Source organism: Zea mays, chromosome 6 (assembly GCF_902167145.1).
Source record: "Zea mays cultivar B73 chromosome 6, Zm-B73-REFERENCE-NAM-5.0, whole genome shotgun sequence".
Lineage (NCBI taxonomy): Eukaryota > Viridiplantae > Streptophyta > Magnoliopsida > Poales > Poaceae > Zea > Zea mays.
This window is the reverse complement of record NC_050101.1, coordinates 176,827,216-176,896,596: the sequence shown is the minus strand read 5'-3', so window position 1 is coordinate 176,896,596 and position 69,381 is coordinate 176,827,216. Positions and strand designations below refer to the sequence as shown.

The 69,381-nt window shown below is 44.4% G+C and overlaps 5 protein-coding genes and 2 long non-coding RNA genes across 16 annotated transcripts in view; 2 read left to right on the top strand and 5 right to left on the bottom strand.

Moving 5' to 3' along the window:
* Positions 1 to 22,850: 22,850 nt before the first annotated feature.
* On the bottom strand, positions 22,851 to 25,737 carry LOC103630756 (uncharacterized). Its single transcript, XR_002262927.2, has 3 exons — positions 25,030 to 25,737; positions 23,548 to 24,188; positions 22,851 to 23,069 (listed from the first exon to the last, which is right to left on the bottom strand). It is a non-coding gene; the product is annotated as an uncharacterized lncRNA (long non-coding RNA).
* A 472-nt stretch (positions 25,738 to 26,209) lies between these two features.
* Positions 26,210 to 35,679, top strand: LOC100384276 (Protein SUPPRESSOR OF PHYA-105 1). 3 transcript variants are annotated; one of them, XR_002262629.1, is made up of 10 exons: positions 26,213 to 26,417; positions 26,501 to 26,624; positions 26,730 to 28,382; positions 29,291 to 29,448; positions 30,007 to 30,856; positions 32,808 to 32,954; positions 33,353 to 33,670; positions 33,764 to 33,823; positions 34,832 to 35,095; positions 35,182 to 35,679. XR_002262629.1 is itself a non-coding variant. In XM_020539120.2 (9 exons), exons 3-9 carry the CDS (start codon positions 26,745 to 26,747, stop codon positions 35,021 to 35,023), a joined length of 3,363 nt encoding a protein of 1,120 aa, XP_020394709.1. In that variant the 5' UTR covers positions 26,210 to 26,417; positions 26,501 to 26,624; positions 26,730 to 26,744; the 3' UTR covers positions 35,024 to 35,679. The 3 variants fall into 3 exon arrangements, 1 of the variants encoding a protein (XP_020394709.1); XM_020539120.2 differs by having other exon boundaries at positions 26,210 to 26,417; positions 34,832 to 35,679; XR_002262630.3 differs by having other exon boundaries at positions 26,213 to 26,624.
* A 774-nt stretch (positions 35,680 to 36,453) lies between these two features.
* On the top strand, positions 36,454 to 37,652 carry LOC100280105 (uncharacterized). The gene is made up of 2 exons (NM_001367121.1): positions 36,454 to 36,811; positions 36,943 to 37,652. Exons 1-2 carry the CDS (start codon positions 36,625 to 36,627, stop codon positions 37,275 to 37,277), a joined length of 522 nt encoding a protein of 173 aa, NP_001354050.1. The 5' UTR covers positions 36,454 to 36,624; the 3' UTR covers positions 37,278 to 37,652.
* Positions 37,653 to 37,768: 116 nt separating this feature from the next.
* On the bottom strand, positions 37,769 to 38,849 carry LOC100277088 (uncharacterized). 3 transcript variants are annotated; one of them, XM_035959502.1, is made up of 3 exons: positions 38,630 to 38,844; positions 38,443 to 38,560; positions 37,769 to 38,229 (listed from the first exon to the last, which is right to left on the bottom strand). In XM_035959502.1, exons 1-3 carry the CDS (start codon positions 38,835 to 38,837, stop codon positions 38,007 to 38,009), a joined length of 549 nt encoding a protein of 182 aa, XP_035815395.1. In that variant the 5' UTR covers positions 38,838 to 38,844; the 3' UTR covers positions 37,769 to 38,006. The 3 variants fall into 3 exon arrangements, with proteins under 3 accessions (XP_035815395.1, NP_001339612.1, NP_001144224.2); NM_001352683.1 differs by having other exon boundaries at positions 37,862 to 38,229; positions 38,699 to 38,849; NM_001150752.2 differs by having other exon boundaries at positions 37,862 to 38,229; positions 38,443 to 38,692.
* Positions 38,850 to 39,803: 954 nt separating this feature from the next.
* On the bottom strand, positions 39,804 to 42,872 carry LOC103630755 (uncharacterized). Of its 3 annotated transcripts, none has more exons than XM_020539244.3 (4): positions 42,736 to 42,872; positions 41,200 to 41,641; positions 40,568 to 40,907; positions 39,804 to 40,466 (listed from the first exon to the last, which is right to left on the bottom strand). In XM_020539244.3, the coding sequence occupies exons 3-4, from the start codon at positions 40,901 to 40,903 to the stop codon at positions 40,005 to 40,007; spliced, it is 798 nt and encodes a 265-aa protein (XP_020394833.1). In that variant the 5' UTR covers positions 40,904 to 40,907; positions 41,200 to 41,641; positions 42,736 to 42,872; the 3' UTR covers positions 39,804 to 40,004. The 3 variants fall into 3 exon arrangements, with proteins under 3 accessions (XP_020394833.1, XP_020394832.1, XP_008650036.1); XM_020539243.2 differs by lacking the exon at positions 42,736 to 42,872 and adding an exon at positions 41,716 to 41,813; XM_008651814.4 differs by lacking the exon at positions 41,200 to 41,641 and having other exon boundaries at positions 42,736 to 42,871.
* Positions 42,873 to 43,453: 581 nt separating this feature from the next.
* Positions 43,454 to 46,629, bottom strand: LOC103630754 (uncharacterized). Of its 4 annotated transcripts, none has more exons than XR_004850416.1 (5): positions 45,371 to 46,384; positions 45,058 to 45,296; positions 44,855 to 44,971; positions 44,223 to 44,562; positions 43,454 to 44,120 (listed from the first exon to the last, which is right to left on the bottom strand). XR_004850416.1 is itself a non-coding variant. In XM_008651812.4 (5 exons), the coding sequence occupies exons 4-5, from the start codon at positions 44,556 to 44,558 to the stop codon at positions 43,659 to 43,661; spliced, it is 798 nt and encodes a 265-aa protein (XP_008650034.1). In that variant the 5' UTR covers positions 44,559 to 44,562; positions 44,855 to 44,971; positions 45,058 to 45,296; positions 46,392 to 46,629; the 3' UTR covers positions 43,454 to 43,658. The 4 variants fall into 4 exon arrangements, 3 of the variants coding, with proteins under 3 accessions (XP_008650034.1, XP_020395251.1, XP_008650032.1); XM_008651812.4 differs by lacking the exon at positions 45,371 to 46,384 and adding an exon at positions 46,392 to 46,629; XM_020539662.3 differs by having other exon boundaries at positions 44,855 to 45,296; positions 45,371 to 46,352.
* A 22,678-nt stretch (positions 46,630 to 69,307) lies between these two features.
* Positions 69,308 to 69,381, bottom strand: part of LOC109940237 (uncharacterized) — an 8,426-nt gene continuing 8,352 nt past the window's right edge. The window contains exon 6 of the long non-coding RNA XR_004850414.1: positions 69,308 to 69,381. This exon is cut by the window's right edge and continues 827 nt beyond it. This is a non-coding gene — a long non-coding RNA (uncharacterized lncRNA).

Genomic DNA, 69,381 nt, shown 5'->3' with positions numbered 1-69,381 from the left:
TCCTCATTGGGGTCAGCAGCAGGCGGAGCACACCCATTGGGACTCCAGTCAACAGTGCAAAGGATATGATTACACTAGCCGTCCCATCGCATTACTACTCAGAAGCAGCCGGCTAAAACACTCAGCGTACCAAGCCGTCCCTTGCCCACACCCATTGGGGGGGACGCCCAGGAATTATCAGTATATTTTTCAAAACGGTCACATCCGTGCAGGGCATGCAGTGAATACCTCAAGACAAAAATGAGATATCAGTAAGGATCAGAGGAAAGCCAAATATAGCCAGCAAAGTACAAGATATGGCCGACAGAAGCGACGTGAAGACCAGACAGAGAACGTCCATCAAACGTCCAATCAATCGCAGAAGCAAATAAATTGCACTACCTAGCAAGATATGGATGGATTGCAAACTCGGCTGCTAAAGACAAAATATACGCTGACCTCTGCAGCAAAATATTGATGACATAATGCTGACCTCCAAAGCATAATGCAAAATAACTTCATGCCAGTTTCTACAAACGAAAGGAAGACCTTCGAATGGATTATCCTTAAAAAATCCATTTGAAGGTCGGGGGCTACACCCATTGGGTGCACCTCCGGTGCACCCCGTGGATTATCATTCCAAACCGAGATACAGGAGCGCACATGGAGATAATTTCTGGGGAAGACCTTCGAGTAGATTATCTTCTAAAATCTACTCAAAGGTCGGGGGCTACACCCATTGGGTGCACCTCCGGTGCACCCAATGAAGTTCAGAACCCTACAAATCAAAATGCCGACCTCTAAGGCACAAGCACAGAACTAAACTTCGGTCGAACGAGTGATCGGAGCAAGAGTAGGCAACAGGAAGTTATTTTTTGGACCTTGGATCTTTGAGTAGATTACCTCTAAATCAACCCAAAGATCGGGGGCTTGTGGGGGATAGATATCCCCTGGGTCCACTAAAGAAGTAAAAGGCCTCACGAAAGGCCCGAGGGCCCAATAATTCGTAAGGTCATTCTTTCGTGGGCCTGGGGAAAGACAACCAACAAAGAAGAGAAGACGTGAGACCGGATTGGTGCAAACCCGGACGGCCCACAACGGCGAACGAATAAATCGCAACAGAGACCCGACTTTCCCGTGCTGGAGCCCCCATGCAACGGAGCCATGCGAGGATAAGTCGGCGAGGGTTGCGTAGGGATAAACTCAAGAGGTTCACTATCTTTTAGCTACTTGATGTTATCATATCACATGTACTGCCCCACGGTCGAGTATATAAGGCCTAGGGGGCACCCCTTCAGATCGATCGACCCTGTTTTACTTAGCCACCCACGTAAACTCTCTGCGCCCTCTATCCAGAGAGCCCTCTTGTAACCCCGCTCATATACTCACCAGGACGTAGGGTGTTACGCGCTTCTAAGCGGCCCGAACCTGCAAATCTTGTCCATTGTCCCTCGTGCGATCGGCACGAACCATTTTGCTACAGTCGTTGACACCGTCCTACTCCTAAAAACACCTTGAGGGGCAACCCCGGGTGTGCGGTCGGACCCAAAACACCGACAGATCCCAGGAGTTCCTAGGGCGCACGTACGTGCCCTGGAAATTTCCAGCGAAAGCCTTGACCAGGTCGTCCCAGTTGGAGATCTGCGCGGGAGGCAGATGCTCCAGCCAGGCCCGGGCAGCATCGGAGAGGAACAGGGGGAGGTTGCGGATGATGAGGTTGTCGTCGTCCGTCCCTCCCAGCTGGCAGGCCAGCCGGTAGTCCGCAAGCCACAACTCCGGCCTTGTTTCCCCTGAGTACTTGGTGATGGTAGTCGGGGCCCGGAACCGATTCGGGAACGGCGCTCGTCGTATGGCCCGGCTGAAGGCTTGCAGACCTGGTGGTTCGGGCGAGGGGCTCCGATCCTCATCGCTGTCGTAGCGTCCCTCACGCCTGGGGTGGTAGCCTCGGTGCACCTTCTCGTGGAGGCGGGCTCGACGATCGCGGCGGTGGTGCTCGTTGCCAAGGCGACCCGGGGCTGCAGGCATCGCGTCCCGCGTGCGCTCGGTGTGGACCGAGGCCTCCCGCATGAGTCGGGAAGTCGTTGCATGATGCTCCGGGGGGCACCCTTGCCTTCGGGAGGCAGATCTTTCGGCCCGTCGGACCGCGGCATCCTCTAGGAGATTCTTGAGTTCTCCCTGGATACGTCGCCCCTCGGTGGTGGATGGCTCCGGCATTGCTTGGTGTAGTATTGTTGTCGCAGCCAGATTCTGGCCAACCCCGCTGGAGGCCGGGGGCAGCCTTGCCCCGGCATCGTCAACGATACGACGCTGGATGTCCCAGGCCTGATGACGCACTTCTCCGGCGAGTGCTCGGTCTGCCCACTCATGCTCGATGTTTTGCCGGAGCTGCACAAGTTGCCCTGCTTCCTCGTCGAGCTTGGCCTGCATCTCGCGGATTTGTTCGAGTTGTGTGTCCTGACCCCCCGCAGGGACTGGGACCACAGCTAGCTCCCGCAAGATGTCAACGCGAGGCGCAGGCCCAGGGGGATCGACACCCTCCGACATACCGAGGTGGTTGCCTTCGTCGTGACCCCCTAGATCAACGTGGAAACATTCACGACTTGGGCCACAACCTTCGTCGTCAAGGCTGTGGCCATCATCGGAGCAATCGAAGAGGCAGTAGTCACATGCGGTCATGAGGTCTCGCATGGCACTAGGATCGCGGAGCCAGGAGAAATCCCAACCGGAGTCGGGACCGTCCTCTTCCTCGGAACCCGGAGGCCCGTAGGTTGAGACGGCCGCCAGTCGGTTCCAAGACGACCACATATGGTACCCCGGAAGGTTAGGGTATGCCTTTACGAAAGCGCTCACCAAAGCGGGGTCGCTTGGTGGATCGAAGCTGAATCTAAAAGGCACATGATGGAAAAGGGACGGTACCTCTTGATCGATGGACGGTGATGAAGTCGCGTCGGGGACGGACTGCACCGTTATCCCAGGTACGAGGCTAACGCCCAGCAAGCCCTTCGCGAGTGTGCTAGCGTCATCTGTCCGCTTGGGGTTGGCACATTGCGGGGAAACAACATCCGTCGTTGTCTCAGGCGCGAGGACAACGCCCGACATGTCCCCTACCTGGCGCGCCAACTGTCCGCGTTTCGACCCTGGGGGGTCCCTGGACCGACGAGTAAATTTGTCGTTGCGTGTCCCAGCCCAGATGGGTTGGCGCGAGATGGAACACAAGGGGGAAAACGCGGCTCGTGTTATCCTGCGTCAGGGGGATGCGCTCGTAGTAGGGGTTACAAGCGTTCGCGAGAGAGAGAGTGAGCCTGTTCGTCAGCTCGTTCTTCCGCGCGACCCTCCCCCTTCTATGAAGGCCCTGGACCTCCCTTTTATAGATGCAAGGAGAGGGTCCAGGTGTACAATGGGGGTGTAGCTATGCGCTAACGTGTCCGGCAGCGAGGTGCCTGAGCCCTGTGTACATGCCAACGTGGCTGTCGGAGAGGTGCTAGAGCCCTGTGTACGCGGTAACGTGGCCGTCGAAGAAGTGCCTGAGCCCTGTAGAAGCACAGTTGTCGGTGCTGCTGGGATCTTGCTGACGTCTCCTTGCTTCCGTAGGGGGCTGAGAACCACCGTCGTCATGGACGCACGCGGGGAGCCATCATTACTTGTTACCGGGGTGAGCCAGATGGGACGCCGGTCTTGTTTCCCCATAGCCTGAGCTAGCTAGGGGTAGGGTAATGATGTATCCCCTGTGGCTCGGTCGGTCCGAGCCCAAGGTCGGGCGAGGCGGAGACTTCTCCTGAGGCCGAGGCCGAGGCCGGGGTCGGGCGAGGACGCGATTCCTCTCGAGGCCGAGGTTGAGGCCGAGCCCTAGGGTCGGGCGAGGCAGAGACCACCTTCCGAGGCCGAGGCTGAGGCCGAGCCCTGGGGTTGGGCGAGGCGAAGCTCCCTGTTGCGCCCGAGGCTGAACTTGGCTGTTGTCGGCCTCACCCTGGTGGGTGGCACAACAGTCGGAGCGGGGCGAGCGGCGCTGTTTTCCTATTAGGTCAGTCAACTAAAGGGTGAAGTGACTGCGGTCACTTCGACCTTGCCGACTGAGGCACGCGTGTTAGGATAAGGTGTCGGTGATCCTCGCATTGAATGCACCTGTGATACGGTCGGTTGGAGAGGCGATTTGGCCAAGGTTGCTTCTTAACGAAGCCTGCTCGAGGTGGGCCTCGAGCGTGCCGAGGGTGCGCCCACTGCCTGAGGAGGCCCTCGGGCGAGACGTAACTTCGTCCGGGACTACAGTTCCTGCCCGAGGCTGGGCTCGGGCGAGGCGAGATCGCGCCCCTTGGGTAGACGAAGCCTTGACCTGAATCACGCCCATCAGTCTCTCAGCTTGCGCTGATGGTGGTTACCAGCCGTGTTTAGGAGTGTCGGGGGTACCCCTAATTATGGTACCCGACACTCTCCGCAAGGACCTGTTTGGGGAGTGACAACCTGGGATAACAGTGCAACCATGAGGGTGGAATGGGACGCCCTTAGCTGATTAATTAGAGAAACCAGAGGAGTAGTTGGCTTTGCCGTAGGGCTATCAATGGGGTTCGGGCACAGTACTTGCTCTGCCGAGGCTGGTTGCAGAGGTTCTTTGATTTGGTTTTGTTAGTCACCCTTCCTTTGGGGAGATGTACTGTGTTTATCAAACTGAAGAAACCTGACGGGTGGCTATGACCTCTAGAAAATCTTTGTAAAGGCTACGTAGTGAGACCCTGCTGGGTCACCTTGGTAGTGATCAATGGCGAGGCTAGAACCCCGGGCAGAATGGGAATCACGGTTTGTGGGTAAAGTGTGCAACCTCTGCAGAGTGTTAGAAACCGGTATATCAGTCACACTCACGGTTATGAGCAGCCATGGGATCCTCTTTGATTAGAAGAACTTTGGTTACATTTATGATGATGATTAGCAATGATTGTTATAAATCTGATCTCTGGTATTTCCTCTTGGAGGGAGTGCCTCTGGGTAATAACTGGTTTATTACTAAAATTTGGCTATACTTATAGTAATAAAACTTGACCAACTAAAAGCAACTGCTTAACCTTAACTCCACATACAGCTAGTCCACTTTAGCCAAATGAGACATTTGCTGAGTACGTTGATGTGTACTCACCCTTGCTTTACAAACCACCCCACCTCAGGTTGTCCCCATTGTACTCAGTGCTCAGGAGGAGATGTTGGCAACATGGAGGACTTTGAGGAGTTCCAGGACTACGATGAGTTATAGTTTACTTTAGTGGCAAACCCCCAGTCAGCTGCCTGTGTAGGCTTATCTTCTATGTTTCGTTACTCCGCACTTTGATATTATTCTTGAACCCTATGGATATGTATTAGACTCTGTGGATGTCTAGGACATCTTGATGTAATTAAGTACCTTTCCGTTATTTAATTCGAGCATTGTGTGATGATGTGTAATCGTTGTGTACGTGAGTTCTGATCCTGGCACATACATGGTTCGCATTCGGTTTACCTTCCAAAACCGGGTGTGACAGTATTGGACTTCGTAGCACTGATCCATTTATGTTAACACATTCTGATGTTTGGGGTCCTTGCTCGATTACATCTGTGAGTGGTTTTAAATGGTTTGTCACATTTATTGATTGCTATTCTCGCATGACATGGATATATATGCCGAAAGCACAAGAATGAGGTACTTCGATGTTTCAGAGATTTCTACAAACTGGTCACTAATCAATTTAATGCCAAGATTCAAATCATTCGCACTGATAATGAAACTGAGTATGTGAACAATGAATTTATCTCATTCATTTCATATCAAGGGATTATTCATCAAACCACATGTCCTGGTTGAAAGGGAAATGTGCCCTTGGGCCATTTCTAGTATATTTTGGTGATTAAGTGTCCAACACATATTAAGTGGGTTATTATATGCCAAATGATGAATGAAGTGCAAATCAATAAGAAGGTATGTTTCTAGACTTAGTACATTTGTTTTGGGTACTAATGAAGTTACCTAAGTGCTAGAAACAGGAAAAGAAAAAGATTGGAAGAGAGTGCCTGTGTGCAGCCAAGACTCAGCACAATCTGGCACACCGGACTGTCCAGTGGTGCACCGGACAGTGTCCGGTGCGCCAGGCTGGTCTCTGACGAACTGGCCACTCTCGGGAAAACTTCGGCGGTGTACGACTATAATTCACCGGACTGTCCGGTGAGCCAACGGTCGCCAGCGCAACGGTCGGCCGCCAAATCCGCGGGCGACGTGTGGCCCGCTCCAACGGTCGGCAGGGGGCACCGGACTGTCCGGTGTGCACCAGACAGTATCCGGTGCGCCAACGGGCCCGAAGTTGCAACGGTCGACTGCGCCAGGAATGGAAGGAAATCGCGCACCGGACATGAACAGTGGTTGTCTGGTGGCACACCGGACTGTCCGGTGCGCCACCCGAGAGAAGGCAAGATTAGCCTTCCAAGAATGCCTCCAACGGCTCCTAGCTGCCTTGGGGCTATAAAAGGGACCCCTAGGCGCATGGAGGAGCTACCCAAGCATACTTTGAGCATTCTAAGTCTTCCACACTCTGTCTCCACGCACTCGATCGACCGTGTTAGTGATTTGAGCTCCGTTCTTGTAGTGAACTAGTTGTGCTTCATTTTGAGCTCTAGTCTTGGCTTGTGTGCGTGCGTATTGCTGCAGATTTGTGTGTGTTGCTTCCCATCCTTACTCTGCTTTCACCGTGATCTTTATTGTAAGGGCGAGAGACTCCAACTTGTGGAGATTCCTCGTGAACGGGAAAAGAGATAAGTGAAAGTCGCCTAGAGGGGGGGGTGAATAGGGTGAATCTAAAATTTACAAACTTTAAGCACAACTACGAGTCGAGGTTAGCGTTAGAAATAAAAGCGAGTCCGAAAGAGAGGGCGAAAACAAATCACAAGCGAATAAGGCGAATGACACGGTGATTTGTTTTACCGAGGTTTGGTTCTTGCAAACCTACTCCCCGTTGAGGTGGTCACAAAACCGGGTCTCTTTCAACCCTTTCCCTCTCTCAAACGGTCACTTAGACCATGTGAGCTTCTCTTCTCAATCAAACGGGACACTAAGTCCCCACAAGGACCACCACACAATTGGTGTCTCTTGCCTTGGTTACAATTGAGTTGGAATCAAGAAAGAATGAAGAAGAAAAGCAATCCAAGTGCAAGAGCTCAAATGAACACAAGTATCTCTCTCTCACTAGTCACTATTTGATTGGAATTGTCTTTGGACTTGGGAGAGGATTTGATCTCTTGTTTGTGTCTTGTATTGAATGCTATAGCTCTTGTATGAGGTGTGAAGGCTGAAAACTTGGATGCAATGAATGGTGGGTGGTTGGGGGTATTTATAGCCCCAACCACCAAAGGAGCCGTTGGTGGAGGCTACTGTCGCATGGCGCACCGGACAGTCCGGTGCGCCACCGGACACTGTCTGGTGCGCCAGCCACGTCACCCAGCCGTTGGGTTCTGACCGTTGGAGCTTCTGACAGCTGGGCCACCGGACAGTCCGGTGGTGCACCAGACAGTCACTGTTCACTGTCTGGTGCGCCTTCTGGCGCCTGTCCTGACTTCTGCGCGCGCAGTCGCGCACTGTAGCGCATTTAATGTTCTTGCAGACGAACGTTGGCGTTGTGTAGCCGTTACTCCGCTGGCGCACCGGACAGTCCGGTGAATTATAGCGGAGCGGCTCCCAGAATTCCCGAATGTGGCAAGTTTGAAGTCGGGTTCCCTGGTGCACCGGACAGTCCGGTGCGCCAGACCAGGGCACACTTTGGTTGTCTTTGCTCTTTTTATTTGAACCCTTTCTTGGTCTTTTTATTGGTTTGTTGTGAACCTTTGGCACCTGTAAAACTTATAATCTAGAGCAAACTATTTAGTCCAATTATTTGTGTTGGACAATTCAACCACCAAAATCAATTAGGAAAAGGTGTACGCCTATTTCCCTTTCAATAAGAAAGAAGAACACCGTGGTATTCAAGTTGATCATTGGATCACTTGAAAGGGGTTGAGTGCAACCCTCGTCCATTGGGACGCCACAACGTGGAAGTAGGCAAGTGTTATACTTGGCCGAACCACGGGATAACTCGCGTGTCTCTTGTGATTGATACTAACACTTAACCAAGTTTTATTGGCTATTAGTTGTTGAATTTTACAGGATCACCTATTCACCCCCCCCCCCTCTAGGTGCTCTCAATTAGTATCAAAGCGTTCTCTTCATGAAAGGGACTAATCGCCCGAAGAGATGGATCCTAAGGGAAAGGGGATGGTGGACAACGACAAGGAGAAGGAGTCATTCCTCAACGAGCCAAGGGACGACAAACCCACTGACTCTGGCTCAAGTCACAAGAAGAAGGACGGGAAGAAGAAGAGGCGCATCAAGAAGATCGTCTACTACGACAGCGACGAGTCTTCTTCTCAAAGAGACGATGACTACGACGAGAAAAAGAAACCGGTTAACTCAAATTTTTCATTTGATTATTCTCGTACTCCGTATAATTCCAATGCCCATTTGCTTTCTATTCCTCTTGGTAAACCTCCACACTTTAATGGAGAGGACTACGCTTTTTGGAGTCACAAAATGTGTAGTCACCTTTTCTCTCTCCATCCTAATATCTAGGAGATAGTTGAGAATGTAATGCAATTTGATAGTACGGATAACCCTGTATTCATTAACGAACAAATTCATAAGAATGCACAAGCTACCACTGTTTTGTTAGCATCATTGTGCAGGGATGAATACAACAAGGTGAGCAGCTTGGACAACGCCAAGCAAATATGGGACACCCTCAAGATTTCTCATGAGGGGAACGACACCACCATGATCACCAAAATGGAGTTGGTGGAAGGCGAGCTAGGAATGTTTGCCATGATCAGGGGAGAGGAGCCAACGCAAACGTACAACAGGCTCAAGACCCTGGCCAACAAGATCAGGAGCTATGGAAGCACGAGATGGACGGACGACGACGTCGTCCGACTTATGCTCAGGTCCTTCACTGTTATTGACCCTCATCTTGTGAACCTTATCCGTGAAAATCTTAGGTACACAAAGATGACTCTCGAGGAGATTCTTGGGAAGTTTGTGAGTGGGCGGATGATGGTGAAGGAGGCCCGATATGTGGACGACGCTCTAAATGGTCCACTTCCCGTCCACGAGCCTCAAACTATTGCACTCAAGGCAACAAGCAGCAGTAGGGAGATGCTACCTAGCAAGGTAGCACAAATTGAAGTTGTCGGGCTAAACGAAGATGAGATGGCCCTCATCATCAAGCGTTTCAAGACCGCTCTCAAAGGATGCAAGGAGTACCCCAACAAGAACAAAACAAGGGGAAAGCGCTCCTGTTTCAAGTGCGGTAAGACTGGTCACTTTATTGCAAACTGTCCTGATAATGATAGTGACCAGGGACAAGAAAAGAGCGGGAAGAGGGAAAAGAAGAAGGCCTACAAAAAGGCAAAGGGCGAGGCGCACCTTGGCAAGGAATAGGATTCAGACTGCTCTTCTTCTGACTCCGACGACGAAGGACTTGCTGCCTCAGCCTTCAACAAATTGACACTCTTCCCCAACGAGCGCCATACTTGCCTCATGGCAAAGGAGAAAAAGGTAAGCGCTCGAGATACCCCTAAGTATACTACTTCAAGTGATGATGACTCTAGTGATGATTAAGTAGATTACACAAGCTTATTTAAAGGTTTAGATAGATCTAAAGTAGAAAAGATTAATGAACTAATAGATGCTTTAAATGAAAAGGATAGACTTTTAGAAAAACAAGAGGATATTTTGTATGAAGAGCATGATAAGTTTGTTAGTGTGCAAAAATCTCTTGCTTTAGAGATTAAAAGAAATGAAATGCTATCTTCTGAATTATGTGCTTGTCATGAGACTGTGTCTAGTTTAAAGAGTATTAACAATGATTTAAATGCTGAGCTAGAAGTAGCTAATAAATCTAGTTCATGTGTGGAACATGTTGTCATATGTAATAGATGCAAAGATTTTGATGTTGATGCATGTGTTGAACACCTTAATTCTATTGCAAAATTAAATGGTGAAGTGGCAAGTCTTAATGATCAACTTAAGACTTGCAAAAATGACTTTGATAAGTTAAAATTTGCTAGGGATACCTACACCATTGGTAGACATCCCTCAATTAAGGATGGACTTGGCTTTCGAAAGGAAGCCAAGAACTTAACCAGTCAAAGGGCTCCCATTCCCAACAAGGAGAAAGGGAAGGCCCCTATGGCTAGTAGCAGTCAAAAGAATCATGCTTTCATGTACAATGATAGAAAATATTCTAGAATTTTTCATTATGATAGGAGTTATAATGCTTTTGACTCACATGCCATGATTGCTTCCAGTTCTAATTTTAATGGTAGGCCTAGGAGAAATTTTGTGTCTCATGCTACTAGGAAAGTGTGTAATAAACCTACCACTGTCTTTCATGCTTGCAACACTAAGTATGTACTTTCATGTAAAAATGAAAAAGTGGTTGCTAGAAAGTTGGGGTCCAAATGCAAGGGAGACAAGACTTGCATTTGGGTCCTAAAGGATGTTGTAACTAACCTTGTAGGACCCAACAAGAGTTGGGTACCTAAGACCCAAGCCTAATTTGCCTTGCAGGTTTATGCATCCGGGGGCTCAAGCTGGATTATCGACAGCGGATGCACAAACCACATGACGGGGGAGAAGAAGATGTTCACCTCCTACGTCAAGAGCAAAGATTCCTAAGATTCGATCATCTTTGGAGATGGGAACCAAGGCAAGGTTAAAGGTCTAGGAAAGATAGCTATTTCATCCGAGCATTCCATATCTAATGTGTTCTTGGTCGAATCGCTCGAATACAACTTATTGTCTGTTAGTCAACTATGTAATATGGGTTATAATTGTCTGTTTACCAATATAGATGTGTCTGTCTTTAGAAGGAGTGATGGTTCATTAGCGTTTAAGGGTGTACTAGACGGCAAACTCTATTTAGTTGATTTTTCGAAGGAGGAGGCTGATCTAGATGCATGCTTAATTGCTAAGACTAGCATGGGCTGGTTGTGGCATCGCCGTCTAGCACATGTTGGGATGAAGAACCTTCATAAACTTCTAAAGGGAGAACATGTGTTAGGTCTAACCAATGTATCTTTCGAAAAAGATAGACCTTGTGCAGCTTGTCAAGCAGGTAAACAGGTGGGAAGTTCTCATCACAACAAGAATGTGATGACCACGTCAAGACCTCTAGAGCTACTTCATATGGACCTCTTTGGACCCGTCGCCTATCTCAGCATCAGGGGAAGTAAGTATGGTCTTGTTATTGTTGATGATTTTTCCCGCTTCACTTGGGTATTCTTTTTGCAGGATAAATTAGAAACCCAAGGGACCCTAAAGCGCTTTCTAAGGAGAGCTCAAAATGAATTTGAGCTCAAGGTGAAAAAGATAAGAAGCGACAACGGGTCCGAGTTCAAGAACTTACAAGTGGAGGAGTACCTTGAGGAGGAAGGAATCAAGCACGAGTTCTTCGCTCCCTACACACCACAGCAAAATGGTGTGGTAGAGAGTAAGAACATGACGCTTATAGACATGGCGAGGACGATGCTTGGAGAATTCAAGACGCCCGAGCGGTTTTGGTCGGAAGCTGTGAACACAGCTTGCCACGCCATAAACCGGGTCTACCTTCATCGCCTCCTCAAGAAGACCTCGTATGAACTTCTAACTGGTAACAAACCCAACGTTTCGTACTTTCGTGTATTTGGGAGTAAATGTTATATTTTAGTGAAGAAAGGTAGAAATTCTAAATTTGATCCCAAAGCTGTAGAAGGGTTTTTGCTAGATTATGACTCAAATACAAAGGCGTATAGAGTCTTCAACAAATCATCGGGTTTGGTTGAAGTCTCTAGCGACGTTGTATTTGATGAAACTAATGGCTCTCCAAGAGAGCAAGTTGATCTTGATGATGTAGATGAAGATGATGTTCCAACGGACGCAATTCGCACCATGGCGATTGGAGATGTGCGACCACAGGAACAACAAGAGCGAGATCAACCTTCTTCCTCAATGATGGTGCACCCTCAACTCAAGAAGATGATCAGGTTCATCAAGAAGAGGCGTGTGATCAAGGGGGAGCACAAGATGATCAAGTTATGGAGGAAGAGGCACCACGGGCCCCTCCAACTCAAATCCGAGCGACGATTCAAAGAAATCATCCCGTCGATCAGATTCTGGGTGATATAAGCAAGGGAGTAACTACTCGCTCAAGACTAGCTAACTTCTGTGAGCATTACTCGTTTGTCTCTTCTATTGAGCCTTTCAGGGTAGAAGAGGCCTTGCAAGATCCGGACTGGGTGTTGGCCATGCAGGAAGAGCTCAACAACTTTAAGAGGAATGAAGTTTGGAGCCTGGTGCCACGTCCCAAGCAAAATGTTGTGGGAACCAACTGGGTGTTCCACAACAAGCAAGACGAGCACGGGGTGGTGACAAGGAACAAGGCTCGACTTGTGGCAAAAGGTTATACCCAAGTCGCAGGTTTGGATTTTGAGGAGACTTTTGCTCCTGTAGCTAGGCTAGAGTCTATTCGCATTCTATTAGCCTATGCTGCTCACCACTCTATGACACAAAAATTTGAGATGTCGATGATGGGCGAGTTGAACTATTTCCTTGGGTTCCAAGTGAAGCAACTCATGGACGGCACCTTCATCTCCCAAATGAAGTACACGCAAGACTTGCTCAAGCGGTTCGGGATGAAGGACGCCAAACCCGCAAAGACACCGATGGGAACCGACGGTCATGTCGACCTCAACAAAGGAGGTAAGTCCGTTGATCAAAAGGCATAACGGTCTATGGAGGATCCTTCCTTTATTTATGTGCTAGTAGACCGGATATTATGCTTAGCGTATGCATGTGTGCTAGATTTCAATCTGATCCAAGGGAGTGCCACCTTGTGGCCATTAAGCGAATTCTTAGATATTTAGTTGCTACGCCTTGCTTCGAGATCTGGTATCCAAAGGGGTCTACCTTTGACTTGATTGGATATTCAGACTCCGATTATGCCGGGTGCAAGGTTGACAGAAAGAGTACATCAGGGACGTGCCAATTCCTAGGAAGGTCCCTGGTGTCTTGGAGTTCAAAGAAACAAACTTTCGTTGCCCTATCCACCGCTGAGGCCGAGTACGTTGCCGCAGGACAGTGTTGCGCGCAACTACTTTGGATGAGGCAAATCCTCCGGGACTTCGGCTACAATCTGAGCAAAGTCCCACTCCTATGTGACAATGAGAGTGCAATCCGCATGGCGGATAATCCTGTTGAACACAGCCGCACTAAGCACATAGACATCCGGCATCACTTTTTGAGAGACCACCAGCAAAAGGGAGATATCGAAGTGTTCTATGTTAGCACCGAGAACCAACTAGCCGATATCTTTACCAAGCCTTTATATGAGAAAACCTTTTGCAGGCTGCGTAGTGAGCTAAATGTCTTAGATTCGCGTAACTTGGATTGATTTATAGCATACATGTGTTGTATGCCTTTTATCAAGTCACTTTATGCATTTATGAGATTTGTTGTTTATTTATGGTGCTCAAGTTGTGTAAGGGATCCCCGGACCTCACAAGTCCATGTGTGAATGATGCACATATTTAGGGGGAGAAGTGCTACAACTTGACCCTTTGAGACTAACATTTGTGCTTGAGTTTACTTGATGTAGTCTCAAAGGTGAATTGAAAGGGAAAGGTGAACTTGGACCATGCAAAGACTTCCACTGCACTCCAGTATTAGTGTACTACCCTCCAAGTTCATTCTTACGCTCCTATTGCCTTTTTGCTCTAATTTGACTTTTTGGTGAGGCAATGGGGTTAAAGGGCCAAGAATGATCCCGTTTTGGTGCTTCATGTCAAAGGGGGAGAAAATAAGGTCAAAGCAAATGGATCAGCTACCACTTGTGAATTTTAAAAAGAGTAGAGTAGAACTTTTGATTTGTCAAAATACTCTTACTATCAAAATTTGGTCTCTTGTGGGGAGAATGTTTGATTATGGGAAAAAGGAGGAGTTTTTGGCTCTTAACCATTTTCACTCTTGGATTATCTCTCTTTGTGCCCAAACAAGTGTGTTTGACTTAGAGATAGGAAAATGAATTTGATTTGCAAAAACAAACCAAGTGGTGTCAAAGAACGATCCAAATATGTCAAATCTTGTCAAAGACTATTTTTGTTCTCAATTGCATTGATGTTGCACTTCTATTTGTTGCTTTTTGATGTGTTGGCATAAATCACAAAAAAGGGGGAGATTGAAAGGGAAATGTGTCATTGGGCCATTTCTAGTATATTTTGGTGATTAAGTGTCCAACACATATTAAGTGGGTTATTATATGCCAAATGATGAATGAAGTGTAAATCAACAAGAAGATATGTTTCTAGACTTAGTACATTTGTTTTGGGTACTAATGAAGTTACCTAAGTGCTAGAAACAGGAAAAGAAAAAGATTGGAAGACAGTGCCTGTGTGCAGCCAAGACTCAACACAGTTTGGCACACCGGACTGTACGGTGGTGCACCGGACAATGTCCGGTACGCCAGGCTGGTCTCCGGCGAACTGGCCACTCTCGGGAAAACTTCGGCGGTGTACGACTATAATTCATCGGACTGTCCGGTGGTGCACCAGACTGTCCGGTGAGCCAACGGCCGCCAGCGCAACGGTCGGCCGCCAAATCCGCGGGTAACGTGTGTCCCGCTCCAACGGTCGGCATGGGGCACCGGACTGTCCGGTGTGCACCAGATAGTGTTCGGTGAACCAACGGGCCCGAAGTTGCAACGGTCGGCTGTGCCAGGAATGGAAGGAAATCGCGCACCGGACATGAACAGTGGCTGTCCGGTGCGCCACCCGACAGAAGGCAAGATTAGCCTTCCAAGAATGCCTCCAACGGCTCCTAGCTGCCTTGGGGCTATAAAAGGGACCCCTAGGCGCATGGAGGAGCTACCCAAGCATATTTTGAGCATTCTAAGTCTTTCACACTCCGTCTCCGCGCACTTGATCGACCGTGTTAGTGATTTGAGCTCCGTTCTTGTAGTGAACTAGTTGTGCTTCATTTTGAGCTCAAGTCTTGGCTTGTGTGCGTGCGTATTGCTGCGGATTTGTGTGTGTTGCTTCCCATCCTTACTCTTGTGCTTTCACCGTGATCTTTATTGTAAGGGCGAGAGACTCCAACTTGTGGAGATTCCTCACAAACAGGAAAAGAGATAAGAAAGAAGAACACCATGGTATTCAAGTTGATCATTGGATCACTTGAAAGGGGTTGAGTGCAACCCTCGTCCATTGGGACGCCACAACGTGGAAGTAGGCAAGTGTTATACTTGGCCGAACCACGGGATAACTCGCGTGTCTCTTGTGATTGCTTTTCTGTGATTACTTGTGTGTTCGCAAGAGCTAGCTATTTAGCCATACTAACACTTAACCAAGTTTTATTGTCTATTAGTTGTTGAATTTTACAGGATCACCTATTCACCCCCCTCTAGGTGCTCTCACTGGTACACCTTCTCAGAATGGTGTGGCCGAGAGAAAGAATCGACACATGTTAGAAGTGGCAAGGTCCCTAATGTTTCAAATGAATGTGCCTAAGTATCTCTGAAGTGAGGCAGTGATGGCAGCAGCATATCTGATCAATCGCATGCCATCTAGGGTACTGGGTATGAGATCACATGTTGAACTCCTATTGGAACAACGAGAGTTTAAAGTCCCACCTAGAGTTTTTGGTTGTGTTTGTTTTGTGCACGACCATCGACCTTTAGTGGGTAAATTGGATCCTCAAGCCGTTAAGTGTGTATTTGTTGGTTATGCATCTACACAAAAGGGATACAAGTGTTGGGACCCTATTAGGAGAAGGTTATTTGTAAGCATGGATGTGATTTTCCGTGAATTTGAACCATACTATTCAAACAAGTGTGATCTTGATCACTTCTTTGATGAGTTCTCTTCACTCAATGGAAGTGATTGTAAAGAGGGTGGAAGTGACTCTAAAGAAGGAGAGAATAGTACATAAGAAGAGACAATCATTGGAAGAATCCCATCTCCTGTGGATGAGACTAATGGTTTCGAGGAAAGGAATGAGGTTCATGATGACAATGAAGTGGTAGTCGTTGGGACAATTCCATGTCCAAGAGACAACATAGGAGGGAATCAAGATAAATAAGTAATGATAAATGATATGAAGACTAATGAGAAACAAGTAATAGTGTATCAAAGAAGGCGGTATAAAAATCAGGGGAGCAATTCATGCAGCCAGAGCCTCAATCACCTGCATATCTAGTCGTATATCTCTCCTCGGGTCTCTCTCCATCAAGCTCCTCGCCTCTACCTAAAATGGGTAATACTACTCCTCCTGAACATGTTGATTTACCCCTTGCACAAGGTAGGGATCATAGAATCAATGCTGGCAAACCTCCATCTCGCTTTGGCTTTGAGTACGATATAGCTAACTACATGTCATACTATCATGTGTCGCCTTCATATAGAACCTTCATTGCATCCCTGCAGGATGTGTCCATCCCGAAAGACTGGAGATGTGCAAAACAAACACCAAGGTGAAAGGAGGCTATGGAAAAAGAATTATATGCTCTCGTGAGGAACAAAACATGGGAACTTGCTCTGCTCCTAGAAGGGAAGAAGGTTGTGGGCTGTAAGTGGATCTTCACTGTAAAACAGACCCCTGATGAAAAGATAGACATGTACACAGCAAGATTGGTTGCAAAAGGATACAATCAAACATATGGGATTGACTATGATGAGACCTTTGCACTCGTGGCAAAGATGGGCATTGTTAGAACTTTGATCTCATGTGCAGTTAATTTTGGATGGCCCCTTCACCAACTAGATGTGAAAAATGCATTTCTTCATGGTGACTTACAAGAATAGGTCTATATGAAAATTTCACCTGGGTTTGCGAATGAACATACTGTTGGGAAAGTGTGTGAAAGTCGCCTGGGGGGTGAATAGGCGAAACCTAAAATTTATAAACTTTAAACACACACTAAGGTTGGAGGTTAGCGTTAGAATTAAATTCAAGTCTGAAGAGAGGGGAAAACAAAACAAACAAGATTCAAGGCGAGTGAACACGATGATTTGTTTTACCGAGATTTGGTTCCAAAGAACCTAGTCCCCGTTGAGGAGGTCACAAAGATCGGGTCTGTTTCAACCCTTTCCCTCTATCAAACGGTCACTTAGACCGAGTGAGCCTTTTCCTTAATCTCTTGGGCCACTTAGACCCCGCAATGACCACCACACACTTAGGTGCCTCTTGCTTCGATTACAAATCACTTGAGAAATGAGATGAGAAAGGAAGAAGGCAATCCAAGTGAGAAGAGCGCAAATGAACATAAAATCTCTCTCTCACAAGTCACTAAGTGTTTGAGGTGAATTTGGGACTTGGAGAGGATTTGATCTTTTGAGTTGTGTCTTGGAATGAATGCTAGAGCTCTTGTATTGAATGTGATCTTCAGAAAACTTGGATGTCAAAGGTTGTGGTGGTTGGGGTTATTTATAGCCCCCAACCACTTTTTAGCCGTTGGTCAAGGCTGCTGACGATGGGCGCACCGGACAGTCCGGTGCGCCACCGGACAGGTACTGTGCGCTGTCCGGTGCGACGCCACGTCAGCCAACCGTTAGGGTTTGGAGCTGGTCGACTGTTGAAGAGTTTGTCTTCTTGCGGCACCGGACAGTCCGGTGCCCTCTGACTTTGCTGCTCTGACTCTGCCGCACACTGTTTACTGTGGTGGGCATTTTTACAGTCGACCGTTGGCGCTGGATAGTCGTTGCTCCGGTGGCACACCGGACAGTCCGGTGAATTATAGCGGAGCGCGCCCTGGAATTACAGAGAGTGGCTGGTTTGGAGTTGTACGTGCATGGTGCACCGGACAGTTCAGTGCCCCAATTTTCAGCACACTCAAGTCCTTTTGCTCCAATAAAACTATGTCCATAACTTGATTTCTTTCTTTGTTTGTGTTGAACCTTATGCACCTGTAATACATAACCTCATCGCGTATGCGTATCTTAAGTATCTGCCACGACGGCACGCCACACACGCACGTGGCTTTCGTCGCTCAGGCTATCCGCAACCGTTACCCCCTATTTTTTCCCCCTATATCACTTTTCACCCCTATTTTCCCCCTATTTTTTCATCTCCCGCAGCGGTTCCCCCTAAATACTCCCCCTATAGGTGTACATTCGGGCCGCCCGGCCTGGCCCGGCCCAAGCCCGAAAAGGCCCGTATTGTTTGAATTTCGGGCCGGCCCGGCCCGTTTGAATTTCGGGCCGTGCCGGGCCGGCCCATGGGCCTCGCCCTCGGCCCACGGCCCGGCCCGTAATTGCTTAAACGTGCCGGGCTTATTTCGGGCGACCCGAAATTATAAAAGCCCGAAATTCAATTTTTGGCCCAAAATTCACATTAGGGCCCGAAATTCAATTTTTGGCCCGAAATTCAGTTTTTGGCCCGAAATTCACATTAGAGCCCTAAATTCAAAAAAATAATAAAACAAATAAAAGATAAGACAAATAAATTTGAACAAAATCAAACTTAATATTTGTATTAAAGTTACCACAGCTATGCAATGACTACCTCGTTTATAAATCATTTTGTTAGAAGAAAAAAGAGTATAATCAGCTCTATACAAAGTTCGTAAGTTCAGTTTATTGTCTAATGTTCATAACAAAAGTAAAATTACATCACACACTCTAATTCAAAGATACAAAAAAACATCTAACTAGCATTATCTCTAGCTTTGTGTTCTTTATCAAGTATATGAAAGTGTGGAATGAAGTGTGTTTTAATAAATATATGGGCCTTTTCGTGCCTCTATATGGGCCTTTTCGTGCCTGCCTTAAACGGGCCGTGCTCGTGCCCGCCCATGGGCCGTGACCTCGGCCCAAACCCGGCCCGATATAACGGGCCGTGCCGGCCCGGCACTAAATTATTTCGGGCCGTGCCGTGCCTGGGCCGTGCTTTTTTTTCCGTGCTTCGGGCCGGCCCATCAGGCCCGGCCCAAATGTACACCTATAACTCCCCCTATACCCCACTACCACTATAAAATATCATTTTCTATACCAACTATTAATTTTTTATCTACTAACAATTACTCGTGGACCCACATCATAGTGTTTATGGTGATGAACAGTGACACGCTAGTTCTGGGGAGAGAGAGAAGGAGACCGACACGTAGGGGCGCTGTAGAGGGCACTGCTGCGGCCATAGGGTGCCCGCTACAGCCGACATGCAAGGGGAGGGGCGGTAGCGTCGACACTGCAGTCAGTCCCATCGCCATTTCTCCAGCCTCATCCGGTCATCCCTGCTGGGACTGGGATTGCCTGCCTAAATCCGGACCGGACCCTACTGGGACTGCGGCGTCAGCTGGATGGAGCCATTTGGAGCAAGTGAGAGATGCTGACTTGCTGGTGTCGGACGCATGATGCATGTGGTGCTGCCGATGCTTCTTCCTCTCCTTCTTTTTCGACGACAATCTCTGCAGGTTTTGGATTTGAAACGATTGCAGGTTTCATATATATATATATATAATATAATACTGTCGGCCAAAACCATGCCTCTTCGGTACTTTAATTTATTCGGTCTCACGTGACGAGATTGTGAGCCGTGGAGCCAGCTGCCGAGCTGGTTGGTCCATCATTTAAAAAAAATCCCATCCGTACTCAGCTTCTCTCATTAAATTAGTATTTTTTGTTCCCATAAGCATGTTAGAAAACCTTATTTGCATGGCTAGCAGAAGGGACGAGTCGTGCTGAAGAACTCTCTGACGTGGTTTGTGCCTTTGTACAAGATAGGGTAGGGACACGATCGACCATGCATGGCTTGTAGCAAAAGATGAGGTTCTCAACCTGCATGCTCCCAGTAATGGCCATCCAGAGCCGAAGATATATGAGTCACGAATCGATTTTTTTTTTCTGACGGACTTGGCAAAGTACCGATCCTTTTGCTGCAAGCCAAGATTATCTATAGAAAATCCACCGTACCTAGAAAAAGTAAACATAAAACATGCATGCTGTAAATTGTTTTTTTAACAGAGCTTGAAAAAAAACACCGATCCTTTTTACTTGACATTAAAAGCGCCGTCCCTCTCAATTTTAAACGATAATAGGTTTTAGAATCTTCTAGTTATACATAGGATTTAGGCTACTCACAATGGGGATTTCATGTCTCTGTTTCCAAAAATGCCACATCAGATTTATGGATGAATGAAATACCCTCTCTCAATAGAGAGTTTCATCTCACTATTTCATATGTCAACATACTTCTTAAATGCTGCATATAAATAACCAATAGGATTCACTCAATTATATGAAGATGAAACAAAACACTCTCAGTGGAGGTTTCACACAGTTTCCAAGATCTTGGAAACGAGTTAACATGGTTTCATCCCCATGAAACTCCATGAAACTATTCCTTCTTAAATGATGTGACATGTCATCAAAATAGCTGATGTGGCAGGCTAATTAATACATGAAACACCCCATGAAACCACCATTGTGAATAGCCTTACTACGTATATCTATAACTTCAACTGATATATTTATCTTAAAAAAAGTGCCGAATTAAATTACCCACTCCGCTAGTGGATGGGCGCATGGGCCGGCACCGCAGCACCCGGATTTTTGGCCGAAACAAGCGGCCAGGGGTGCAAGAGGCTACCCATCCAGCCATCAGTGGGCCTGTTTGGTTCAGCTTTTTTCTGACCAACTTTTCTGAAAATATGGCTGTGGGGAGAATCTGATTATCATTACGATTACGTGTGGAGGAAGATAAATTTGTTCATAGCGCTCAGGATCTAGAAAGTGACGGATTCCTACTATTACAATGACTTAACCGATTATGTGTTTATGTTGATTTTGGATGGTTTTTGCTCCAACGAATTTTATAGAAGTTGGCTGAAAAGCTGATCGTTTGGCAGTCCGCAGCAGCTTTTGGTGGCCAGAAGCTGCCAGAAGCCGAAACAAACAGGGCCAGTGTATCCCCCGAAAGCGTGAGCCGGGGACGTCGGGCGGAAGCTAACAGGAGAAGAGGCAGCAACAAAAGCCGAAGAGCTCGCGTTGCAAGAAAATTCGTTTCCGCACACATCAGCGGCTGCCGCCGACTACTCGTTCCTCCACCGCTTCCCTTCCATCTATCCATTCAGCACGGAGATATTTAATTATTGTCTCCATTATAAAATACTCCAGTTTTTTTTAATTTAGTGGGTGTTTAGTTTTTACGTACTATTTTTAGTTTATTTATTTTATTTTAGTTCTAAATTATAAATACGAAACTAAAATAGGTAAAATAAAATAGAGAGACTAAACATTAGTCACTAAAACCAAACACCTCTTAGAAACAACAGTTTATAAGATGTGAGAATAGTAGTGTACAGAAAAAAAAAACTTCTAAAAATAAACTAGCAAAGCACATGTACATTGCTATACTTTTTTTTATATTTAAGTAGAGTATAAAACACAAAGAACATGTGTTCTATGATCTAGGTAGGTGCGAATACGAATTTAGAGCTAACAATCATAGTTTGAATCCCCGTTTAAGCATAAGTTTAGCTTTTTTTACAATTACTAGGTGTGTGCCCGTGCGTTGCAACAGGAGTACGCTAGGATGAGCATCGATACATATCTGATCGGATCTTATATTTTCTTGGAGGTCTGGAGAAAGTTTGCTCGGAAGCCAAACATGTTAAGACCTGAGAATGAGTTACCCTTGTGCCCCATCAGCACACTGTTCCGCGCTTGTATGATTCTTGCTAATTTGCATGTCTCGTGCATAGTTTCTATAATATACAGAATTTGTGTGACAAACATTATCAATATCTCACAAACTATTTTAAAGAGTCAATATAGAATTTTTCATAATCGGCAAATATGTCGACAACCGTACATTAATCTAATCCTTTTTAGTAATATTGATAAGTCATTGTTTTATGTTTGCAGGGATGGCATAGCGGCATGAATTGTTCTCGTAACTTAACAGATCAATTACAAAGTTCATTCGAAAAATCTTTGCATCCTACACACAAAGACATAAGAGAACAAAATGTCAAATTTATATTATGTAACTGAAATGTATGTTTGAACGTGAAACAAACGTACTCCACTCACCCTATCAAATTCCATTCGTCTAGCACTCCCTCACATGACCATAGCTTATAGAACGAAGTAGCTGGTATTAACCCTATAGAATAATGTTTGGCCAACTATATTATATACAATGATTATCATAGAAAAAATTTAAACTGTTGAGAATATGGTATTGAGAAAATACCCTTTTAAGTCAATTAGAACACCAGACCGAATTGTATGTTCCCACTTAAAATATCCTCTGCCCATCCAGAATGTTTCTTTTTGTAGGCACCCATGTCTGTGAATGGTTTGCGACCTACATCATGTCCCATCTGATCTATAACAAGAACAGTGCCCGAGAAAACATGAGCATAAAAATAATACTGCAAGAACCAAGGGTGAAATGACCTGACTGCAATAAATCAAGTGAATAAAAGATCAAAAAAGATGCCCTTGGTAATAGAGATTATAGAAACAAGCATCATAACCGAGAGTAAAGAGATAAGACCTAGAGAGAGGTGATAGAAGAATGATTTTGGTGTTCGTATAAGATATGGAAATTATATTCCAAGCTTGAACTGCATAGATGGATATGGGTGACGCGACGAGTAATTGTTTTCATAACTCTGGTGATGTGGAACATCTTCATGGAGCACGCCTAGCTCCTGTAGATGGGCTTCGGTATACCGAATGTACATTAAATTTGTTCCGGATTTGATTTGCATATTTGACATAATTTCACGAGCGAAGTTACGATTTCAATGTCAAACATGACACAACATTAAACCAATATTGTTCTAAATGGAAAACGTACGGGCTAAACGATTTGATGTTCCACTTATTCATTAATATTTCCCAGTAGAACAAAATGTTTTACAAATCTTGACACATGTAAGTTGCATCAATAATAGTACATTTATTCCATCCTAAAATTCAGATTTGCAAAAGTTTTAGACTCTATCTACACATTTGGTCGTCAAGATATCTAACGGCAAACTGACGATCGTTCCGCGCCACCAAAGCCTTTTGAATTGCTGCAATGAATGCAACATTTAATCACATATATACTCAGTTCACAATATAAAAACAAATAAGGAACAACTTAGTAAATGAATTATCGAGTGTTACAAAAAACAAGTTGGCTATTAGGCGAACTGAAATTACCAAGAGCATTGGCACATGTTACCCTCACTGTTAATCCCCTTATTATGCGTGACACATGTTACCGGTCAGAAAAACATGTTACCAGCTGTATAAACAAGTTGAACCCTCATTGTTAATCCCCTTATTATGTGTGACACATGTTACCGGTCAACATATATCTACCATAGAAACGACAAAAAATATACTGAAATTTCAGAAATAGTTTATAATATGCAATTCGGAGGGACAATAGAAATGATGCACAACAGATAAGCCGCTTTGCTAAATCCCAGTCATTTTGTAGGGACTAAAAAAGCAAAATACACCAAATCGAAGTACAGAACAATATTACATTTGACCTCGGCGTACCTTGCCTTACCACCGAGTCTTTTTTCCTATCACACTTGCTCTTCATCTCTTGAAAAGTATCCGGAGAAAGATAAGAAATCTTGATTAATTATTTTCACAGGTCGTGAGCAATGAGCCCCATTCTTTGGAGAATAAAGAACCAGAACTGCCTGCTGAAAACACAGATTACTAAGATATGATTAATTGTCTCATCTTCCTGTTCACAAAGGGGACAACAGCTCGGTCGAGGGAGATTTCTCTTAGCCAATCGATCCAATGTCCAACATCGATTGTGGATCACAAGGCAGATGAAGAAAGTGCACCTAGGAGGAGCCCAAATCTTCTAGACACGATCAAAAGCCTCCTACTGCAAGGATCCTTAGAAGATGGCTGCATAAGCCGAGGTTGCTAAATATTTTCTGGAACTGGACAACCTCTAAAAGTGTCTATCCGGCAATGCCGGGCTGCAGGTTAACCCCTTCGAAAGCTTCCAAAGAAGTGTGATTTCCATGAACACCTCCCAAGATAAAACACCCCGAAGGTCTTGAATCCATCTTGAATCTGTCAAGGCTTCCAGAATTGTTCTTTTGTTTATTATACACTTCGAGACCATCAAGAAAAGGTTTGGAGCCAAATCCTCCATCTGTTGCCCAGCCAGCCACCTGTCACTCCAGAATACACATATTTGAAAAGTAAAGCTTATCTCTACAGCAAGCCATTTAGCATTAAAAACTGAAAACCTGCAATAATGAAAGTTTTTGGCTTTTTGCCCACTATCGTAGTTAATTTTTATTTGAAAAATTCTTTATTGCATTGGATATTTGTGATGTTTGTTTGGTTCTTGTTTACCTTTTTTGTTTAGACGACAACAACTTATATGGAAATCAGGAGAGTCATCTAACAATTTTTATTATTATTGTGGACAATTCTTTTAGTGAATCATTCCAAGAGCCAACTCAAGAAGTTTTACTATGTTCAATTGAAGAAGAGATATGCAAGCCTTTATTTCCATATCTGTAATACTCGTTAAATATTTTTATTTCTGTTTTGCTTCAACTGTTCCTTGGACTGAAGAGGAGCATCGAACATTTCTTGCTGGTCTTGAAAAGCTAGGTAAGGGAGATTGGAGGGGTATAGCAAAAAAATTTGTTACCACCAGAACACCAACTCAAGTTGTAAGTCATGCTCAGAAATATTTTCTTAGACAAACTAATCAAAAGAAGAAGCGCATATCTAGTCTTTTTGACATGATGCCCAGAGAGCTGGTACTTTCTGTCAAACTTTGTAGTATTGCACTAACATCACAAAAAATGTCAATATTTGCAGTATTGCACTGACATCACAAAAAATATGTTGAAAATTCAGAAATAGTTTATAATCTGCAATTCAGAGGGACATTATAAATGATGCACAACAGATAAGCCGCTTTGCTAAATCCCAGACATTTTGTAGGCACTCAAAAAAGCAAAATACACCAAATCGAAGTACAGAAAATAGTATTACATTTGACCTTGATAAAGATTGCCTTGCCACCGAGTTTTTTTCCTATCACGCTTGCTCTTCACCTCTTCAAAAGTATCTGGAGAAAGAGAAGAAATCTTCATCAATTATTTTCACAAGTCAAGAGTCTGTTTCAACCTAACTTCACTTCCTTGTGGTGTGCTGCCGACTGCAACGAACAAGAGCGGGTGGACTACCAATAATCATTACACGAACATTTTCCTCCCTGGAAATGATGGAACCTTGTTGTCCCTGACAATAACTATTCATCTGTAAATAGCAGAAAACATCTTTGTGAAATTGTGGTAGGTCTGTCGCGGCATGGCTGGCGGGCGTGCGGGCGGGGTTTGCGGCGGGCTCGCGGCGGGCATGCGGGTTGTGCGGGCGGTCGTGCGGGCGTTGCGGGAGGGAATTCGCGGCGGGTCGCGGCGGGCGTATCGTGGCTTGCAGGGTTCGCAGAGGCGGGCATTCGTGGCGGCGGGCAGGGTTCGCGGAAGGTCGCGACGGGCGTATCGCGGTTGGTGGCGGGCTGTTCACGGCGTTTGCCGAGCGGTCGCGGCGGGCGGGCGTTCGCGCCTTGCGGTTGGCGGCGGACGGGGTTCGCGGCGGGCGATTGGCGGCGGGCGGGGGTCGCGGCGGGATCGGGCGGGCGGTTGTTTGGCGGGGGCAGTCTACAGTACCGTCTTAATAGTTAGTAGAGAAATGTGGCATGACGAAGGTGTTGCTAATGATTTCATTTATGATTGAGTATATAGTATAAAACACAAAGACATGTATTTTTAGGGTAAGTGTGTGTTGATGTGAGTTTGGAGCGAAGGTTCAAATCTCAATTTGTACATAACTTTAGATCAACTTTGGAACGCAAAAATTTCATAGGAATCTGTTTATTTTCATAGGAAAATCATAGGAAACAGGGAAAAATCCTGCGTTTCAAAGGTGATCTTAGTTTTTTTACCAATTAAATGATATAGTAAAGAATAAAGATACATTGAACATAGAAAATAATGTATTAAGAGAAAAATGTTTTGGAAAGCGATAACAACACCTATTTTGTAAATAAATTCTGAATTAATATACAATGGTAGAATTTTTTTTTCAATCAGGTAGCTATCACTGTAAAAATTACGAGGAGAGACGTATCGTAGTTTAGTTAAATATCTCTCCAGCACACCAGCACCGCCACGCTCCCTCGCAAGTCGCAACTCGCAACGGGGAGGGGGGAAACAGCAGTCAGCAGGCGGAGCAGAGGGTCGGACGGCGAGAGAGAGAGAGAGAAGGAAACCTAGGCAGCTTTCCGTTTCGGGAAATTCCCGGGCGCCCCGTCCGCGCTGCCCCGCTGCTCCCGCCGCCGGTGGCCAAGCCCCCGCAGGGCCCTGCGCGGCTCGCTCCCGGTAACGTGTGGCCCTCTTTCGCCGCGGCGAATGTCGCTATTTGGATCGTGCGAATCCTCCTGACCCGTGGCCCGGAACCGCAGCCAATCGCACGCGGGATCGTCGCTCTCGGGAGGGGGTCGGGGGCTCGTGGCGGCGCTGCGCTGTGCGCGAGGATGCGCCGCGCGGGCGGCTCGCTGCTGGTCTGTTGCGCGCGCCCGCCGCGAGGTATGGCTCCCCGCCGCTGAATCGGTCCTGGGGCGGTTTTTGCCTTTGCGCGACTTGGCCCGTGCGCCGTGACCTTATTGCGCGGGCGACGCGCGGTTTTCGCAGGGTAGGTTTGGTGCCATGGAAGGGACGGCGGCGGAGGTGGGCGGCGCTGGCGCTGACGCGGCCGGGGATGTGCAGATTAAGGGTGCCAAGGAGAATGCGCAGCCCACGGCGGCGCAGCAGCAGCAGCCGTCCGGCAGCGAGGCGCTGGAGATGCCGGCCACGCCACTCCAGCGGGACATAGACTGGTCCGAGCATTTCTCCTTCTTCACCTCGCTGGGTGGGTTCGGGGGCAGCTCGGACGGCGCGAGGGGCCTCACCAGCGTCGGCCTGTCCAATTCCGAGTCCAGGCCAGACAGTGTGGCACAGCGTGGCTTGGACCACGACACTGAAGAGAGGGTGGAGGAGCTCACATTGAAGAATTGCATCAATACTGGTATCCAGCCTGAGGTTTCTGCTGGTGGGAGCACAAGCAGCAGGGATAGGCCTACCCGTATTAAGGGCCTGTGGGGTAATTTTACACGGATCGCCCGGAGAACTAGCGATTTGGCCAGCAGGGAAAACACCGCACTGAGTTCTGGCGACATTGCAAACTTGAGGGCTGGTGATGCTTCTAGCATGGAAAAGCTGGCGACGAGCCTTGCCAGCAATATCATCTCAAGGAACAACAATGCGTCTGGCAATGAGGCACCTATGAGTCATGTTGGATATGTCAATAATGAGTTCATGATGTGCAGCCAGCAGATTCTCTTGTCTCCATGGTCTAATCAGGATAATGCTCTTAAAGTAAGCAGCTTCTCAAATAGGATTCTTAACCGGATGAGAAGTAAGACTGTGGCACCCTCATCTAGGGTTCTACGATCACCACTTCAAATCAAATCAAAAGGTAAAGGGGTTGTGTGCCAAGGTGCACGGGAGGAGATCCAAGTGCAAGCTAATGCAAGACCCAGAGACCCTTTGGACAAGATTCCGACTATTCCTAGCTCAATTCATGATTGTATGGCCAGAGTGGACCATATGCTTTTCAGTACTGGTGGAAATGTTACAAAATCCCACTCTGAGGGATCTAGCCTGAGGGAACTGATTAAGCCTGGGTGGCAAACAATGACTAAGTTTGAGAAAATGCATTTGTTTAAGCAGATCATTGATCTTGTGGATAAGTGTCATGCACAGGGTTTTACTTTGCAGCATTTGCGACCATCATATTTTATGGTCCTTTCTTCAAATCAAGTTAAATATATCGGCTCTTATACCACACAAGATTTGCCAACATCAATCAAACAAGAGGTTGCTAGAGAAGATCTTGTGAATAGAAAAAGAACTTTTGGACAGAGAATTGATCACCAAGAGTCTAATGACCATGGAAATTTGACGCTGAAGTATCAAAAGGTTGATGAGCAAGGCTCAGTCGCTATCAGGCAACCAGCAAATACATTTTGGACCGACAAAATATGTGACAATCAAAATGAAGATGTCAATCGAGGTGTTTTGAGGCAAGAAAATTTTAGCCACACTGCCAGAGAAGGTTTTAAGTTGGTCGAACCATATGGCAGTAATATATCTTGTGCTCAGCATGTATCTAGTTCTGCCACCCAACAACCAGCATTTGAATTGAGGAATCTTGAGGAAAGCTGGTACAAAAGCCCAGAGGAGCTCAGTCAATTTAAAGGCACATTCCCATCAAACATCTACAGCCTTGGGGTTCTTCTATTTGAGGTATATCCAATACTTCAGTGTCATTTTCTGCAGCAGTATCCATATTGGATTTTGTAGAAGTGATGTGACATTGTGCAACCACAATTTATAATTTTGCGGGTGGTATATTACTATCATTTACTAGCAAATTCAAGTTGTTTACCTAAAACTTAGTATGAGCTGTTGGACTTCTGACATGCATACCATGGTATTTCCCAATCTCACCACATATTAAGCACAAAAGGATAGCATATCAGGAAAATTTAAAATGACACAGATAATCACATTAATTGTGAGATAGTTGTGACCCTTTCACATGGTGGTCACTGTTGCCAATCAAACAATACAATAGGCCTTTCTGCTTTTATTGTGCATCAGCTCTTGGAATGCTGAAAGTACTTTGCTATGCAGCATATTTGCATCACACATGCGCCTTATCATGAATCTGGTGGTTGTAGTTTCCAATTGCTATCGAGGCCCAAGACCATGGGATTATGATAGTCTATGCTTGCCTTAGTTACACGTGAATGCTGACTAATACCCTTGTTCTTACTATATGCAATTCTTATGCAGTCTCCTATTACTATAGGATAATGATAATCCACTTGTACTAGTGTACTACTATCACCATGCATGCACAGATTTAATTGCTTAGGCTACGACCAGCAGATCGTGCGTATGGCCGTGCAAAAACTGTTTTGCACTGAGCACTGTAGACTCATCTGTTTACAGAGTGGAGTTTGAAATAGGAGATGTGGATGAGTAAGTTGCTGGAGATAGCCTTACTAACTGAAACCACACTTACAGTTGGACTTCTCTACTTTTCTGTGTGATTCTGTCAATTATGTCCTCTTTTTTCTCACTGAAGTGTAAGATTCTATCTTAAGTCTGGCAGGCAAGGTATTTAATTTACCTAATATTTTTGTCAGCTCTTTTGCTGTTCTGAGACATGGGAGGTGCACTGTGCTGCAATGTCAAATCTTCGTCAACGCATCCTGCCTCCAAATTTTCTTTCAGAAAGTCCCAAGGAGGCTGGCTTCTGCCTTTGGTTGCTGCATCCAGATCCTTGTTCAAGACCAAAAGCAAAGTCAGTTTATTCATCTCTCTCATTTGGAGACAAAATAAGAAAAATGCTTACTGATTAGTAATTAGTTTGATACAAGTAAAGGTCAATCTTCTTTGCTTTGGTGATTTTTTATGTTACAATTAAGTTTAGATAACTGCTTGTCCTATGGAAGAAGTTTCTAGAGTTTTGAAATATTTTATAGGATAAATAAGCTCTATCACACTCAGCGTCTTATATTTGTTATCTTTCTTTTCTTTGTTCAACACAGCTGTACCTGTAGTTCAGTTTTTTATCTGATTATTTACCTTTGTCTATAATCCATACCATGAATTTAAATGGTTACCTAACATATGCCATGAAATACTACCCTAAGTTCATTTAGAAGTGTCTGACTGACTTAGAAAAATGTTTCCAAGTATGAAGATTACTTCTGCCATTCATTGCATGTGGAAATATGTTAGGTATGCTTAATATTATCCCTTTCATGCCCTTCTACCTGATGTTTCTTTGCTGTCTGAAGACTGGAAATAATAATTATATGGCTGTTCGTGCCTAACAGCCAGCATACTGTTTTTTCAGAGAGATTCTTGGATGTGACTTGATAAATGGGGGTCAGGATTTGTCGTTGTTAGATGAGGCACCAGTTTCCATCGGTGAAGATGACACTGAATCTAGTTTGCTACTTAACTTCCTTTCTCAATTGAAAGAAGAAAAGGCGATGCAGTCTGCCAAGTTATCGGCAGAGCTTGGAAGCTTACAAACAGATATCACAGAGGTTGACAAAAGACACTCAGCAAGAATGAGATTGAGTTTAGATGATACAGATGTACTGCCAAGTTCTAGTGCTTTGTCAGGAGCTTCTGTGAGTGCCCTTCAAGGTGCATTGCTGTCAGGTTTGTTACCAGCGTCATACAAGTCGAGCATATATGAGGAGAGGGTAATGAGGAATTTGGTGCAGCTTGAAAATGCATACTACTCCATGAGGTCCTCGCTGGACACCTGTGAAACAAATGTAATCAAACGGCCAGATAACGAGGCTTTGAGGGCCCGTGAAAATTTCCATCAACTTCATAGTGATTCTGATGCCAAGGACGAGAAAACAGATCGTCTTGGATGCTTTTTTGATGGTTTATGCAAATATGCCCGGCACAATAGGTTTGAGGTACGAGGAATTTTGAAGAATGCAGATATACTTAACTCTCCGAATGTCATCTGTTCGTTGAGTTTTGATAGGGATGAAGAATATTTTGCTGCTGCTGGAGTTTCAAAGAAAATAAAAATATTTGAATTTGATGCACTCTTAAATGATCGTGTTGATATTCATTACCCACTGATAGAGATGCCTAGCAAGTCCAAGCTTAGCTGTGTCTGTTGGAACAACTATATAAAGAACTACCTGGCTTCAACAGACTATGATGGCACTGTTCAGGTATGTATCTAACTGTATGCTGCTATGTAATTCCCAAGATACCCATTTACCTTATCATCCATGAACAAGTTGGCATATTTTTCACCCCTTGCTTGTAATTTTCCTATATTTCTTTTGATGGCACCATTTATCTGGTTCAGATAGATTTGATCTTATATAATTTGGTGATGCTGCTTTTAGTAATGCACCGAAAAATGCACACTGGATTTGAGATATTGTCAATTAATTAGATTGGTTTAGGTTGTGGGCACAGATCTGTGTTCCATAAGCTGTTTACTGATTTAGACTTCACATCCTCATAGTTTTAGCTTCGAATTTCTTCTGTTTGGAATTTGGATGCCTTTTTGTGATTAGTATTATTATTTGAGAGGGAGCACAAGTAATCAAGTATGTTGATTGTTAAAACAAGTACTGTGAAGGTCAATTTGGTCAGCTTTAGGCTTACTGGTCATTGTTTGATAATTGCATTTTCTTTTGTTGAGTTCGATGCACATGTTCCACTGAAAAGCTTAAGGGCTTGTTTGGGGGTGGATTATGTACTGGGGCGGGTAAGAAGTGCAGCCAAACAAGGACTAAGGAGTTGAGGAATATTTATGTAGGGAACATATCTGCTGCAACTATACACATTGGTGCAACCAAGACACAAACATTCAAAAAGGTCCTCCCACCTCCAATGTTTGTGTCTTGGTTGTAGGGCTGCACTAATGTGTATGGTTGCACCAGATATGTTCTGTTCCCATTTATGTGGGCAGTGCAATAACACCATTTCATATCTATACCTCTTGGATCTTCTAGTTGCTTCATGTGAAAAGCAGCGGCCCTTATCATTTAGCCTTTTTAGCACTCAGCCATGCTCAATTGCTACATGTTTAATTTTTGAGCTGATACCTTCGAAGGGCAGCCCTAGTGCAGTGGTGAGAGCTGTTTCACTGAGTTATCAAGCCATGGGTTCGAACTTCGAAGCAGCCTCTTCGCATCTGCAGGGGCAAGGCTTGCCTTGGTTTATCCCTCTTCCCTAGACCCTGCTTAGTCCGTCTCCAATGGTTGTGCACCGTATATAGGGGGGGCACGGTTTTTCAATGGCTCCCCTAAAGAGTCCCTGTATATAAAAAAACTCGACCTGCGGGAGGTAAGATAGCCATCAGACGTTGTATTAAGAAGAAGAACTCACACAGGTCGAGAAAACCTTCGAATCCCTGCCCCATCCATACACAACGGCACCGTAGCCCCATGTGAGAACGACCGTGACCGGGACCGGGCCTTAGACCTGTGCTTTGGCGTGTGACAAACGAGTTGATTTTTTTGAACCACAACCTGAAATTCACTCCCATTGGGAATCGAACATAGAACCTGAGTGCTAATCAGACCATCTAACCAACTCAGCTAGAGACCCTTTCACAGTCCCCATATATAAGGAGAAGAAATCTCTCTATATATAAAATGGGAGAACTATGCCCCCTATACTTCAATTACATAGTTTTTGTGCGATATTAATCATGTTTAAGCCCCATAACATGATAATAATGTGTATTATGGTAATACAAATATTGTAAGATTTTTTTAAATTTTTTTGAAAACGACAAATAAATGGTAAATAGCTGAGTTATAGTGTATAAGGAGAGAGATATAGAGGGAATGGTTGGAGATGACCTGTAGGGAGAATTTTTTAAGGGGAGGTAGTAAATATATTAGAAAGTACAAATAAGGGGAATGGTTGAAGTTAGTCTCATGTGGGAGCCTCCGGCACTGGGTCTACCCCTTTTACCTTTTTCCCACGTTTATAATTGTATTATGGTTTGGATACCTCTTTGATATTCCCTTGATACTTTACACCAAAGAGCAAAAGCCTCTCTCCTATAATCATCATGCTTTGGGAGATCGATTTCGCGTTATTCCTGTGTTTCCTTTTCTTTTTTTAACCATGTGGCTCCATTATTATTGTGAAATGCAGCTATGGGATGCCAGCTCTGGTCAAGGATTCACACAGTTTACAGAGCACCGGAAAAGGACTTGGTCTGTGAGTTTTTCAGATGTCGACCCTACTAAGTTGGCAAGTGGTAGTGATGATTGTTGCGTGAAAGTATGGAGTATTAATCAGGCATGTTACTGAAATACATCCACGCATTTCTTTATCAGCTTATCTGCAGTTTTCTTACTTTTGACTCCTTATTTTGAGCATGTGTGTTATGTCATTCATTCCTTATGTATCCTCAGTTAAAAACCATTGTAGATAATTGATACTTAAGGTGAGATAGAGACATATCAAAGTATGGGTTCAGAAAGACATACCAAAGCCATCTAGCTGTCATTTTTTTTTGCTGTTCCTTGAATGATAACTCAAACTTTTTTTGAAGGCTGAAAGCTAAATAGTATACATCACAGTACACAGAAATCTGCAGTGCATGTGTGTCGAGGGTTGACTGTTGACCCCTACTTTTATCCTTCGTAACTTCAGTTTCATACTACATTTTTTAATAGTATTTATTTTTTTCTCAGAAAAATTGTGTTGATACAATCAGAAATGTGGCCAATGTATGCTGTGTACAATTCTCTCCATACTCCTCCCGCATGCTAGCTTTTGGTTCAGCTGATTACAAGATATACTGTTATGATCTGAGGAACACAAGGATACCTTGGTGTACTATTTTGGGACATGGGAAAGCTGTCAGTTATGTGAGGTTCTTGGATCCATACACACTTGTCTCTGCATCAACCGACAACACATTGAAGATATGGGATCTTAACCAGACTAATTGCAGTGGATTATCTACCGATTCTTGCAGCCTGACTCTGAATGGTCATACCAATGAGAAGGTATGAGAAGGTTTCATGTACTGCATGTTTGTTTTCTTACATCAACTTGTTTGTGGAATTAGTCTGAACCTTTATTAATAATTGCTTGTGCAGAATTTTGTAGGGCTATCTGTTCATGATGGATACATAACTTGTGGCTCTGAAACCAATGAAGTGAGTGTTTTGTTTAATGCATGCATTTTCCTTGGCATGTAGAACTTGTTTTAATCAAGATACAGTCAGGAATTGAGTTTTTTTCTTGAGTTGTAAGCTTCCGAGGAACATCTATGCGATGTTTTCAAGTCGGACAACTTGCTGGCCGTTCTGGCTGACCGACTAGGATGATTAATCGTGATTAATCACGATTAGTCAGGCGACTTAGCGAAAACTGACTTGAATGATTAATCGTGACTAATCACGACTAATCGGATGACTTGAAAACATTGCATCTATGTGTTGAACACAATCAACACATTGGTATGCTCAGGAAATTGTGTTTTTCCCTCTCCCATAGCACAAGGCTATTAACAAGGCGTGAACCCAGTCTCTCACTAATATGACTAACAATCACATGTGTTACATTTTTTCTCTGCCCCTTTGTAAAAAAACCACCTTTATCTGTTTACTACAATTTGTGAACCACCTCTGCCATCCTTACAGTAATGATTCTCAATTTCTCATGTCGATGGTGTGAGTATCTCTAGTACTTAAAACAGTGGACTTGGTGTTGATGTGCCTGCCATTCCAGCCTTTGTACCCAGCCACTAAACACAAATTAGTTGCACCCCCTACCCCAACTCATGCATATTTTATTTTGGTGCTGTTGCAACACAAAGGCAATTTTAGTAGTTACTACTATATCACACCATGGTGACAGATTGCAAGTTGGATTGACAATCTGTTGAAGAGTTATTAATGTGGAATATTACACTGGGAAATCTCCAGCTTGTAAAATTCAGTTCACATATTTATTTATGGCAAATTTTGTATTTGGAACCAAGACCGACCTGTATTTTGTCTTTGCCAATGAAAAATTGAACTACTTATCCGTTGGCAAATCTGAAATCATCCCATTTGTTCATTGGAATATCAATGAAGCATGTTTATTTTTATTAACAAAAGAAGCATATAGATGAATCTAATAAGTAGAAGGATTGCTCATATGCCTTTTGGTGTGTGCAGGTGTTTTCTTACTACAAAACTTTCCCCATGCCAATAACTTCTCATAGGTTTGGTTCTATTGACCCGATAACTGGACAAGTGACAAATGAAGACAACCAGCAATTTGTGTCCAGTGTTTGCTGGAGAGGGAAGTCAAACATGGTAGTGGCTGCCAACTCCAGTGGTAGCATCAAAGTGCTTGAGCTTGTGTGAATGAACGAGAGTCATATTGGAGAAGAAGGTTCTAGTGTTGCCATGCGGGCCTGCGATGCTTTCGTGCCCTTGGTGATGCTCTGATGGCCCTGCTTATCCAGTGTCTGCACCCTCAATGGAAGCACTAACCATTGGTCTGCATTTCACTGTTTTGACAGGGCACTAAAAGACTCGACTGCTCTATGCAAGCATCCTACAACACCGATCATTGGTTATTGGAAGCTTTGCTTGAAACTCACAAGCAAACTAAAGTTTTTTTTTTTCCAAGAGTATGATGGCCTCACCTCCATTTTTGTGTTTGGCATTTTGAGACGGTACCTATTCATCGTGATGCAAACTTCTTTTGGGCTAGAGGTGCGCGGGACTTGCTATGACTGTTAAGAGCAAACGATGGAAAGAAAGGGAAAAAAATGATCATGTAGCTCGAAGAAGTTAATCGTGCTGTGTGAATGTTTCAAGGAGAATGTCTCAAATAGTTTTATACCCCCTTCATTATTGTACATATATCTAGGGCTGCCTAATGAAAGGCCTTGTAAGTTGTAACTAGAGTAGAATGCTGATCATGAGTTAAGTATAATGAATGGTCTTCACAAAAGATTAATCAATGGAAGATTCATACAAAGTATAATGAATGATTATCCTTTTGGCTGGAACAAGTGGACGTCTGCAGTGGAGCTCTGCTTATTTGCTTATGCCTGTGCACGCGCTGGCTGGCCAAGTCCTCTCTACTTCTCGCTGTTGCTGAGCGTGTATCTGATCGGCGACTTATCTTTCTTTAGAGCATCTTCAACAATGTCTCAAACTAGTGCCTCAAATTGAAATATAGGGTTCTACATAAGAAAAACTACTTCAACAAGTATCCTATTTCATAGTTCTACATAAGAAAAACTACTTCAACAAGTATCCTATTTCATAATTTTTTAAAAAAAAAACTATAGGGCACCATCTCAAGTGACTCAAATATACTACACCGTAGTGTGCTGCCCTATAATTTAGATTTGGGGCTTTACTGTTGGAGCGGAGTGTTTTGTTGGTGCCCTAAATTCTATAAAATATACTTATTTTTAAATTATAGGGTATTTTTATAGGTCACATTGTTAGAGATGCTCTTAGATAATCATGCATGTTCTCAACATGAGTCATATAGAACGGAGTATCACAGCTATTATCAATCAACTGTTACGTAATGAGGCCACGAAGAGAATAATAGCAAGGAAGACACAAACAATTGCTAGCAACAAAGGCGGTTGCAATTGCATGGATGAAGCAGAGATGGGAGACTGAACTTGTTCACGTGTCCGGCCAAACATGGGGGAAAAACACAGCTGTGGTCCCCAATGATTTGCCAACTTTGGAGCGGAGAGACGGCAGCAAACCCGTATCAAAAATAGGCAGACGTCTATGGACTCAACTGAAACTCCTCAATTGCTCGCCGCGCGCCTCCCTTTCCGCCATTGCAATCTTTGTTTCCGGGAGGGGAGGGGATGGAAGGGAAGGTTCCGTCCAGCGCAGGCCGCAGAGACAGAGAGCGCGAGGAACAGGGAGCTAGCTAGCAGAGCTAATAAGAAAGAAACGAGCAGCAGCAGGGTCGGTGGCCAAGCATGGAGCGCAGGAGGAGCCGGCACGCCTTGTTGCTCCTCTCGGCCGTCATGGCGTCCCTCGTCACCGGCTCGACCGCCGGGATATACCACATCGTCGGCGCCGGCAAAGGGTGGCGGATGCCCCCCAACAGGACGTACTACGAGGACTGGGCGCGCACCAGGCAGATCAGCATAGGTGACAAGCTGAGTAAGACAGCCCGCCCTAGCTTTTTGATCGATCACCACGACGCACGTCGCACGCTGCGCATGCATGGACGACGATGAACCGGGTGCTCCCCTGCCTTCCTTCATTCTGCTACCTGCCTGCCTGACTGCCAGTGTTCCTGTACCGGAGCGGGGTGCACAACATCGTGGAGGTGCCGACGCGGGAGCTGTTCGACGCGTGCAGCATGCGCAACATCACCAGCCGGTACCAGAGCGGGCCCACCATCATCGAGCTCACCGACCCCGGCGAGCGCTTCTACTTCTGCGGCGTCGGCGAGCACTGCGAGGCCGGCCAGAAGCTCGCCATCAACGTGCTCCTCGTCCCGCCGCCGCCGCCGGACACGGACGACGACTGCTCCAGCGCCGCCCGCCTCCCGGGCCACGCGGGCGCGGGGCTCGCCGCCGCCTGCATGTGCCTCGTGTCCGCGCTGCTGACAATGGCGGTGTGAATCGGCACGCTGCCGCCGTAGATTATTGGCGATTGCTGGCTGACGGCGTTGCTTGCTGCTGCGTGTAAATCAGTAACAGTTTAGGCGTGTCCATTGAGCCATTGTCTTCCCCAGCTAATGGAAGGCGGAAAGCCGTGTCGAGGTACTCCCTCCGTTTCGTTTTAGTTGTCGCTGGATAATGCAAAATTGAACTATCGAGCGACAACTAAAAAGAAACTGAGGGAGTAACTGTTTGTCAGCACAGGAAGGAGGATAGGAGGACGACAGCGGGAAATCGGAAGTAAAATCAGAGGTGAGGGAACCATTATGTAAATTCAGAACTACTAGGTACCGTAATCTATATTAACCGCAAAAAAGATAACCATTTACTACAAAGTCGTGAATTGGCCTATGCGAATTTTGTGGATGTAGAAGGCCTCTTTTCACTAGGAACTACGAAGATGTTGCACATTCACCTTTAGTAATACTCCCACGATAAATCAACTTTAAAATGACGAATGTATACTCTTTGTTCTATCATCTGTAGTGGCTAGAGTTGCAAGTTGAGGTGAGATTGCATTGGGATACTTTACTTTTTGGGGAAGGATGACAATATATTTACCATAATTTTTATTAGACGAGAGAATAAAAAAGAACAAGATACAAAACACCCAACCAGCCCAACCAAAAGCACTGAGAACAACTGCATTGAGAGTATTCTGGACACAGGAGACGGCCTTGGTTCCAGGGTCATGCGACCTTGGAGCATTCTGGACACAGGAGACGGCCTCTCGACCTGCACTTTGTGCAGGGAACCAGATTCTCAGTCTTGGCTTCGGCTCCAAGAGACTCGTAGAGGTCATCCAGCATTCCCAAACTGAGCATCCCTCCGCTCCGAGCTGATCCTGTTCCTTTGCACTGCGAGCATGCTACAATCCGAAGGTCACCGCACCTCTTACACATCCCTAGTGACCTGCCATGCATTTGAACGTTGCTCGGAGCCTCAGATAAAAGATGAACAGCGTAAATAAAGCATCAGTTGTGTATTTTCCCCAACTATTCTGTTATAAACCATGTTCCCTATACTGCTCCGAAACTAGATGCTAAACAACTGGTTTTGGGAGGCTAATACTGATGAAACAGGAGGCAGGGACAGAGGAGAAATGGGAAGAGCCAGGGACCGGACCTTCTCTGGGAGGAGGCGATGAAGCCGTCGACCTTGGGGGCAGCGATGGTGGCGCCGAGCAGCAGGGCACCCACCACGAATCCGGCGATCTCACTGGACGTCAGCCCCTCCATCTGCCCTGCACCATCCAAAGCAATTCCCCTCACTGGACTGGACTGGATACGGAACTTGCAGCTCTACCGCATACCATCCAAAGCAATGCTAATTTTTTGCATTGGCACTGTGCACTTGTACACAAACCGAACGACAGACCTACCTGCCGAGTGCCTTCTCTCGGCTTCTGCACGCCCACTCGCGCCGCCGTTCGTTGGACGACGATGGAGAGGATAAGATTGGGCTCTGGGCCTTTTGAGGCTGCATGTGGGCGGAATGAGATGGGCTGGCTGGGCCAACATCCAGTTTGAGTTGTTGCATTTGCATCACGCAGTTGGAAATATTCTCTCAGCTGATCATGTCCAAGTTGTATGCGATGTCACTTATCCAGCTCCCACTCAAAACAACGTCGTCTCTTACCGTTCTGTGCTTTCTCCTACTATGATTATACAGGAGTTGAACAAGTTTGCAGGAGTCTGTCCATTTATCTGGTTTGAGTGCCAAAAGAAGGCCTTACTCCCATTGTTGATAGTTACTCTTGTCGGCTTGTCGCTGCATTTTTTTAAAATGAACCCGAAACAGGGGGCGAAAGGTACAAATAGATTTCCAAATTTACAACCAAAATAAAAGGTTTGCTTGTCACTGCATTGAACAGAGCCAAATTTATTGAATCCGCTGTTAGTGCCATCCTGTTCTAGGGTTCCTCACGGTTTGTTCAAGCAAACCGTAACCATCTCAGCCTGAGACCTGAGTGCTCCGCTATTTTTTCCCCAAAACAAGAGTTCCTAGCCTTCTAAAAAGAACCGGCTTTATCACTGAAACTGGGGATACTTTGTTGGTATTTTTATGCTCAAATAGAGAATTCCACAAGCACACTAGCACTTCACCAATGCTCTGTTTGGATGTAAGTATTCAGGTGCAGGAATTGAAATGGTGTAGGAATTCCAAAGCTGAGGGAAAATGGAAATGGTCTGCAATTCCATTGTTGGTGTTTGGATGAGCATGTAACGGCAGTTGGAATCATAGTGTAGCGTCCAATTCCAATTCTTGTTTGGGTGTGCAGTTGATTGAAATGTACAAAACACAGTGAGAAAAAAAATCTTCCGATTGACAGTGAGCAGCACAAAAATGATTGTACATGACATGTTATTTGGGAATTACCATGACAACAACAACTAATATTTTTAAAATAGTTCTTGCCAACAACAATATTCTAAAAATAAATATCTACAACAACTAATATCTTATAGCATGGAGGAGAAAGCAAATGAACATTCAGATCACTCAAATCACAAATAAATACTACAATACCTGTGACAATACAACATGACGATAACTAGTTAATATTTCAACAAGTTCTTAACTACTACATTGTAGCAAAAGCAAAGTCTTTCTCCACTAACTAACTAGGAGAACAAGTTTTAACTAGCATCCTGAAGTAGCAAAAGACTATGTTGTCTCCACATACTTCACTTCCTCTCATTCTCAAACAGCAGCCAATCTTTCCTCATTTCCATTGGGAGCTCCATAAGAGCTTCAAATATGCGATCATCACGGCTTAGCAGCATACCATAAGATCGTAGCATGTCTTCACGAGGTAAATCAGGAATTTCTTGAAGCGCTGCAAGGATCTTAGACGGAGCCGTCTTCTTTGGCAATTCTAAAGGTGCATTGGACTGCATAGCCTCTTGAAATGAAGCTTTCATATCAGTAAGTACACCCATAATTGCATCACCAGTTCGCTGCTTCTTTGGAGCTAACACCGGAGAGTTTTCATTGGCATTTGTAGGACTGTCATTCACCACATCTTGACCACTTTCAGTCCCTGTCTTGGCACCTTCACCATTGGCATGGTCTTTGGAGTATATAGTGTAGATTGCATCCCAGTTCTTCACCACTTTTGTCTTGTAGCATGCTGCTCCTTTGTTAGCCTGTACAATGGACAAATAATCACACAACTACAAAAATAAAAAATGTTATCATGTAAAGACAAAATAGAAGGTATAAAAAAGAGAGACATATGTACACATACCTCCACATATCTAAACCAAACATCTTCGCTGTCCATAGAAAGTCTATTGTTCTCCCAATCCCACCCAAAGCCACTCTGCGATAGTATCTTGCTAATGATTTCATAGTGCTTATCAAAGGTCTTGCACCTTGCGGAAATATTATCCTTTGTGATATCCACATTGCACTTATCCTTCACATTTCTTATGGCAGCATTGTAGACATGTGGCTTCCAACCATTTTGACCACGGTCTCCATTATTGTGATGCTCCACAAGAACTTCCAAAAGAGCTAGATCCATCGCATCTGTCCATGTGAGGTAAGTACGACTACCCCTCTTTGCTTTCAGTTCAGCCATGGCGCTAAAATAACGAGATAAATTGTAGAATGAGATTGATGTGATGCATGAATATATAAAAAGGTAGATAATATTATATATCAATTCCAACCCCTAATATCTGATGCATGTACAAAAGAAGGGGCATCAGGTTGCATCTTATGACCACAAAAGTTAGGGACAACAAGGTATTACGCAAAAGACCCCAACTAAGAAGCTTGGTAGTCAGCAAACATATCATTAGCTAGATGGTCTCTAAAGATGTTCCATTCAGTAGCGACTTGGACTGTTCTTATCAAGTTAGCATCATCTATAACCTCGGTTGGCAAAGCAGCTATCTCACTGTCCACTTCTTGCAATAATAGATCATCCATCTCATGCTGCCTCTCTCTTGCGAAGTTGTGTAAGACACAACAAGCATTAATAATGCGAATCTGTGCAAAGATTAATATGATGTCAAATTAAACTAGGTAAGTTCTGAATTAAACTAGCAAAGACACATCATATGAGTATTTTATACCTGGTCCATTATGTCAAAGAAACTTTGTTCACGCAAAATATCCCATTTTTTCTTCCACAAGCCAAAGGTTCTCTCTACCACATTTCTAGCACGAGCATGACGCAAGTTAAATAGCTCTTTTGGAGTTTGGGGCTGCTGTTGACTTGTAGCCCACTCATTCAAATGATAGCGGGTTGATCTATACGGAGCTAGAAAACCAGGACCATTTGTATATCCAGCATCAACTAAATAATATTTGCCTAATATTAAGGCAAATCATTAGCTAAGACAAACAAAAAACAAGAAGAAAAAATTCTAGAAAAAAGAGTCGTACCCTTTGGTACAACAAAAGCATCTTGACGACCAATTCTCATTGCATCACGTAAAACTCTTGAGTCAGAAGCTGAACCCTCCCAACAGGCAGCACATATAAAAATTTCATATTCCAATCACACACACCTAACATGTTAGTTGTGATTTGCTGCTTTCTATTTCTGTACCTTCCTTGGTCAGGCATGTTAACACACACATCGACATGGCAACCATCTAGTGCCCCAAGAGTATTATCAAACCACTTCCATTTATAATCTTTGGGGGGCTGAACCGAAGAATCAGGAAGCTTGATGAACTCTTTAGATAGAGATAGAATAGCTATCAATACATCAGCAAAGAACCTACTAATAGTCTCTAGAGACCGCTTGTAAGTTCCACGAAGCAGCCTCATTTTCAGACCATGGCCAACAATAAGCAAGAACATTGCAACCCTTTCTTCAACTTTACTGTGCACACTATCACAAAGGCCACACTTCTCATGTAACATGGCGCACAAGTCATGGAAATTCCTTTTAGTTAGACGCAACTCATCGTAGCATGTTACCTCGGATGCATCATATAATTCTTTGAGTAAATATCTTCTAAGTATATGGCGGTGCTCATCATTACTAAAATAGTGTAGCTCCCTTGGTCTCCTCCCGGTATGCATGTATGCTAGCGTAGCAACAATGGTTTTGAAATAAATTTCTGCCAACGCAAGCCTTCTTCTCTTCCTTCTTTCATTTTCTTGAGTTACGTATGAATGCAAATCTAGTGCTTGTTCTGACATGATTCAACTACGAGGCACAATATTGTTTGATTGTTAACACACAATGCAAATCTAGTGCATGGAGCAGATCTACTCCAGGGTGTCACCGATGAACCCCATCTCGTTCCCTCCACCTCAGCTTCCTGGCGGGGAAATCACCAGTCACGAATGGGAGGGGAAGCCGTGAGTGGTGGTTGGAGGGCTAAGGAATAGAGGTCGGAGGGGAAGCACGCGAATGGCGGCCGGAGAGGAAGCTGAGAGGGAGTGAGGTACCTGCTAGCGTCGCGTGGCCTAGGAGAAGTCGCGGGAGACGCGGCCTAGGAGAAGTCGCCTCCCGCGCGCCGCTCTGGATTTTTCCCGCAGCCTGGACCTTTCTCCCGCGCATCGAAGGGGTACGCAAAGCACTTATTAGGGAGGCGTACGACTCAATTCTTGCGAAAACAGAGCGAGCGAGCTCGGAATTGTGGGCGCGTGCGCGTAGGCGGAAGCGAATACCGTGCAGTATTCACTCATGATTCCATGGAGCCAATTCTGACTATGTCCAAACGCTGGTATTGGCTCTGACAAATTCTGTTTCCTGATTCCAGCTCCCAATTCTAACATCCAAACGTAGTGTAAGATATTAGTTGTTGTAGATATTTATTTTTAGAATATTGTTGTTGGCAAGAACTATTTTAAAAATATTAGCTGCTGTTGTCATGGTAATTCCCAAATAACATGTCATGTACAATCATTTTTGTGCTGCTCACTGTCAATCGGAAGATTTTTTTCTCAATGTGTTTTGTACATTTCAATCAACTGCACACCCAAACAAGAATTGGAATTGGACGCTACACTATGATTCCAACTGCCGTTACATGCTCATCCAAACACCAACAATGGAATTGCAGACCATTTCCATTTCCCCTCAGCTTTGGAATTCCTCCACCATTTCAATTCCTGCACCTGAATACTTACATCCAAACAGAGCATTATAGCATGGAGGAGAAAGCAAGTGAACATTCAGATCACTCAAATCACAAATAAATACTACAATACCTGTGACAATACAACATGACGATAACTAGTTAATATTTCAACAAGTTCTTAACTACTACATTGTAGCAAAAGCAAAGTCTTTCTCCACTAACTAACTAGGAGAACAAGTTTTAACTAGCATCCTGAAGTAGCAAAAGACTATGTTGTCTCCACATACTTCACTTCCTCTCATTCTCAAACAGCAGCCAATCTTTCCTCATTTCCATAGGGAGCTCCATAAGAGCTTCAAATATGCGATCATCACGGCTTAGCAGCATACCATAAGATCGTAGCATGTCTTCACGAGGTAAATCAGGAATTTCTTGAAGCGCTGCAAGGATCTTAGACGGAGCCGTCTTCTTTGGCAATTCTAAAGGTGCATTGGACTGCATAGCCTCTTGAAATGAAGCTTTCATATCAGTAAGTACACCCATAATTGCATCACCAGTTCGCTGCTTCTTTGGAGCTAACACCAGAGAGTTTTCATTGGCATTTGTAGGACTGTCATTCACCACATCTTGACCACTTTCAGTCCCTGTCTTGGCACCTTCACCATTGGCATGGTCTTTGGAGTATATAGTGTAGATTGCATCCCAGTTCTTCACCACTTTTGTCTTGTAGCATGCTGCTCCTTTGTTAGCCTGTACAATGGACAAATAATCACACAACTACAAAAATAAAAAAATGTTATCATGTAAAGACAAAATAGAAGGTATAAAAAAGAGAGACATATGTACACATACCTCCACATATCTAAACCAAACATCTTCGCTGTCCATAGAAAGTCTATTGTTCTCCCAATCCCACCCAAAGCCACTCTGCGATAGTATCTTGCTAATGATTTCATAGTGCTTATCAAAGGTCTTGCACCTTGCGGAAATATTATCCTTTGTGATATCCACATTGCACTTATCCTTCACATTTCTTATGGCAGCATTGTAGACATGTGGCTTCCAACCATTTTGACCACGGTCTCCATTATTGTGATGCTCCACAAGAACTTCCAAAAGAGCTAGATCCATCGCATCTGTCCATGTGAGGTAAGTACGACTACCCCTCTTTGCTTTCAGTTCAGCCATGGCGCTAAAATAACGAGATAAATTGTAGAATGAGATTGATGTGATGCATGAATATATAAAAAGGTAGATAATATTATATATCAATTCCAACCCCTAATATCTGATGCATGTACAAAAGAAGGGGCATCAGGTTGCATCTTATGACCACAAAAGTTAGGGACAACAAGGTATTACGCAAAAGACCCCAACTAAGAAGCTTGGTAGTCAGCAAACATATCATTAGCTAGATGGTCTCTAAAGATGTTCCATTCAGTAGCGACTTGGACTGTTCTTATCAAGTTAGCATCATCTATCACCTCGGTTGGCAAAGCAGCTATCTCACTGTCCACTTCTTGCAATAATAGATCATCCATCTCATGCTGCCTCTCTCTTGCGAAGTTGTGTAAGACACAACAAGCATTAATAATGCGAATCTGTGCAAAGATTAATATGATGTCAAATTAAACTAGGTAAGTTCTGAATTAAACTAGCAAAGACACATCATATGAGTATTTTATACCTGGTCCTTTATGTCAAAGAAACTTTGTTCACGCAAAACAGCCCATTTTTTCTTCCACAAGCCAAAGGTTCTCTCTACCACATTTCTAGCACGAGCATGATGCAAGTTAAATAGCTCTTTTGGAGTTTGGGGCTGCTGTTGACTTGTAGCCCACTCATTCAAATGATAGCGGGTTGATCTATACGGAGCTAGAAAACCAGGACCATTTGTATATCCAGCATCAACTAAATAATATTTGCCTAATATTAAGGCAAATCATTAGCTAAGACAAACAAAAAACAAGAAGAAAAAATTCTAGAAAAAAGAGTCGTACCCTTTGGTACAACAAAAGCATCTTGACGACCAATTCTCATTGCATCACGTAAAACTCTTGAGTCAGAAGCTGAACCCTCCCAACCAGGCAGCACATATAAAAATTTCATATTCCAATCACACACACCTAACATGTTAGTTGTGATTTGCTGCTTTCTATTTCTGTACCTTCCTTGGTCAGGTATGTTAACACACACATCGACATGGCAACCATCTAGTGCCCCAAGAGTATTATCAAACCACTTCCATTTATAATCTCCGGGGGGCTGAACCGAAGAATCAGGAAGCTTGATGAACTCTTTAGATAGAGATAGAATAGATGTCAATACATCAGCAAAGAACCTACTAATAGTCTCTAGAGACCGCTTGTAAGTTCCACGAAGCAGCCTCATTTTCAGACCATGGCCAACAATAAGCAAGAACATTGCAACCCTTTCTTCAACTTTACTGTGCACACTATCACAAAGGCCACACTTCTCACGTAACATGGCGCACAAGTCATGGAAATTCCTTTTAGTTAGACGCAACTCATCGTAGCATGTTACCTCGGATGCATCATATAATTCTTTGAGTAAATATCTTCTAAGTATATGGCGGTGCTCATCATTACTAAAACAGTGTAGCTCCCTTGGTCTCCTCCCGGTATGCATGTATGCTAGCGTAGCAACAATGGTTTTGAAATAAATTTCTGCCAACGCGAGCCTTCTTCTCTTCCTTCTTTCATTTTCCTGAGTTACGTATGAATGCAAATCTAGTGCTTGTTCTGACATGATTCAACTACGAGGCACAATATTGTTTGATTGTTAACACACAATGCAAATCTAGTGCATGGAGCAGATCTACTCCAGGGTGTCACCGATGAACCCCATCTCGTTCCCTCCACCTCAGCTTCCTGGCGGGGAAATCACCAGTCACGAATGGGAGGGGAAGCCGTGAGTGGTGGTTGGAGGGCTAAGGAATAGAGGTCGGAGGGGAAGCACGCGAATGGCGGCCGGAGAGGAAGCTGAGAGGGAGTGAGGTACCTGCTAGCGTCGCGTGGCCTAGGAGAAGTCGCGGGAGACGCGGCCTAGGAGAAGTCGCCTCCCGCGCGCCGCTCTGGATTTTTCCCGCAGCCTGGACCTTTCTCCCGCGCATCGAAGGGGTACGCAAAGCACTTATTAGGGAGGCGTACGACTCAATTCTTGCGAAAACAGAGCGAGCGAGCTCGGAATTGTGGGCGCGTGCGCGTAGGCGGAAGCGAATACCGTGCAGTATTCACTCATGATTCCGTGGAGCCAATTCTGACTATGTCCAAACGCTGGTATTGGCTCTGACAAATTCTGTTTCCTGATTCCAGCTCCCAATTCTAACATCCAAACGTAGTGCAAGGGTTATTCTAACACTCCATCCGTCCCATTGATTAGGGTTTATAAATTTTCGGCATGGTGTTTAAAACAAAACTTTGACCATTCACAACATTCAAAATATATCATAAATAACTACAAAAATACCATCATCTTAAAGTACTTTTGTATTTGGATCCAAATATATAGCATGCATGTACTAAAAATATATGTATATTGGCTAAATTGTTGGTCAAAAAATTTAAAAGGTTAACCTTTCCAAACACATGCACGCCTTAATCAATAGGGGGTATATCATTATTTAATCTAAAAAAACAATAGCTAGAAACAATAATAAATGAGAGATCTTTATATTTTTCATAACTTAGTATTAATTGATGTAGGGGATAATTAAGGTATGGCAGGAAAAACTGATGCAACAAGTTAAGATAAAGATAGCTCAAGATGATCAATAAGTTATAGCTAAATTGCAGTACAATGAGGGTAAAAAATTTCTATGATTCAAACCTTCCATAATTCTATCTTTGTTATTGCACAACAGCACTACGTAGTAAGAGTTACGTAGGTCGGTTGTCATGGACTTGTGATGAACCTAGATATGAGTGGAAGTCATCATACAAGCATGTAGTCAGATAGAGAGGTTTTATACCTGCATTCTCTTGCTACTCATCAATTGATGAATACACACATATATAAAACTAGTCGGTTACCCGTGCGTTGCGACGGCTTATAACAATACCTGTGTAAACTATCCACCAAAAATTTTAAGATTTTTTATTGATTGTCTCCGCTCTCCATATAATATTTTTTTGATTTGGCTAACTGATGTTATTGTTTACTCCATCCAATATGTATTGGTACAACACGGCCAATAAAGTGAGCGATTAGAAGAGAGTTCACAACGACGGAATGAATGAACAGAGATTATAAAATGACATAATTCCACCATACAGAGACCAAATAAGAAAAAATTTGTGAGCTCAAATTTCTAAAATAAGTCACATGAACTTAAACTTATAAAAAGATAGATCAAAATATGGAGTGATTGCTAAAGTAACCCAACAAATAACCTTTCATTTTACTGTTAGTGTGACAAATCATTGTTGCTCCATCTAATTCAGCAACCTCAAACACCATGGAGTGTATTGAGTTAATATGGTCTCAGAAACAACCTAATGTTTGCAAGAGCCAAGAACGTCGTGCTGCGCTTGGGCTGTAGCCTCGGCCCGTAGTGCTGGCCCGGCCCGACACGATTATATTTTTTATTTTAAAAAACATATATACATATATACAATTTATATTTAATATTAAAAATAAAAGTCGCCTAGAGGGGGTGAATAGGCGGAATCTCAAATTTACAAACTTTAAGTAGAACTACAAGCCGGGGTTAGCGTTAGAATAAAAAAACCGAGTCCACAAGAGAGGGTGAAAAAAATCAAATCAAAGGCAAATGAAGCGGATGACACGGTGATTTGTTTTACCGAGGTTCGGTTCTTTCAAACCTACTCCCCGTTGAGATGGACACAAAGACCGGGTCTCTTTCAACCCTTTCCCTCTCTCAAACGGTCACTTAGACCGAGTGGGCTTTTCTCCTTAATCAAACGGGTCACTTAAACCCCCACAAGGACCACCACAACTTGGTGTCTCTTGCTTTGATTACAAGTTGCTTGAGAACAATAATAGAGGAAGAAGAAAAGTGATCCAAGCGACAAGAACTCAAATGAACACAAATGTCTCTCTCTCACAAGCCACTAAGTCTTTGGAATGAGTTTGGGACTTGGATAGGATTTGATCTTTTGTTTTGTGTCTTGGAGTGAAGTCTAGAGCTCTTGTATTGAATGCAAATTGCTGGAAACTTGGATGTCTTCAATGGTGGTGGTTGGGGGTATTTATAGCTCCAACCACCAAAACAGCCGTTAGGGAGGACTGCTTTCAATGGGCGCACCGGACAGTCCAGTACGCCACCGGACACTGTCCGGTGCGCCAGCCACGTCACCCAGCCGTTAGGGTTCTGATGGTTTCGACCGTTGGAGCTCTGACATCTTGGGGCACCGAACAGTCCGGTGCGCCTTCTGGCGCTGCTCTGACTCTGCGCGAACTGTCCACGCATTGTTCACGCCACTGTTCATTTTTGCAGACGATCGTTGGCGTAGTAGCTGTTGCTCCACTTGGCACACCGGACATTCCGATGTTACACCGGACATTCCGGTGAATTTTAGCGGAGTGGCGGTGGAGAAAACCCGAAGATGAGGAGTTCAGAGTTGTTCTCCTTGGTGCACCGGACACTGTCCGATGGTACACCGGACACTGTCCGGTGGCACATCGGACAGTCCAGTGCGCCAGACCAGGGCAGCCTTCGGTTCCTTTTTGCTACTCTCTTTTGAACCCTAACTTGTTCTTTTTATTGGTTTGTGTTGAACCTTTGGCACCTGTAGAACATATAATCTAGAGCAAACTAGTTAGTCCAATTGTTTGTGTTAGGCAATTCAACCACCAAAATCATTTAGGAAAAGGTTTGACCCTATTTCCTTTTCAATCTCCCCTTTTTGGTGATTGATGCCAATACAAACCAAAGCAAATGTATAAGTGCAGAATTGAACTAGTTTGCATAAGGTAAGTGCAAAGGTTGCTTGGAATTAAACCAACATTTTATTTCTACTAGATATGCATGGATTGCTTTCTTCTATTTTACCATTTTGGACCACGCTTGCACCACTAGTTTTGTTTTTGCAAATTCTTTGGAAAATTCTTTTCAAAATCCTTTTGCAAATAGTCAAAGGTGTATGAATAAGATTGAAAGAAGCATTTTTCAAGATTTGAAGTTTTCTCCCCTATTCCAAACGCTTTTCCTTTGACTAAAACAAAACTCCTAGAAGGGAAATATGGTCAAACCTTTTCCTAAATGATTTTGGTGGTTGAATTGCCCAACACAAATAATTGGACTAACTAGTTTGCTCTAGGTTATATGTTCTACAGGTGCCATAGGTTCAACACAAACCAATAAAAAGATGAAGTTAGGGTTCAAAAAGAAAGGAGCAAAATAAATCGAAGGCTCCCCTGCTCTGGCACACCGGACAGTGTCCGGTGCACCAGGGAGATCAACTCCGAACTCCTCAGCTTCGGGTTTTCTCCACAGCCACTCCGCTAAAATTCATCAGACTGTCCGGTGTAACACCGAACTATCCGGTGTGCCAAGCAGAGCAACGGCTACAACGCCAACGGTTGACTGCAAAAGTGAACAGGGGCGTGAACAGTACGCGGACAGTTCACACAGAGTCAGAGCAGTGCCAGAAGGCGCACCGGACAGTGAATAGTACCTATCCAGTGCGGCACCAGACTGTCTGGTGCCCCAAGATGTCAGAGCTCCAACGGTCGAAACCGTCAGAACCCTAACGGTTGGGTGATGTGGCTGGCGCACCGGACAGTGTCTGGTGGCGTACCGGACTATCCGATGCACCCATCGACAGCAGCCCTCCCAATGGCTGTTTTGGTAGTTGGAGCTATAAATATCCCCCAACCACCATCATTCAAGGCATCCAAGTTTCCAGCAATTTGCATTCAATACAAGAGCTTTAGACTTCACTCCAAGACACAAAACAAAAGATCAAATCCTCTCCAAGTCCCAAACTCATTCCAAAGACTTAGTGGCTTGTGAGAGAGACATTTGTGTTCATTTGAGTTCTTGTCGCTTGGATCGCTTTTCTTCTTCCTCTATTCTTGTTTTCAAGCAACTTGTAATCAAAGCAAGAGACACCAAGTTGTGGTGGTCCTTGTGGGGGTCTTAGTGATCCGTTTGATTAAGGAGAAAAGCTCACTCGGTCTAGGTGACCGTTTGAGAGAGGGAAAGGGTTGAAAGAGACCCGGTTTTTGTGACCACCTCAACGGGGAGTAGGTTTGCAAAAACCGAACCTCGGTAAAACAAATCACCGTGTCATCCTCTTCATCTGCCTTTGATTTGTTTTTCACCCTTTCTCGTGGACTCGATTTTATTTCTAATGCTAACCCCGGCTTGTAATTGTGCTTAAAGTTTGTAAATTTCAGATTCCGACTATTCACCCCCCTCTAGGCGACTTTCAATTGGTATCAGAGCCTGGTACTTCATTAGAGCCTAACCGCTCGAAGTGATGTCGGGAGATCACGCCAAGAAGGAGATTGTGACCGGCGGTGACAAGTCTACAAGCCATGGAAAGGCTCTATCGGGAGGGGGTGAATAGACGGAATCTGAAATTTATAAACTTTAAGCACAACTACAAGCCGAGGTTAGCGTTAGAAATAAAATCGAGTCCGAAAGAGAGGGCGAAAACAAATCATAAGCAAATGAAGAGTGTGACACGGTGATTTGTTTTACCGAGGTTCGGTTCTTGCAAACCTACTCCCCGTTGAGGTGGTCACAAAGACCGGGTCTCTTTCAACCCTTTCCCTCTCTCAAACGGTCACCTAGACCGAGTGAGCTTCTCTTCTCAATCAATCGAGACACTTAGTCCCCACAAGGACCACCACACAATTGGTGTCTCTTGCCTTGATTAAATTGACTTGGGAACAAGAAATGAGGAAGAAGAAAAGCGATCCAAGTGCAAGAGCTCAAAAGAACACGACAAAACTATCTCTTCTAGTCACTATTGCTTTGAGTGGAATTGGGACTTAGAGAGATTTTGATTCACTCTAATTGTGTCTTGTATTGAATGCTATAGCTCTTGTATTGAATGTTGGCTGAAAACTTGGATGCCTTGAAGTGTGGTGGTTGGGGGGTATTTATAGCCCCACCAAAGTGACCATTGGGAGGGGCTGTTGTCGTATGGCGCATCGGACAGTTCGGTGCGCCACCAGACACTTTCCGGTGCGCCAGCCACGTCACCCAACCGTTAGGGTTCGACCGTTAGAGCTCTGATAGGTGGGACCACCGGACAGTCCGGTGGTGCACCGGACAGTCACTGTTCACTGTCCGGTGCGCCTTCTGGCGCCTGCTCTGACTTCTGCGCGCGCAGTTGCACTGTTCACTGTTCACTGTAGACTTTTGCAGACGACCATTGGTGCAGTTAGCCGTTGCTCCGCTGGCACACCGGACAGTCCGGTGTAACACCGGATAGTCCGGTGAATTATAGCGGAGTGGCTCCCCAAATTCCCGAAGCTGAGCAGTTCAAAGAGGATCTCCCTGGTGTACCGGACACAGTCCGGTGGCACACCGGACAGTCCGGTGCGCCAGACCAGGGCAGACTTCGGTTGTCTTTTGCTCTTTTTATTTGAACCCTTTCTTGGACTTTTTATTGGTTTGTGTTGAACCTTTGGCACCTGTATCACTCATAATCTAGAGAAAACTAGTTAGTTCAATAATTTGTGTTGGGCAATTCAACCACCAAAATCATTTAGAAAAAGGTTTGACCCTATTTCCCTTTCACTAACCAATGTTCATTTTGAGAAAGACAGGATTTGTAGCGCATGTCAAGCAGGAAAGCAAGTTGGTGCCCATCATCCACACAAGAACATCATGACGACCGACAGGCCGCTTGAGCTACTCCACATGGATTTATTCGGCCCGATCGCTTACATAAGCATCGGTGGGAGTAAGTACTATCTAGTAATTGTGGATGATTATTCTCGCTTCACTTGGGTATTCTTTTTGCAGGATAAATCACAAACCCAAGAGACCTTGAAGGGATTCTTGAGACGGGCTCAAAATGAGTTTGGCTTAAGGATAAAAAAGATTAGAAGCGACAATGGGATGGAGTTCAAGAATTCACAAATTGAAGGCTTCCTTGAGGAGGAGGGCATCAAGCATGAGTTCTCTTCTCCCTACACACCTCAACAAAATAGTGTAGTGGAGAGGAAGAATAGAACTCTACTGGACATGGCGGGGACCATGCTTGATGAGTACAAGACACCAGACCGGTTTTGGGCCGAGGCGATTAACACCGCCTGCTACTCCATCAACTGGCTCTACCTTCACTAAATCCTCAAGAAGACATCATATGAACTCCTCACCGGTAAAAAGCCCAATGATTCATATTTTAGAGTCTTTGGTAGCAAATGCTTTATTCTTGTTAAAAGAGGTAGAAAATCTAAATTTGCTCCTAAGGTTGTAGAAGGCTTTTTACTTGGTTATGATTCAAACACAAGGGCATATAGAGTCTTTAACAAGTCCACTGGACTAGTTGAAGTTTCTTGTGACATTTTGTTTGATGAGACTAATGGCTCCCAAGTGGAGCAAGTTGATCTTGATGAGCTAGATGATGAAGAGGCTCCATGTATCGCGCTAAGGAACATGTCCATTGGGGATGTGTGTCCTAAGGAATCCGAAGAGCCAACCCAAGCACAAGATCAACTATCATCTTCCATTCATGCATCTCCACCAACCCAAGATGAGGAACAGGCTCAAGGTGATGAAGAAGATCAAGAAGATGAGCCACCTCAAGAAGAGGGCAATGATCAAGGGGGAGATGATGAAGATAATGACAAGGAAGATGAGCAAGAAATTCAGGATCAAAGACCACCACACCCAAGAGTCTGAAAGCTCTCTTGTGGGTTTTGGTGTTTGGATGACAACTCAATTAAAGGACTAACAAGTGTGCTAAGTGTTGGACAGGTGTTTTATGCAAAGCTAATATGGTTCAACACAAGTGAACAAATGTGATGGTTCAAAGACTGAATGATTTATAGATAATGGACATCACAAGAAAGATGGACATTTATTAAGTGAGACTCGATGTGCATAACTCAGAGACAACCGATCAAACCAATGATGGAAGCAAGAAGAGCTTCGAGGTACCGATTGTATGGGAGAAAGTCAAGGAGACCAGGAACCCAAAGCCAGGGGTGAAGAAGAAGACTTGCAGAATCAAGGTTGATCAAGTTAAGAAGAGTTATGGTACATCAAGGAACACTACATAAGGACATGACTTGCAACCAATGAGGTAACATCTACAATTGTGTGGTGTAAGTCATAAGGCTCAAGACCAAGCTCAAAAAAGTGAACAAGGTCACCGGAAGGAGAACCAATGTCAAAATCAGAACTGGAACCAGCCCAAAAGAGCTAAGTGCACCTTGACCTTTAGTTTGGGTTGTTTCTATGTTTGGAGATATTCTATGTGACCTTTGCAGGATGTTGGAGCTCAGAAATGTCAATCTAGATCAAGTCAAGCTGACTTGATGATTTATGAGTCCAACATCAATCTCAAGCATGCCAAATGCTAAAGAGGTGAAAATCAAAGAGAAAGTATGTTTCTAGACTTAGTACATTGGTTTTTGTGTACTAATATATTTGTCTAAATATTAGAAACAGAGAAAAGAAGAAAAGAAAAGAGATGCAAAAGGCTTGGCTGTGTACAGCCAAGACTCAGCTTAGTCTGGCACACCGGACTGTCTGGTGGTGCACCGGACAGTGTCCGGTGCGCCAGACTGAACTCCGGTGAACATGCCGCTCTCGGGAGGAGTTTGGCGGCGTACGACTATAATTCACCGGACTGTCCGGTGGTGCACCGGACTGTCCGGTGAGCCAACAGTCGACTGCGCCAACGGTCGGCAGAGCGATCAGCGGGCGACGCGTGGCTTGGGCCAACGGATAGTTGGCGCACCGGACTGTCCGGTGTGCACCGGACAGTGTCCGGTGAGCCAAGACGACCGTTGCTCCAACGGTCAGCTAAGCCTGATTTGGAAGGAGATCGCGCACCGGACTTGCTACAGAACCTGTCCGGTGGTGCAACGGTGCGCCAGCCGACAGAAAGCAAATATTGCCTTCCAAAATGAATTCCAACAGCTCCTAGGCTCCTTGGGTCTATAAAAGGGACTCCTAGGCGCCTCCAACAATAATACAAGAGCAGCCAACGATAGTATACATCACTCTGATCGATTCTCACTCTCCCTCTTGTGTGTATCTCTCTAGTTTGTGTAGAAGGCAAAGCTATAAGCCTTTAGAGAGTGGAGAAGTGCTGCTAAGAGCTAGAGCAAGGTCTTGAGCATATAGTTACTCTGCCGGAGTGCTGTCAAGAAGATTGTAAGCAGCCGTAGCTTTGTTATAACCAAACTCAACATAGTGAAAGGCTCTATCTGTCATACTGATAGATCTGAGCAAACGGAGGAAGGAGTTGAAATAGACTCCAAGCCCAAGTGTGGCTAACTCCAACGAGGACTAGGCAAGCATTTTAGGCTTGGCCGAACTTCGGGATAAATCCTTGTGTTTGTGTGCTTCGCTCTGTATTGTGTGCTGACTCTCTGCCTTACTCACTTTTTATATCTGCACTTCAACACTTATCTGTGGTACAAGTTATATTTGAAGTGCAGGGCATTTTGAGACAGGATCTTCTATTCCGCTACAACCTACTCGAAGGGTCTTTCATTTCACTGCGATCTGGTCTTCGACTAGAGTAAGAACTAAAGTTTTAAAGTGATAATTTTTATTTGCCTATTCACCCCCCTCTAGGCAACATCCAGATCCTGTTCCCAAGCAAAGGGAACTTTCAGAGTCCACCAAGCGATTCAAAGAGATCACCCCGTGAACACCATCCTCGGAGATATTCATAAGGGGGTAACCACTCGATCTCGAGTCGCTTATTTTTGTGAGCATTACTCTTTTGTCTCCTCTATTGAGCCATACAGGGTAGAGGATGCACTAAGAGATTCGGATTGGGTGCTAGCAATGCAAGAGGAGCTCAACAACTTTACGAGGAACAAGGTATGGCATTTGGTTCCACGTCCTAATCAAAATGTTGTAGGTACCAAGTGGGTATTCCACAACAAGCAAGATGAGCATGGTGTGGTGATAAGAAACAAAGCTCGACTTGTCGCCAAAGGTTATTCACAAGTCGAAGGTTTGGATTTCAGTGAAACTTATGCACCCGTAGCTAGGCTTGAGTAAATTCGCATATTACTTACCTATGCTACTTACCACGGCTTTAAGCTCTATCAAATGGACGTGAAGAGTGCCTTCCTCAATGGACCAATCAAGGAAGAGGTCTATGTTGAGCAACCTCCCGGCTTTGAAGATAGTGAGTACCCTAATCACGTTTATAGGCATTCATACCATGCTCTTGGAGCTTGCTTGAGCCCATAAAGCGCCTTTGAGAGTTTATAAACGTGATTAGGGTACTCACTATCTTCAAAGCCAGGAGGTTGCTCAACATAGACCTCTTCCTTGATAGGTCCATTGAGGAAGGCACTTTTCACGTCCATTTGATAAAGCTTAAAGCCATGGTAAGTAGCATAGACAAGTAATATGCGAATTGATTCAAGCTTAGCTATGGGTGCATAAGTTTCACCAAAGTCCAAACCTTCAACTTGTGAATACCCTTTGGCCACGAGTCATGCTTTGTTCCTTATCACCACACTATGCTCATCTTGCTTGTAGCGGAATACCCACTTGGTACCTACAACATTTTGATTAGGACGTGGAACCAAATGTCATACCTCATTCCTTATGAAGTTGTTGAGTTCCTCTTGCATTGCCAACACCCAATCCGAATCTCTTAGTGCGTCCTCTACCCTATATGGCTCAATAGAGGAGACAAAAGAGTAATGCTCACAAAAATGTGCGACTCGAGATCAAGTTGTTACCCCCTTATGAATATCGCCGAGTATGGTGTTCACGGGGTGATCTCTTTGAATCGCCTGGTGGACTCTTAGGTGTGGCGGTCTTTGACCCTGTCCTTCTTGGTCATCTTTCTTATCTTGATTTTCTTCATCTCCCCCTTGATCATTGCCCTCTTCTCGAGGTGGCTCATCTTCTTGATCTTCTTCTTCATCACCTTGAGCCTGTTCCTCATCTTGAGTTGGTGGAGATGCTTGAATTGAAGATGATGATTGATCTTGTGCTTGTGGAGGCTCTTCGAATTCCTTAGGACACACATCCCCAATGGACATGTTCCTTAGCGCGACGCACGGAGCCTCTTCATCATCTAGCTCATCAAGATCAACTTGCTCCACTTGGGAGCCATTAGTCTCATCAAACACAATGTCACAAGAAACTTCAACTAGTCCAGTGGACTTGTTAAAGACTCTATATGCCCTTGTGTTTGAATCATATCCTAGTAAAAAGCCTTCTATAGCCTTAGGAGCAAATTTAGATTTTCTACCTCTTTTAACAAGTATTAAACATTTGCTACCAAAGACTCTAAAATATGAAACATTGGGCTTTTTACTGGTGAGGAGTTCATATGATGTCTTCTTGAGGATTCGGTGAAGGTAGAGTCGGTTGATGGAGTAGCAGGCGGTGTTAATCGCCTCGGCCCAAAACTGGTTCGTAGTCTTGTACTCATCAAGCATGGTCCTCGCCATATACAGTAGAGTTCTATTCTTCCTCTCCACTACACCATTTGGAAGGCTCAACATAGCGGAAGGCTCTATCTGTCATACTGACAGATCTGAGCAAATGGAGGAAGGAGTTGAAATAGACTCCAAGCCCAGGTGTGGCTAACTCCAACGAGGACTATGCAAGCATTTCAGGCTTGGCCGAACCTCGGGATAAATCCCTGCGTCTGTGTGCTTCGCTCTGTATTGTGTGCTGACTCTCTGTCTTACTCACTTTTTATATCTGCACTTCAACACTTATCTGTGGTACAAGTTATATTTGAAGTGCAGGGCATTTTGAGACAGGATCTTCTATTCCGCTGCAACCTACTCGAAGGGTCTTTCATTTCACTGCGATCTGGTCTTCGAGTAGAGTAAGAACTAAAGTTTTAAAGTGATAATTTTTATTCACCTATTCACCCCCCTCTCTAGGCGACATCCAGATCCTGTTCCCGGGCAAAGGGAACTTTCAGAGTCCACCAAGCGATTCAAAGAGATCACCCCGTGAACACCATCCTTGGCGATATTCATAAGGGGGTAACCACTCGATCTCGAGTCGCACATTTTTGTGAGCATTACTCTTTTGTCTCCTCTATTGAGCCATACAGGGTAGAGGATGCACTAAGAGATTCAGATTGGGTGCTAGCAATGCAAGAGGAGCTCAAGAACTTCACGAGGAACGAGGTATGGCATTTGGTTCTACGTCCTAATCAAAATGTTGTAGGTACCAAGTGGGTATTCCGCAACAAGCAAGATGAGCATGGTGTGGTGATAAGAAACAAAGCTCGACTTGTCGCCAAAGGTTATTCATAAGTCGAAGGTTTGGATTTCGGTGAAACTTATGCACCCGTAGCTAGGCTTGAGTCAATTCGCATATTACTTGCCTATGCTACTTACCACGGCTTTAAGCTCTATCAAATGGACGTGAAGAGTGCCTTCCTCAATGGACCAATCAAGGAAGAGGTCTATGTTGAGCAACCTCCCGGCTTTGAAGATAGTGAGTACCCTAATCACGTTTATAGGCATTCATACCATGCTCTTGGAGCTTGCTTGAGCCCATAAAGCGCCTTTGAGAGTTTATAAACGTGATTAGGGTACTCACTATCTTTAAAGCCGGGAGGTTGCCCAACATAGACCTCTTCCTTGATAGGTCCATTGAGGAAGGCACTTTTCACGTCCATTTGATAAAGCTTAAAGCCATGGTAAGTAGCATAGACAAGTAATATGCGAATTGATTCAAGCCTAGCTACGGGTGCATAAGTTTCACCAAAGTCCAAACCTTCAACTTGTGAATACCCTTTGGCCACAAGTCATGCTTTGTTCCTTATCACCACACCATGCTCATCTTGCTTGTTGTGGAATACCCACTTGGTACCTACAACATTTTGATTAGGACATGGAACCAAATGTCATACCTCATTCCTTATGAAATTGTTGAGCTCCTCTTGCATTGCCAACACCTAATCCGAATCTCTTAGTGCATCCTCTACCCTGTATGGCTCAATAGAGGAGACAACAGAGTAATGCTCACAAAAATGTGCGACTCGAGATCGAGTTGTTACCCCCTTATGAATATCGTCGAGGATGGTGTTCACGGGGTGATCTCTTTGAATCGCCTGGTGGACTCTTAGGTGTGGCGGTCTTTGACCCTGTCCTTCTTGGTCATCTTTCTTATCTTGATTTTCTTCATCTCCCCCTTGATCATTGCCCTCTTCTCGAGGTGTCTCATCTTCTAGATCTTCTTCTTCATCACCTTGAGCCTGTTCCTCATCTTGAGTTGGTGGAGATGCTTGAATTGAAGATGACGATTGATCTTGTGCTTGTGGAGGCTCTTCGAATTCCTTAGGACACACATCCCCAATGGACATGTTCCTTAGCACGACGCACGGAGCCTCTTCATCATCTAGCTCATCAAGATCAACTTGCTCCACTTGGTAGCCATTAGTCTCATCAAACACAATGTCACAAGAAACTTCAACTAGTCCAGTGGACTTGTTAAAGACTCTATATGCCCTTGTGTTTGAATCATATCCTAGTAAAAAACCTTCTATAGCCTTCGGAGCAAATTTAGATTTTCTACCTCTTTTAACAAGTATTAAACATTTGCTACGAAAGACTCTAAAATATGAAACATTGGGCTTTTTACCGGTGAGGAGTTCATATGATGTCTTCTTGAGGATTCGGTGAAGGTAGAGTCGGTTGATGGAGTAGCAGGCGGTGTTAATCGCCTCGGCCCAAAACCGGTCCGGAGTCTTGTACTCATCTAGCATGGTCCTCGCTATATCCAGTAGAGTTCTATTCTTCCTCTCCACTACACCATTTTATTGTGGTGTGTAGGGAGAAGAGAACTCATGCTTGATGCCCTCCTCCTCAAGGAAGCCTTCAATTTGTGAATTCTTGAACTCCGTCCCATTGTCCCATTTAAGCCAAACTCATTTTGAGCTCATCTCAAGAATCCCTTTAAGGTCTCTTGGGTTTGAGATTTTTCCTGCAAAAATAATACCCAAGTGAAGCGAGAATAATCATCCATAATTACAAGACAATACTTACTCCCGTCGATGCTTATGTAAGCTATCGGGCCGAATAAATCCATGTGGAGTAGCTCAAGCGGCCTGTCGGTCGTCATGATGTTCTTGTGTGGATGTTGGGCACCAACTTGCTTTCCTGCTTGACATGCGCTACTAACCCTGTTTTTCTCAAAATGAACATTGGTTAGTCCTAAAATGTGCTCTTTCTTTAGAAGCTTGTGAAGATTCTTCATCCCAACATGGGCTAGTCGGTGATGCCAGAGCCAACCCATATTAGCCTTAGCAATTAAGCAAGTGTCGAGTTCAACTCTTTTGAAATAAACTAAGTATAGCTGACCCTCTAACACTCCCTTAAATGCTATTGAATCATCACTTCTTCTAAAGACAATAACACCTACATCAGTAAATAGACAGTTGTAGCCCATATTGCATAATTGAGAAACAGAAAGCAAATTGTAATCTAAAGAATCTACAAGAAAAACATTGGAAAAAGAATGGTCAGGTGATATAGCGATTTTACCAAGTCCTTTGACCAACCCTTGATTTCCATCCCCGAATGTGATAGCTCTTTAGGGATCTTGGTTTTTCTCATAGGAGGAGAATATCCTTTTCTCCCCAGTCATATGGTTTGTGCACCCGCTATCAATGATCCAACTTGAGCCCCCGGATGCATAAACCTACAAAACAAGTTTAGGCCTTGTTCTTAGGTACCCAAACAGTCTAAGGTCCTTTCACATTAGAAACAAGCACCTTGGGTACCCAAACACAAGTCTTTGAGCCCTTGTGTTTGGACCCAACATATTTGACAACTACTTTGCCTGATTTGTTAGTTAAAACATATGAAGCATCAAAAGTCTTGAATGAAACAATGGGTTCATTTGATGCAGTAGGAGTTTTCTTTTTAGACATTTTAACAAGGGAAGAATGCCTAGAACTAGATGTCTCATTCTTATACATAAAAGCATGATGAGAACCAGAATGAGACTTTCTAGAATGAATTCTCCTAATTTTATGTTTGGGATAACCAACAGGATATAAAATGTAACCCTCGCTATCCTGAACCATGGGAGCCTTACCCTTAACAAAATTATACAGTTTCTTGGGGGCATTAAGCTTGACATTGTCTCCCTGTTGGAAGCCAATGCCATCCTTAATGCCAGGACGTCTCCCATTATAGAGCATGCTTCTAGCAAATTTAAATTTTTTATTTTCTATCTCATGCTCATTAATTTTAGCACTAAGTTGAGCTATGTGATCATTTTGTTGTTTAATTAAAGCTAGGTGATCATGGATATCATCAACATTAATATCTCTACATTTAGCGCAAATAGAAATATGCTCAACGGTAGAAGTAGAGGGTTTGCAAACATTTAATTCATCAATCTTAGCATGTAACATGGCATTTTCATTTCTAAGATTGGAAACATCATTGCAAACATTTAAATCTTTAGCCTTAGAAATTAAATTTTCATTCTCAACTTTAAGGCTAGAAAGTGAGGCATTCAATTTATCAATCTTAGCAATCAAACTAGCATTATCATTTCTAAGATTGGTAATTGAATCATCACAAGCATTTAATTTCTCAATCTTAGCAATAAAACTAGCATTCTCGGCTCTAAGGTTGGAAATGGTGTCATGGCAAATGCTGAGCTCACTAGTTAATTTTTCACATTTTTCTATCTCCAGAGCATAAGCATTTTTCACCTTAACATGCTTCTTATTTTCCTTAATAAGGAATTCCTCTTGGCTATCCAAGAGTTCATCCTTCTCATGAATAGCACCTATCAATTCATTCAATTTTTCTTTTTGTTGCATGTTAAGGTTGGCAAAAAGACTAAGGCCGTGTTTGGTTCCAAGCAGATATTGAAAATCTAGTTTTAAAAATACATTATGGATCCAAACACTTCTCGTTCTATACCTTGGATTCTGTGTCCACAGAAACAAAATCTGAAAATCAAGTGACGGATGCATTTTCTCGGGTAACGCGCTCGCTGTAGATTCTATTATCCGAAGGAAACCAAACGCAGCCTAAGCAAATCATCTTCATTATCACTAGAGCTGTACTCATCACTAGATGTTGTATATTTAGTGAAGGCTCTAGATTTTACCTTCTTCTTCTTGCTGTCTTTTGCCATGAAGCATTTGTGGCCGGCGTTGGGGAAGAGGAGGCCTTTGTTGATGACGATGTTGGCGGCGTCCTCGTCGGAGGAGGAGTCGGTTGAGCTCTCATCGGAGTCTCATTCCCGACACACGTGGGCATCGCCGCCCTTCTTCTTGTAGAACCTCTTCTTTTCCTTCCTCTTTCCCTTTTTGTCATCGCCCCTGTCACTGTCACTCGACATAGGACATTTAGCAATAAAATGACCGGGCTTACCACACTTGTAGCACACCCTCTTGGAGCAGGGTTTGTAGTCCTCCCCCTCCTTTGCTTGAGGATTTGATGGAAGCTCTTGATGATGAGTGCCATCTCCTCATTATCGAGCTTGGAGGCGTCAATGGGGAGCTTACTTGATGTAGACTCTTCCTTCTTCTCCTCCGTCGCCTTGAATGCGACGGGTTGCACCTCGGGTGTGGAGGTTCCGCCTTGCTCGATGATTTGTTTGGAGCCTTTGATCATCAACTCAAAGCTCACAAACTTTCCTATCACTTCCTTGGGAGACATTAACTTATATCGAGGATCATCATGAATTAATTGAACTTGAGTGGGATTTCGAAAAACAAGTGATCTAAGAATAACCTTGACCATTTCATGGTCATCCCACTTGGTGCTCCCGAGGTTGCGCACTTGGTTGACCAAAGTTTTGAGCCGGTTGTACATTGCTTGTGGCTCCTCTTCTTGGTTGAGAACAAACTGACCGAGCTCCCCCTCGGCCGTCTCCCGCTTGGTGATCTTTGTCACCTCATCTCCTTCGTGCACGGTCTTGAGCACGTCCCAAATCTCCTTGGCACTTTTCAACCCTTGCGCCTTATTATACTCCTCTCGACATAGAGAGGCGAGGAGTATAGTAGTTGCTTGGGAATTAAAGTGCTTGATTTGGGCGACCTCGTCCGAATCATAGCCTTCATCCCCCACAAATGGTACCTGCGCTCCAAACTCAACAATGTCCCAAATGCTAGCGTGGAGTGAGGTTAGATGGTGCCTCATTTTATCACTCCACATACAATAATCTTCACCGTCAAAAACCGGTGGTTTGCCTAAAGGGACGAAAAGTAAAGGAGTGCGTTTGGAAATGCGAGGATAGCGTAAGGGGATCTTACTAAACTTCTTGCGCTCATGGTGCTTAGAAGTGACGGACGACGCGTCGGAGCCGGATGTAGAAGGCGATGAAGAATCGGTCTCGTAGTAGACAACCTTCTTCATTTTATTTTTTTCGCCGCTCCGATGCGACTTGGCGTGTGAAGGGGATCCCTTCACCTTGTTGCCGGACTCTCCCGATGGAGCCTTCCCGTGGCTTGAGGCGGGCTTCTCGTCGGTCACAATCTCCTTCTTGGCGTGATCTCCTGACATCACTTCGAGCGGTTAGGCTCTAATGAAGTACCGGGATCTGATACCAATTAAAAGTCGCCTAGAGGGGGTGAATAGGCGGAATCTGAAATTTACAAACTTTAAGTACAACTACAAGTCGGGGTTAGCGTCAGAATAAAAAAACCGAATCCGCGAGAGAGGGTGAAAAAAACAAATCAAAGGCAAATGAAGTGGATGACATGGTGATTTGTTTTACCGAGGTTCGGTTCTTGCAAACCTACTCCCCGTTGAGGTGGTCACAAAGACCGAGTCTCTTTCAACCCTTTCCCTCTCTCAAACGGTAACTTAGACCGAGTGAGCTTTTCTCCTTAATCAAATGGGTCACTTAGACCCCCACAAGGACCACCACAACTTGGTGTCTCTTGCTTTGATTACAAGTTGCTTGAGAACAAGAATAGAGGAAGAAGAAAAGTGATCCAAGTGACAAGAACTCAAATGAACACAAATGTCTCTCTCTCACAAGCCACTAAGTCTTTGGAATGAGTTTGGGACTTGGAGAGGATTTGATCTTTTGTTTTGTGTCTTGGAGTGAAGTCTAGAGCTCATGTATTGAATGTAAATTGCTGGAAACTTGGATGCCTTGAATGGTGGTGGTTAGGGGTATTTATAGCCCTAACCACCAAAACAGCCGTTGGGGAGGGCTACTTTCGATGGGCGCACCGAACACTGTCTGGTGCGCCAACCACGTCACCCAACCGTTAGGGTTCTGATGGTTTCGACCGTTGGAGCTCTGACATCTTGGGGCACCGGATAGTCCGGTGCCGCACCGGACAGGGACTGTTCACTGTCCGGTGCACATTCTGGCGCTGCTCTGACTCTGCGCGAACTGCCCGCGCATGTTCACGCCACTGTTCATTTTTGCAGACGACCGTTGGCACAGTAGTCGTTGCTCCGCTTGGCACACCGGACAGTCCGGTGAATTTTAGCGAAGTGGCGGTGGAGAAAACACGAAGCTGAGGAGTTCAGAGTTGTTCTCTCTGGTGCACCGAACACTGTCCAGTGGTGCACCGGACACTGTCCGGTGGCACACTGGACAGTCCGGTGCGCCAGACGAGGGCAGCCTTCGGTTCCTTTTTGCTCCTCTCTTTTGAACCCTAACTTATTCTTTTTATTGGTTTGTGTTGAACCTTTAGCACCTGTAGGACATATAATCTAGAGCAAACTAGTTAGTCCAATTGTTTGTGTTGGGCAATTGAACCACCAAAATCATTTAGGAAAAGGTTTGACCCTATTTCCCTTTCAAAAAACATCTGAGCATGATGTTCTACTGGTTAGACAACTTCACCCAGTTTCATCCGCCCTTCTTCTATCAGAGCATGGGTTTGAACCCCACCTCCTGCATCATTTTTTAACATTTTACGTTGATTTAATCACATGGGCCAACGGGCTAACGGGCTGGCCCAGCACAGTCAGCAGGCTGGCATGACGTGTCTGGGCCAGAGTTGTGGCCCACGGGTGTCTGGCCCGTGCCGCCGTTTGGCCATCTATAGGCGTGCAACGGGTTAATTTAAAATAGTTGTGAGGGGTTATTTATAAAAAGATGACACGAGACGACTGTTGAAACTAGTGCTTTAAGTATAGTATAGATTACACTCTCGAACATCATTGAGCATCAAGACCATCTATCTCCCCTCATCTATTGGTTATGGTGGGAGTTCTAGCCTAATAGTCCTAATCGGCCTTTATATTTGTTCTCTAGGTGAACTCTTGTGTAAGAGTGTCTAGATATGAATCAAATATGTGAGTCCTTTAAAATGTTACTCAGCCTCACCTTTTTATAGTGCAAGGGAGGAGATAGAGGTTGCATTAACCTCAGATTCCACTGGCTAAGATTCAACTACCCCATTTTTATCCTGCTCTTAGAGTCATACTCTCGGTCATGGCATAATATCAGAGATGTCCTTCTCTAAGCGGTTGCTTGCATCCATATGAGTCCAGGCCCATGTAGTTGGTAGACGAGGTAGCCCTTTGTACTGATAATACTTCATGGAATATGTTGTGTGCACACTTCATAACTATAGAATCGATGCACGTAGCGTATAGTGGTATCAAGTACCACGCTTAGTCATGGCAAGAGTACGCTTGTCAGGACTATGATCATAACATATTTAATGTGTTGTATCTAAGACTTACCCAATAATCAAATATTATGAACTTGTCACCAAGTCTTGCAGGTCTTGAGCTCAAAGTTGTACTGCGTAAGCCCGCTGATATAAATTAAGGATCAAGATGGCAGACTAGAGAGAATGGATAGTCCTTTATAAAATTCTTATGCACAACGAAATATTTGAAACAGACGTGGAACAAAATTTATCGATCTAATCAAGGCACACTCTAATTGGTTTGGGTCAATTTCCTGTATACCATTGAAAAATATACTCATTTCTCGTATGCCACTGGCCCCACATGTCATATACATAAAAATAGATATATGTCATTCAGTGGCACATAAGGAATGAGTATAAAATTTAACTAGGTGAGTGCCCGTGCGTTGCAACGGAACCGTATAATAACATGATAACTTATGTACATATGTGTGTTATATTGTTATAGGTATGTGCTTGTGCGTTGCGACAAAAGTAAAAATTTGTATGAAACATTGATACGGAACGACAAACATCACTATAATTTGCAAAACATTATCAATATCACACAAATTATTTCTAAAAAGTTAATTTAGAATCTTTAATTACAGACAAATGTGTCGACAACCGACCAACCGTACACTAATCAGCTAATCCTTTTTAGCGATATCGATAAGTCTCTGTTGTATGTTTACAGGGATGGCATATCGGCACGAATTGTCCTCATAACTTAACAGATCAATCACAAAGTTCCTTCGAAGAATCTTTGCATCCTACAGACAAAGATATAAGAGAACAAAATGTATTAGACTGTGTCCAGCAAGGGACGCTAAACCGTCTGGTACCCTTAATATAGGGTTCAGACACGTCCTCAACGCGCCCAGCAACATACTCTATATCGCACTCTAAATTTTAGAGGACGCCGCACGCACGCTAGATGTGGAGAAATCCAGACGTCCAGTATCCGTGGTCGGGCTCGGGCTCGCGCGGTGGTGAAAAATCCGGAGCCGCTGTTGTGCCGTCGCTGGCGACTTCCATCGAAGTCGGCGAGGGAGGCTCGCGGCGCTGCTCCTCGGCGGCGCCGCCCAAGCTGGGCTCCAAGAGGCCGTGCTCGAGCGGGTCCGGAGGCGGACCGCTCTCGGTGGTTGGAGGCAAGGAGGTCGGCGCCGACGACTCAAAGATCCAAGGAGCGGGTGGTTCCGTGGGTGTTCGTCGCCGTCGAACCGCCATCACCAAGAAGTTGAGAAGATCGACGGAGCCGACGAAGGAAGCTGGGGAGAAACGCAAGCGCATCTCGACGCCACCTTCTTCATCGTCTTCCATTAGGTCGGGTGGTCCAGATCCGAAGAAAAAAAGGTAAACATTGAAGATCAATTTTGCTTTCTATGATTCTAGTACTTGAAAAGCTACAACTCGTCCACATCTAGGGTTACGGATTTACGGTTATACATTCGATGGATGTAGGATTCCTTGACCATTATGTTTTCTGTTCATAAATTTGGTTCCCATTACACAAAATTTTATTGTGGTACAAGAATTCTCTGTTGTAGTCATCGATGTGTATTTACAAATACATGGGGACTGTTTTAGACAGACTGAATCATGAGCACTATGCTATCTCTTCAAAATTGATGTTCACATTAACCAAATATCTTTCTGGTACAAGCTTTGTTGATATACGAATCGAGGTGTATTCACAATGCCTTGGCCAATTCGTTTGACACACTCAATGATGATATTATCTTCATAATTCATGTTCATTACTCATGTGCTGATTTCAACTGCCTACTGCCAATACTAGCTCAACTAAAGAACGATACTAGCTCCACATATATTAACACAACCATATGTTTTATGTAGACCATGGATTCGGAGAACGCAAAGCTCCGAAGAGCACTGGCTCATTTAATCAAAGTAGTGGAGCAGCGTTGTGCCGACATCGTCGATGTCGTCCACGGTGCCTTCCAACCAGTTAGCGGACCAGTCCTGAATGAAATGAATCGTGCTTTAGTTCAGATCGAGGACCTCGCCAAGGACCTTGATCACCTAGCTCTGGAAAAAGACTGGGAGATGGAGCACATGGCCCCTTCTCCTATTGCCTCATCATCAGAAACAGAGGATGAGCTTCTGCTTGATTATGATTCAGAGTTGAATCCTGACGATATCGTCGGCTACGACGATGGACGCGACTACTCCACCGACGACACCTATCCCTACTAGATTAGCATGCACCTAAGGAATATGTGTATGTGTTAGGTTTATGTGAGTCGAAGTCCTCTTTTGTATGTGAACACAACAGATGTGTGTCACAAGTCAGTGCTTTAGTTGATGTCATGTTTATGTTGTCGACAACTATCCGGACGCGATGTTGATGACATGTTTATGATAACGTGGTCTGTAAAATGTTATGAAGTCTGCAATATATCTAGTGTGCACCACTTCTGAGTTTTCTTGTGTCTGTCCTGTTAACTTTCACATGGTTCTGTTTTCTTTTGACATGGTTCTTATGTGACTTCCTTGAATGTACAGCATGGGTACGGATTGGAACCAAGTTATGGCACAATATGGCAGTTTCCTATCCGAGGATGATGGCACTCAGTTTGACAACACTGCACTTCCTCCTCCGCCTGATATACCAGCCCAGGCCTCACCAGTACCACCTCCAGTGAAGAAGCCTCCTCAACGCACAAAGCTAGCCAATTTCACGTTTGAAGAGGATATGAGGGTGTGCCAAGCATGGTTGGCTGTCAGTTGTGATCCGATTGTGAACACTGGTCAGAAGCGTCAAGGATTTTGGAATCGGATTACAGAGGCATATAACTCTCGTAGAGGATCAATGCCAGAGAGGTCTACGAAATCTCTCATGAGCAGGTGGGACAGTATCAAAACTCAATGTTCTACCTTTGCTGGATACATGATGGCTGTGCTTCGACAAAACCCAAGTGGCATGACTGATGCTGATAAGGTACGTAAATGTTGACAACAAGCTAACAGGCTTTTCTAAGTAAATGTTCCACAAAACCAACTTATTTTGTTTTGCAGACTTCGCTTGCGGCTACTCGTTTTGCTGCTGTTGAAAAGAAGCCCTTCCATTTCTTACATTGCTGGTCCATATTGAAGGATCAACCTAAATGGATGGACCAGCACATGACCACTCAAAATCCTCCACCCAACCCAATTGGTACCCAATCAAATACTATTGACTGTGATGCTGCTGAAGAATCAGCTCCATCAAGCTTTACTTCCAAAAGGCCGCTTGGTCGTGATTCAGCTAAGGAAAAGGCAAAGAAGCAAAGATCAGAGAACACATCATCCACTGATTCGGAGTACCTAACACGAATGGGTGAGCTCTCTTTGGAACGGTTATCTGTCTACAAATCAGTAGCTTCAACTGAGGAGAAGAAGTTGGAGTTCATGAAAAAACAGGAGAGGCAGAAACTGATATTGGAGAGGAAGAAGCTAAATTTAGAGAAGATGAAGATGGAACGACAAAAGGTGAAGGAGGACACGGAACAGGAGGTTCTCATATTGAGCATGGATTTGACAAAATGTAACCCCCTTCTTCGCCAGTACCACGAGGCAAAACAACAGGAGATTCTTGCAAGGGTAACTGGAAGCTCGTCGTCAAGCAAGTGAATGTTCATTGGACTGGTTGAGGAAGTACTCTTATTTGTTTTTTAGAACAATTTAATGTTTCTGAACTCGACAATTTTATGTTCTGTCATATTAGAACTGAGTCACGTTGCTTAATAATAGTGGACTTCTTATATCATTCGTGAATTATAGCATTACACATTCGCCAGCTTCGGATTACTAGAAACATTCATCTGTTTCTATTATTCATATTTTTCCATTACACATAGTAGAAACATAAACTTCATCGTACTTAACACATACTAGCTTCGGAATAACGGAACAGACGACATGACAAACTTCTTACTTAACACATACTACCTTCGGATTAACATAACTGACGACGTAACACACTAGACATGACAATGACAAACATACTTAACACATGGCAGACATAAACTTCATTCTTAAGCAGCTCCAGATCCAAGCCGCGCCCAGTGGTGGTGGATTAGATCAACCTGCAACTGATTATATTTCACTGGATCATGTAGTTGGTCGTACCTGTTGTTGATATACTCATTGCGCTCCAAAATTGAACCATGACTAGTATCCGCCAAAACTCCGATGTTGTCGAAGCTTGTGTTCAAAGACGAAGGTCCTTCATCTTCTACGATCATGTTGTG

Excerpts from the sequence above, each read along its gene's own strand:
- LOC103630755 (XM_020539244.3), bottom strand. The coding sequence starts at position 40,903 with ATGGCTGAACTGAAAGCAAAGAGGGGTAGTCGTACTTACCTCACATGG. Across the intron at positions 40,467-40,567 it reads TTTGGTTTAGATATGTGGAG|GCTAACAAAGGAGCAGCATG; the intron begins GTATGTGTACAT and ends TCCATTGTACAG.
- LOC100384276 (XM_020539120.2), top strand. The coding sequence starts at position 26,745 with ATGGAAGGGACGGCGGCGGAGGTGGGCGGCGCTGGCGCTGACGCGGCC. Across the intron at positions 33,671-33,763 it reads ATGGTCATACCAATGAGAAG|AATTTTGTAGGGCTATCTGT; the intron begins GTATGAGAAGGT and ends TTGCTTGTGCAG. Across the intron at positions 33,824-34,831 it reads GTGGCTCTGAAACCAATGAA|GTGTTTTCTTACTACAAAAC; the intron begins GTGAGTGTTTTG and ends TGGTGTGTGCAG.
- LOC100277088 (XM_035959502.1), bottom strand. The coding sequence starts at position 38,837 with ATGTTGGCCCAGCCAGCCCATCTCATTCCGCCCACATGCAGCCTCAAA. Across the intron at positions 38,561-38,629 it reads AATTAGCATTGCTTTGGATG|GGCAGATGGAGGGGCTGACG; the intron begins GTATGCGGTAGA and ends TGGATGGTGCAG. Across the intron at positions 38,230-38,442 it reads ATCGCCTCCTCCCAGAGAAG|GTCACTAGGGATGTGTAAGA; the intron begins GTCCGGTCCCTG and ends AATGCATGGCAG.
- LOC103630754 (XM_008651812.4), bottom strand. The coding sequence starts at position 44,558 with ATGGCTGAACTGAAAGCAAAGAGGGGTAGTCGTACTTACCTCACATGG. Across the intron at positions 44,121-44,222 it reads TTTGGTTTAGATATGTGGAG|GCTAACAAAGGAGCAGCATG; the intron begins GTATGTGTACAT and ends TCCATTGTACAG.
- LOC100280105 (NM_001367121.1), top strand. The coding sequence starts at position 36,625 with ATGGAGCGCAGGAGGAGCCGGCACGCCTTGTTGCTCCTCTCGGCCGTC. Across the intron at positions 36,812-36,942 it reads CAGCATAGGTGACAAGCTGA|TGTTCCTGTACCGGAGCGGG; the intron begins GTAAGACAGCCC and ends CCTGACTGCCAG.